Genomic DNA, 72,089 nt, shown 5'->3' on the forward strand with positions numbered 1-72,089 from the left:
CCTGAATTCTTAGCAGTGCACATAAATACCATATATCATAAAATTCTTGATCATGTAGGTATACTCTTCAGTTTATTCTATCTGATAATACAATACCACTCTTCTAAATCATTACCAATGCAATCTTTAAAACAGTAGCTCTTTGTCTACTGTAGGTTGTACAGAAAGCATAATCTTAATCAGATATCACAGCTTTCATTTTTTCCTATGGAATTGTTTATTGGTGACTGAGGTCTGCTTACTTTCAGTTCTAAGCAGGAACTCATTCTATTACTTAAAAGCCTGTAAAATGAGATTGAGATCACTGACACACTTTTCCGAAAAATATTCAGGAAACAGTACTATTGAATATTATAAGCTCATATGTTGAGGTACTACACCACAAAAAACTTTTTCTTCAACTAGTCACAATGAATTATTTTTCTCAGTGTTTTTTAAAACTTGATATTCCAGATTGACATTAATTATCACTGCTACTAAGTTTGTACAGAATATCATGAAGTAAGGCTTAAAGAAAATTAATATACTCTCTATCAGAAATGACTGACCTTTTCTGTGAGTACTGAAAATAGTCTATACATGAAATTTGTATTGTTGTAAGATCTCTTTTTTTTTCACCAGTAACAGATAAATCCACTGTAGCATTTTATTTTATTTTTAAATGAAAACAAATAGTTGGTAAAGGCACAGACACACATGCACGTTGGAAAGAGTATTTTCTTTCTCTCCAAGTGGCACGTAATATATCAAGAACCATCATATGCTCATTATGCCACATCTGTGCTTCAGAAAGGCAGTGCATACAATGGATATAGTAATACCTTTGCTTAAGCAACAGTTAGGATGTGTATAAATCCAAAAGGAATTATAATTATTCAACATCATTTGGAGGACTCACCTTCAAATTCACTGTATTTGATAAGCTCTGTAACTGCAAACTACTTCGGCTTTAGTAGGTACGTAAAGGTGAACAATAAGTACGTTTATTTTTAAACTTCAGTTCCTGTTGAAATTGTCAATGACTTTTAAAGGAAGTATTCTGAAGTACCAGAGCAGTTATTTCAAATAAAGAACTTCCAAGTGGAACACATGACTGAAGGAAAGTATCATATCATAAATGTTCTGAAATGACTTTGAGCCAGACTGCCTGTTTTATCACCACAAATTTCATTTGCCAAGATGCAGTTACTGTATTCACAAAACTGTGCTTAGGTTCAGAATCACTAATTCTAATTCACATTTAATTTCAGGAAACCTGAGCACAAAAAGAGCCTAAACTTTTAACTTCTTTTTATTGTTTGGCTAAGCTAGAAAAAAGTATCAGGTATCAGGATATCTGCTTCTGTCACTTTGGAGTGAGCTGCAGAAATGGACTTTCAGAAAACTGCACAAACATTTAAAATACATTTCTTATTGTTAGCGTATGTCTATGCCTATGCAGTTCAAATTTCAGCCTTGGGTACATGTGAATATTTGGAAAACATTCCATATCCCTTCTATCTTCTCCCACACTAATTTTTTTTGCCACTTTTGGTGCTTTTGGATTTATTATCACAGCAGCATCATGATGCTAAGTACATGATAGCATAAACCATCAGAATCAAATGCTTAGCTTAACACCACTTCCTCCTTTCCCTTACTCCCACTTCCCAGAAGCAGTGTCAATGCTTTTCCACAGATTCTTTGTTCCAGCTGTGGCAAGGGGATTCTTCACCCCTTCTTCCAGCAAAGGGCTGTGGTGGAAAGCTGTGCTGAGTGCAGGCTCATGGTAGATGAGGGTGTCTTGGCACAGCACATGCAAGAGGAGCCTGTGAAGATGGAGACAGTCCTGCATCACAGGATGAAACTGGAAAAGGACATGGCCTCAATGTCCAATAAACTCTGAAGTGGTGCAGACACTCTTCCTGAAGTCCTCTTCTTCACACAAGTAACATCTCTGTGATAGAAGAGATGGTTAGAAGTAGGTAAAGAAAAGAGGCTGTTTTTTTTTAAGTTCTGAATGTTGTTACTCCTTTCTTTCCACACCTAGATATTCTACGTTCTCCTTCTTTCCTCTGCACCTCCCCACCTCTCTCCTGCCAAAATAACTTCTCCTTTTAGCCTTCTCTTAAATCCCATATTATCCTATTTCTGTCACACTTTTTCTTTTCAGAAATCCACAGAAATATAGACTGGAAAAGACTTTAATCATCAAGTCTAACTGTTAACACAGCACTATGAAGTCCATCACTATACCATGTCCTTAAGCCCAATGTCTTTTAAAAAAACACCTTTTAAAATATTTTCTAAATACCTCCAGGGACAGTGACTCCATCACTGCCCCTGGTAGCCGGCTCCAGTGTTTAACAACCCTTCTGGAGAAGAAATCCTTACAAATATCCAATCTAACCCTCCCCTGGTGCAATTTGGGGCCATTTCCTCTCATCCAACTTCTTTTTACTTAGCAAGAGAGACTGACGCCCATCTGGGCACTCACTGGCTCATGTTCAGCTGCTGCCCACAAGTACCCCCAGGTCCTTTTCCACCTGGCAGTTTTCCAGCTGCTCTCCCCCAGCCTGCAGCACTGCAGGGGTTGTGGTGGCCCAAGTGCAGGGTCTGGCATTTGGCCTTCTAGAACCTTGCACCCTGGCCTCACCTCATGGATCCAGCCTGCCCAGAGCCCTCTGCAGAGCCTTCCTACTTTCCAGTAGATCAACACTTCTGCTCAGCTTGTGTAACACAAGGTGTTCTTGGTCTCCTCAGTCAAATTATGAATAAAGGTATTAAACATGCCTGACCCCAATACCAAGCCCTGGGGAACACCACTGGTGACCAGTGACCAGCTGGATGTAGCTCCATTCACCAACACTCTCTGGGCCCAGCCACCCAAACTGTTTTTTACCCAGCAAAGAGCGCACTTGTCCAAGCATGAGCAGTAGTTTCTCCAGAATGCTGTGGGAAATGGTGTCAAAGGCTTTACTGATGTACAGGTAGACACATCCACAGCCTTTCCCTCACCTGTCACCTTGTGGGTCACCTTGTCACAGAGGGATAGGTCAGACAGTCAGGACCTGCCTTTAATAAACCTATGCTAGCTAGGCCTGATTACTGGTACGTGCTGTGTGAGGCTGTCAGGATACTCAAGATTATTTGCTTCATATCCAAATGAAACCTTCCCTGTCACAACTTTGAAGCCATTTCCTTTTGTCCCATCACTTGTTACTCGTGAGACTGGCTCTGACCTCACTCCAACCTCCTTTTAGGCAGCTCTAAAGAGCAAAAAGGTCCTCCCTGTTTCTCCTTTTCTCCAGACTAAACACCCCCAGCTCCCTCAGCTGCTCCTCAGCACACGTCTTTCAGATGTTTCACCAGTTTCTCTGCTTTTCCCTGGACATGCTCCAGCACCTCAATGTCCGCTCAAAATGAGGGTCCCAACCCAAGCCCAGTACTTGTGTCATGGCCTCACCGCTGCCTAGTACAGAAGCACAGCCACTGTGCTCATCCTGCTGGCCACACCGCTGCTGATACAGGCCCGGATGCCACTGGCCTTCAAGTCAGCTCATGTTCAGCCATCTGCGCTTTTTCTGACCCAGTGCTTTCACGTTCCGTATGCTTATTTTCCAGCACAATTCCTATACTTTCCAGAGATTCCTTTTTCTGACCTGTCCCTCGAAACCCGCCATCCCAGCGCCTGGCAGCCATCGGTTTCGGGGACCGGCTGGGAGAGCAGCTTCATCCCCCGCCAGTGGCTGGCTGGCGCGGGGAGGGAAGGCCTCTGTCAGTACAGCGGAGCCCTATGCCCGAGAAGGGAGTCCCACACCCCGCTGCAGCGCCGCCGAAGCTCGGGCGCGGAACACGGCCGGGCCCCGCCGCCCCTTTCCCCGCACAGCCCCCGCCCGCCGGCGGCCCCGCCCCGCGCCTTCCCGCTGGGTGACGCCGCCGCCCCGCGCCGCGGAGGCGGGACCCGGGCACGGCGGCGTTCGTAAGTTCCTTCCCCCCGCGGCGGTGGGGCCGCGGCCCGGGTTGGGGGCGGGCGGCGACGGGGCGCGGCTGCCCCGCTCTCTCCCCGCCTGCGGAGCCGGCTGGCGGCGCGGGGCCGGGAAGCCAGGAGCGGAAGGATGGCGGCTCCCGGCGGGGCGGGCGCCTCCTCTGGCCCTCACTCGGTGAGCCCGAGGGGCTCCTCGCCGGGCGCTGCCGCCGGAGCCCTTGGCTCGCCCCGTCACGGCACAGCTGGTCCCGCGGCTCGGCGGGCTCGGCAGAGTTCCCCGGGCCGCCGAGGTGCGTGCGGGACCCCCCGGCTCCCGCAGCCCCGGAGCGGCGGTGCGGGCCCTGCGGCGCTCGGCCGGGGGCGCCGTGTGAGCTCAGAGCCAGCTCGGCCCCCGAGCACCGGCCCCGGTGTCACCCCCGCGAGTGCGGGAGCTGCGAGAGGGCGTGACTGCCTTGCCGGTTCTGAGGTTACAATAAAGACCTGAGAAAGGTCGCGTATGACCGGTTCCTCCAAGTCACGACGGTTGCTGGTGCAGCTCCCGCTTCTCTCAGTGGCGGCCGTGGAGCGTGAGCTCCGTGAGGTGGCGGTGGGTGCTCCCAGGCTCCGTGGCGCTGGGCCGGGGCAGCGTTTGCCTCCTGTGCGCTCCCTGCCAGCGTGAGTCAGAGCTCTGCGCCCAGCTCTCGGCTCCCAGACCTGAGCCATGTTTCATAACCTTGCTGCTGCTTCCATAAAAGTACAAATCCCATGTGCAGTCCTCTCGGGCTCCTTGGTTCGGAAGGAGCTGACAGCCAAAGGGGTTTTGTCCTGTGACTGCAGAAATGGATGCAGTAAATGGGTGTAGTGTTTGTGTGTGGCTTACTGAGGCCTGTCGGCTTATGAGTCCATTAGAACTTTTAGTAATGACATCAGGAACGTATCCCAGGTTCCGAGTGATCACATGTATCTGACACGGCTAATACAAGGAGGGAAGCATTTTAAAGCCGTGTAAGAGAGTTTTCCAAAGACTCTGCAAATGTCTGCAGCGTGGTAGATTTGAAACAATGTGAAAGATTGGCTTGTTTCAATTTATTTGGCCCAAAAGTCATGCTCTATTAAAAGGTTTACCTAGTTCTATACCTAAATTAAGATTGATGTAGTATGTCTTGTGCTCAATTCCTTTCTTCAGGTTAACTTCTGTTGAAGTTTTTAAATGTGTATTAAAGTCTCAGTCCAAAGCCTAGCCCTTAAATGCTGTATAGTCCAGCTAATTATAGTCTTGAATTTTCTTGTACTGATTTATTTGAATCTGTAATATGCCATTAAAAGTGGACTTTCATGTTACTATTCCTTAATAAAAAGGAAAGAGGAGTATAACATAGGGTAAATGCACAGCTCCCTTGGGTTACAGTAGTGTATGCACATTTTTCCCCCCCACAAAACTATTCAGCAATCAATGTACTGAGCTGTTATTCTTTTGTTTGTTTGCTTGTTTTTTTCAATAAGCTGATTGTAACTAGTTATTTTTTGAATAATTTAAGTTAATATTTTTCAAAGTTATTTTTATGTAAAACAAAACACATCAGGGATGAGTGTATATATTTTTTCTGCTTCAGTAGCTGGAAGAATTGGATTTTTTCTAATTCAGAGTTCATCAAAAGACAGAAAGGAAAAGGAAGAAAGAAAGTGTATGACATGTCATATGTTTAACATATTTTTCATGTGATCCAATGTTCTTTAATTATAAGGATATTCTTGGGTGATGATAACTGGAGGATCAGAAGTAAACCAGCCCTATACAATTGTTTTTAGCTGTTTGGGCAGAAATCGATTGTGAGGTAGCTAAAGTTGTAATTGAAGTGTTTTTCAAGGCATTTAATGAAGAAAATACTTATGTTTCCTGCATCTCATTTGTGAGTGAGAGTATCAGAGCTGACAATGACAGGGAAAGCATAGATGAGATTTTTCTTGTGTAAAGGCTTAGAAACCTGTAGTGATTGTCACACATATGTTTTTGATGTACAGGTTCGAGGATTATGTTGTGCTAGGTGGGAGGAGCGTTTTTCATCAGGGACTTGGACTGTTTCAAGCATTTTTATGTGCACAGGTAAAACATTTAAAGAAGTGGTTTAATGTTTTAAATGTCTGTATGAAACTGGTGGTGGTTTTATGTATTTATTTGCACGTAAGGAGGTAGATAGTGTCAGATCAAAGTGAAATAACCGAATGTTGAATATAGAACTTGGGTTGGAAGCTGACTGGAAATACATTACTAAAGTTCCAGTTAAAGAAAGTTTGGAGTTTTAAAAGCGTAGTGTATTGTAAAATCAGAACTGTATGAATTTTTATTAATTATTTTAGCAATATTTATTCAGATATTTAATATTGTAATCTCTAGTCTAAAGTCCTGTTAATGTATGGTATGCCTCAGAGGAGAGGCAGTTGTATTGTGTGTAAACATGTTTTAGTAGAATTCTTGTTTATTTACCGCTTCCTAAAATGTTTATCTCCTCTATTAAATAAGATTTTCTGTCCTGCGCTAAGTATATTTCCTGAGATATCAGAACTTTCTGTTGTTTTTGTTTGTTTCTTATTTCCTTGAAATAGGAATTAAGATGGATGAAATGTTTCCTTGGTCATAGCAGCAGCAGGACATCTAAGGTGGGTATGATGAAAGATTACAGTTAATATCTTTGCAGAGTGTTTTAGATTTTGATTCTGTGTCCACCTGAACACAAAGACAGTTTTTGCCTCTGTGTTTGGGTTGCTGTTTATTTACTCCTTTAAAATTCTTTAAGGTCATTGAGGATGTACTCCATTGGGCTTGTACTCCAGCAAAACTAATTGTTTTCATAACTTCCATAGAAGATATTAGTGGTTCAGCAGCAGGAAAGCATGTTTTGATACTCATCCTTATTTGCAGTCAAGACAAGACATCGGCCTTATTTGGTAAGACTTAATACTTCATGTTGGTGTTTTAATTCACTGACAGAGATCCAGAACATGCTTTTATTTAAAGAGATGTAAAAAAAGTTTAAAACATGACTATGTATTTTTAGAAGACTAACCTTGGCAAATAAGAGAAACAGTGCTTCTTGAATAATAATTGAGCTTTTTCTCATGCAGTATATTTACATATTGTTGTCAAAGTTAAATGAATTACAGACTTCTTCACAATGTAACCACCATTAAATTATATGACAGATCTTTATTTTTATTTTTTAATTTTTAAAATTTCAAAAATAAAAAGTTGTGGTGTTTTTCTTATACATTTAATTCTTGTGCTGATGTAACAGATTCTTACTACCAGCTTAAAATGGCATTTGGAGAATGCTGTTGTCTTTGTATTGTACTTGCTCTGTCACTGTTGGTCTTGTCACCTCATAAAACTGAAAAACAACTGGGTAGAAACCATCCTATTCAAATATCACAAAGTGTGGTATTTGCTAATTAAGTGTATCTTTGGCTTACTGTATTATAGTACTGTATTTACTGGTATTGGTTTGTCCCTAATTGGCTGATTAAACCTGGTGTCAGTAGTATTCAAGCATTACTTCTTAAAATAACTAATTTAGTAGGTATTTATAATGTAATTGAATGTGGTAGAAAATGTTGGTGTGGTTTGTGTAGCAATACAGTGTAATATGATGGCTTTTCCAGTTAATATAAAAAAATGTAATCAAAACATCATAAACCTAACTGTACTGTGGATTGAACAAGGATGTGAAAGGGCATCAATTAAGGAGAGAGTATCTTTGCTTTGGTCACTTCAGTCTTTTACCATTTTAGGAAAGAATATTTTCCTCACCTAAACCATGAACTGTTCTTTTTCTCTTTGGTTCTTTTCTTGCATCTTTTTGAAGGCCATGCAGTACTGAAAGCCTTGCTTGAAGGGAGGCTGGCTGGTGTGCTCTTACCAGAAGAGGTTTAGTACCCAGCTGTCAGTACACCTTGAATTGTTGCACAGATGGAAGAAACAATGTAATCAGTACCTCAGTACATCTTTCAGAATGGTAATGCATTGTGGTCCCTTCATTTGTGGTTAAACTTTTATTTTTTGCAGAATGGTGAGGGTTTTTTTATGGAATCATATAAAGAACCAAATTTTGGATTATTGCATCATAAAGATACTTTTTTGTTTTTGAGTGTGACTTTTAGAGGCTGCTATAGGATGTTAATTTCTGTGTATGCATCGTGTTGTTTTATTCTGTGACTTAGCAGTTCATTTTTTTTCGGGAAGTCTAAACCCAGGATTGTTGGTTTAGAAAGAGTGTCATGGTTAATGCCAAGAAGAGGTCATGTGATGAGCTTCAGAGCTGGACTATCTCAGCCCTGCTGAGCAACCTCTGTTGCACTGGGGAGACAGGAGTATTCTTGGGGCTCACTTGGGTATTTACCAGGAGGAGCAGGTGCTAAAGGGGTGGAAAAGCAGCTTGGAAAATTTGTTTGATAGGCGAAGGAGTTGTGGGGGAAAGAAACTACTTCTGGCAGACTTACTAGGATCTGTCACTGAAATTGGTTTGGGATATTAGGCTGGCTGTAAGTTACAGTTCCAGGGAAAATTTTTGCTGTTCGTGTGTGTGGCAGAGCAGTCAGAGCTATGTTTCTATACTCAAGTCTTTTTCATGAAGCCCTATGTTACCAGCAGCTGAATGCTGGAATTATTTAATGGTTTTACATGACCCCAAAGCAGAAACCAAACCAAAATTGTCTTAATTTTTTGGTGCATTATTCAGCTGTTAAGAACAAGGGACTGTTAATTGCAAGGGACTGTATGTCTTCTTCAAAGGATCTTTCTCTTGGGCCAACACTATGAAAATGTGTATGATGACAAATTACAGTTTAGACTCGTGTCATTGCTGTTATACTGTGCTTCTTTGCCACTTCACTTTTCTTATATGTATGTTTGTGGTTATTTAGGATGAACTGGACAAAACAGGGATTTTACAAAAATGTTACTGAATTTTATAGTTTTGAGCACACTTCAGTCTTCTGCTGAATGACATAGAACTTAATTTTGGTGGATTTTTTTGGCCATAATTGGTTGACCTCCCTAAGGGAGGCTACAGTCTGCTGATGGTGAGGGTGTGTATTCTCTGATTTATATCAGACTGTCCTTTTAAAAAGTGCTACATACACCAAGACATGAAGTTCTGACAGTTTTTGCTCTTCCTCAGCTCAATCAAAACAGAGCTGCTGGTGAAGAAATCAGATCCATGTTTTTAGGAAGCAGGGCAGTAAAACTGAATTACCCAACATTGGCTCTGCTAATTATGTATTGTATCCTAAAGATAAAACTATATGACCCCCAAAATACTGTTAGGGAATTAAAAAGGATCAGTCTATAGAAACTGTAGTCCGGTTGTGTCTGTAAGTGTAGTGCTGTGTGTGTGATGCATCAAGCACTTGGAAGTTACCAGCCTGCCAGAAAAATAATAGGGATGTTCAGTGGGTTGTGTTGCTTTTGTCATCAACAGATTTTGAGGTTTTACTGAAGCAGGAAAACAAATCAGTATTGGATTTAGAAAAAAGGAACTGTACTATGTTACAGGACTCAAACGGAGACCACCCAAATGCCTTCAGCTGGTTTTTGTTATTTTCACAAATAGTTTGTGCTTCTAGCAGAGTGTTTAAGAACAGAGTCAGGTCAATCACTCTATTATGTTTTTCCATAAACAGCAATATTAAGCAAACTTTACAATATTGTTCATCATTAAGAAAAAAAAGTCTTATAGATTCTCTCGGGTTTTTTTAACTTCCAGAGAAAAATTGTGATAGGCTATTGTGATTTCAAATCTTACGTATTAATTAATTATTATTAATTATCTTAATTAAAATCTTCAAATTATAAATGTAATGGACTGTGTTTTTGGAACCTTTTTTGTAGTTCTGGCTGATTTTACCTTGTAAGGGCCAATACAATATCTTTTATGTTTTGTAGTATTTGGTAAGTTAATTCAGAGATGTTATATATTTTCCATAGTTCTGCTATAATAAATGGATGCGGATTATTCTTGTCCTGTATATAGTGTGAGTTATCTTTTTTTATTACAAATGAGTTTTTCAAAGGGCAGGTCTGCTGTATTTTTTTACTGACTTGCTTTTGTGCCAAAGCATTTTTTTTGCTTTTTGTGCGTTTTTTTACTGACTTGCTTGGTGCCTCATTGAAGACCTAAAAGCAAAAAGTCTTGGGCAACTACCTTTGCTTAGTGTGTGTTTTTGTTCTGTAAACCAGTGATTTTCTCTCTGGGAAGGTACCCTGACTGGCAAATGACAAAGATTTGCAGACTGTAGTGGGTGAGATACAAAAAAGAAATTATGCTGAAGGATGAAAAAGCAAATACTGCCTCGCCTCAAATGATGTCTTGACATGTTTGTAATGCCACATACTCAAAGTAGGAGACTGCATGTTAGGAATCTTCTCTTTTAACTTTTGATTCCTGTGTTCATACTTAAAGTAAGCAGTGTGGTGGAGTATAAAATGCTATGGTAAAAATCAGTATCTTAGTGTCATACAGCATACCATCACAGTGGATGTGGTGCTGGATGCCTCTTAAAAGGATGTAGGGAGGAAGGGAATCAGGGAAGAACCAAAAGAGGAATCTGTGGGGATGGAAACTTGCTTTTATAAAGAGAAATTGGAAAAAAATGAGATTGTTTAGCCTTTGAAAGGCAGTGAATGTGGAGAAGTATAATGCAGGTACACAGAATGATGGATTGTTTGAGAGAAGTAACTCAAAAGCTTTTGTTTTGTTGGTTCATGCTACAAGAGTAAGGGGCCAGACATTCTGTGAAATTAGGTTGGCAAAGTGAGAAAGGATATATTTCCTAATAAACTGGTAAGACTGATCTCTGCAGTCTAGGGGTAATTTTAGTTTAGAAAAATTCTAATAGAAATCGGATAAGTTAAAGTGCAATAATATTTACACAGGCTCAGGTTACCTTTTCTCCTGAAAGAATATAATCCCTCATCTTTTTGTCACTTGCAAAATTATTTTTTCATCATGATTTTTAATAAAGCTCATCTAAAAACCATGTGTTGATGTTGTGAGTAAAGGAATTAAATCTATCCCTGGTTTGTTTATGGGAGAAAGAGTTACAACATCTCACTAATTTATTTGCTCTCTCTCTCTGTATTGGGTTATATCTAGGTGAGATACCCACTAGGTAATATGTCTAGTTCCCTTGGTAGGATGTGCTGATTTACTTTGTTTCTCTTGTAGATGTGGATATTGGAGAAGAGGTTTTAGGGATTAACATCAGAGTCCTCATGAAATTGGAAAGAATTTACATAGGCCAGTTGTTTTTGTCACTTGCTACTCATGAGACACTGTTCTGTTCAGCTTTGATTTTTCTATTGCCTGGGCTCCTGCATTAACTTGGTGTTCTTGCAGTAATTTAATTCGAGTCAGTACACAAGTTTGTTCTGTACCTAGAGTGATGGAATATTTTGGGAGGATGAAATGAGCTAACGCTGGCCTTCTGTGTCACCCTGCCAACTCCCAGCAAGTATGTAAAAAGTCATAAAAATAGCAGTGGGGGTATCTTAATTAAATGAGCATGCTTGTCGCTCTGCCAGTCTTTTCTCTTGGCATGGTTCAAGTTCTAGAAACTGTTTGCTTTCAGTTTCTATCAAACTCAAATATAAAACTCTGTGGTAAAAGCATCAGAAGCAGTGTTCAGCAGGAAAAGACTACAGAATCGACTTTTTCTCATTCTCACTTAAATGTCCTTTTCTCTCCATGTAGTGCAGGCTGCAGTTTTTACTTTTGGTGTATTTAGCAGCAGATTGAGTTAAATTTGTTGTATTTGGCTCTAGAGCAGCAAAGAGCAGATGTCAGGGAGGTGCCATGACAGGAATAAAAAAATTCAGAAGTCTTGTGGGAATTTGGGGGTGAGAGGGAAGTCTTCCTCCTATTTTTTCCATGCTAGAATCCATGTTATAACATTTACAGCTGGCATTCAGTTCAAAACTTGCCGTGCTGCAAGGGTCGGTGTATTGACGCAGACATTCTTTCCCACAGCCCAAATTGTGGAAACAGAGTTTATTTATAAAATAAAACATGCCTGTGAAATTATAATTGATACCTTAATTACAGAGAACTTGCCTGAAAGATGGTAACTTAGCAATCCGTGGGATATTTTCCTGGCTTAGAATAGCCACGATTTATACTGAAACATTTTCTCTGCGTGAATCCTAGAAATGGAATTCCCCTGTCAAGGCAGAAAAACTTCAGTAACTGAGAGGTACTCTGCCAGGGATGATAAGTCGAAAATAATAGTCAACTTTTAAACATTATTTCGGGTTGGAACATCTGAAAAGTAAACTTTGCTGTTCAGGATTGTCACTATTTGAAAAATATGCATTTAAAGGCCACCACTACATGTTGGCAGTCTTTTACATAATGAGGTGGGTCCCAGATGTATGTAAGAGCCTAGAAAAGTTTCTTGTGTTTGATTATTTCTTTTCACTTTTGTAAATGAACACAGTGCTCCGAAAGTTGGTGGTGGCTTCTTTTTTCTTTAAATCTTACCTTACTAAGGACCATTTCTGAAAACACCTGGTGTAGTTTGTTAGCAGCCTGATTACTGGTTTGTTTCTCTCTCTTTCTCTCATCTTTGTTTTTTATTCATTATCTACTTGCATTACAAGAGTATATATTGCCACAGTATAATTTATAGAAACATAAATATGATGTAATTTACATATTATTTATGTTTATATAACTTCGATTGCATGTTGCTGTATTTGAAAATTGTGCCAATTCCCTGTTGTTGTATGTGTAGAATGATATGCTTGATAATTCCTGGAGGACTTTATTTTTTTTTCTGTGACAAAAATACTTTATTTACACAGTGACCTGGAGGGGAGGACAGTAATAAATCTACTTTTCCTTGAGATGGTACTCAGTGATCTTGTATCAGTGTTTTAGTAAATCACATTGACTCCTGCTTTGGGTCTTCTATTCTGGTAGTGAAGCTGGACTCTTGTCTAGATCTGGTGGTAGCTCTTAACATTTGCTGGGGAGATGGGGTTTGAAATAAAAGGAACGTACAGTAATTTCATGACTATAAGTTGCACTCTTTTGACTAAAATTTGGTCAAACCCGGAAGTGCGCCTTATACTCTGGAGCGCCTTATATATGGACAAAGTTTGGAAATTTGCCAACCCGGAAGTGCGAGCTGCGAGCCGAACCGCAGCCGAAATAAACCCCAAACACTGACAGAATGTCTTGGGTTACAATACAGGATGTGATCAAAGTATCTATTCTATCACCACTATCTGTTGTGACCAGGTGGGACAGTGATCCTTATCTCTGTGGGAGATACTCTGCTAATGGGCCATCCATTGAAACCAGTAGGGGTTTGTTCTTTATCTTTGCAACCCCATCCTTCCTCCAGGGGGTTATCTTCTGCTAATGGCGCACTGAGTCCACTGTGTGACTGCTAAAATTACTTCATCCCATTGAGAGTTGCTCCAGCCAGGGGGGAGAGCCAAACCTTTCTTACCTAGATAAAAACTGAAATTCTGGGACACCGAGTAACCCTTTCTCTACTGGACTCTAGGAAAAAAAAAGAGATTTCTCCACATCGCTACAAGACCTCTGGGAGGAAACTGCACCTTCTACAGGACCACTGCTTCAACTAAACCATATCTGACACTGCAAGAAGACTGCAACCACCATTTAATCGAACTGCTACCAACACCCTGCCTGACAGGGTGTCAGGTTGTACTCTGACTTTGTCAGGGTTTGGAGTTTGTTTCTTTGTAGTACTGTATTTCTATTTTAATTTCCCTGGTAAAGAACTGTTATTCTTTATTCCCATATCTTTGCCTGAAAGCTCTTTGATTTCAAAATTCTAATAATTTGGAGGGAGGAGGTTTACATTCTCCATTTCAAAGAGAGGCTCCTGCCTTTCTTAGCAGACACCTGTCCTCCAAACTAAGACACAAAGTCAGAGCACAGCCTGACACCCCATCAGGGTGACACCCATCAGTCAGGATGTTGGTAGCAGTCCCATTAAATGGTGGCTACAGTCCTCCTGCAGTGACAGATGTGGTTCAGTTGAAGCAGTGGTCTTGTAGAAGGTGCAGCCTCCCTCTGAAGGTCCAGCGATGATATGGAAAAAAAGTCTGGTTTTCCTCTGGAGTCCAGGGAAAAGAGGGCGACTTGGTGTCCCAGAATTTCAGGTTTTGTCTAGGTAGGAAAGGCTGGGCTCTCCCCACTGGCTGGAGCAACTCTCAATGGGATAAAGTAATTTTATCAGTCACACAGTGAGACTCAATGCAAAGATAAAGAACAATGCCCTACTGGTTTCAATGGATGGCCCATTAGCAGAGTATCTCCCACAGAGATCAGGATATCACTGCCCCACCTGGTCACAACAGATAGTGGTAGAATAGATACTTTGATCACATCCTGTATTGTAACCCAAGACAGCAGGCTGGTGTGATTGTTACTAATTCATTACTTTGTTGCATGTGGATCCTTGCTGCAAAAAAAAAAAAACGTACGCATTACAGTCCGGCGCATCTTATAGTTGTGAGATTACTGTGTGTTATTGTGCTTTTAGTAAGAATATGAAGTCTGACTTTTTTTTAACAGGCAGTTAGTACAGTGGGGTCACTTGACAGAAGCATCATATGTGTAAGGTCTATAATGTACATACTCTGTTCTCCTCTACAAAATCCTGAGTGGAGTGTGCTTCTGTTCAGGTTTGAGAACAAATCTTCCCGTATCTTTTGCTGATGAACAATGTCATTGCCCTGCTAAAAGAACATAAGACTCACTTGCCTATTGGCTGCAGCATGTTGAGTTTCTTGGTTAGACAGCTAAATTCAGTGGCTTGAAAGTGACAGGCCTGGAGATAATTGTGGTCGGAGCTGCTCCAAGAGGATTGAGTGAAGCCTTTTGGATTTCTGAAATGATAAAGAAGCCAGGTTTGATCAACAGCTGGGACGGTTATTCAGACATTGAGTTAGTCCAGTCCAGTGCAGGATTTTTCACCTCTGACCAGTTTAGAGAATGTTCTGCCTAAGGTGAGCTGGTGAAATGAAGCATTTTGGTGTGTTTGATTAACATCAGTTTGCCCCGAACTTAATTTCTTACAGGTATATTTCACCTGGCTTTCACATCTCACATTTCTTGTTGGGTTAGAAAGACTGTGACCACATATAAAAAGTTAGAAAAATGGTTATGTTGTGGATTCTGTATTTAAAGACTGTGTTCTAGCTCTTTTAAATAATTAAGTACTTGTAATGTTTCTTTTATATGGTAAGATTTTACTTTAAAAGAAGCATGAAACTGTAGAGTCTGTTTAGGCTAGGTCAAGGTTGTACCTGTTTTATTTCTTTTTTAATGATTTCATGCAGGTGTCAAACCTACATTTATGTACTAGCATGCTTTGAAGATAGCTGGGTATTGTGAGGAGAGCTGGTTTAGGGTGTTATTAAGGTATAATTGATCCAATTCACCGTGAAAGTTTTGAAACCTTTTTGAAGGTGGTTTTTTTCATTTAAAAACCTTCAGATATTTGGTTTAAAATATAGATGTTCATTAGAAAGTGAAATTTCTGTTCAATTTTGAAAGAAAGCTTTGTTCATGCTCAAGAATAAAGAGGGCCAATTTCTTATTTTTCTTTTTCAGTTTTAAAATTGTTCTACACTAACGGAAATGTGGATATCTTTGAAAGATTTAACTGATCAGCTTTTGAGAAGCATAAAAATTCCTTAGATGAAGAATAATGCTAACAAAATTGATGGTAACTCCTGAATATAGAACTGGTTTTGGTTTGTTCTGGATAAGTCTCTTCCTGTTCCAGGAACCTGTTCATTTTGAAGAAGCAAAAAAAGTCAAAAACTATGAAATCTTGGTTATACAAGTTGTGAAAAAAATGGGTTTAATTTGAACATCATCAAAAATGCAAGTCAAGGAAAAATAATACATTGATGGTGATATCTAAGAATTTGTAAATCATCTTCCCCCTAGAAAACAAAAAGTAAAAAAATCATTTGTAAAGTGGACTGTACTTATAGACTATTGCAAATGTCCTTTCAGGGGACTAGGACAGGCTCAGTATCCTGAGTTTTATTTGACCCTGAGGGATTTCAGTGCTGAGGGATGTAGTTAACTTGAGCATGTGAACCCTTTTTTGTCCAAGTGGAATTATGTTTTGAAGTGTTTGCTGTTCAGTAATGGAAATGATTTATTTGAATTGTCTCTTCATAATATTTCGAACATGAAACAGTAGAAAGAGTGTCTCCAAAATATTTATTAAAAATTGCAAAATTAATAGATAAACATAAAGATATATAGGTGTTAGTAATGGTAGAGAAAGAACAGCCATGCCTGCCTAGTGGAGGATATTTACAGAGAATGGTTTCAGGTTTTCTTTACTGGCCTCTTTCTCCAAGACCTGTGTGTCAATGGTGTAGTTACCTGATAATTCAGTCTTTGGCAATTATTTTTAGAAAACTGCTCTTGATTGGGAAGGAGGAGATGTATATACTTGCAGTGAGTAAGGAACAGGGTGGGAATATTAACTCAGGTTCCCTGATTGTTGATGTCCCCAAAAGAGGAAGTTTTAAATTTCTATTGAAATCTACTCATATTACAAATAACTGTATTTAGAAGCATAGTAATTCTCAAAACTGGTATCTTTGGAATCTACCTTTTCATTGTAAAGTGGTTTCACGGGCCCAAAATGCGGCATTTTTTATTTAAGGTTTTGAAAGTTAATTACATTTCTTTCTAGAAATAAGATGAATGCTAGTAACCTCCTAATTAAAGAGCATTATTTGTAGTGGTACACTAGAATTGTGGAATATCCTGAGTTGGAAGGGGCCCACAAGGATCACTGAGTTCAACTTCTACAAATTCAGATACAAATTCTACGGAGGTTTCACAGAGAGCAGGTGTGGCCAGGTGGAAAATGTTGATTTGCAAAGGAATCCTATGCTGTGCCCACTGTTGTGAAACCACAGTGCTGCAGATGAGTCAGTTACAAATTCATGTGTTGAAAGGAATGCTCAATTCCTGACATGCTGCCTACGCTTGGGAGGTACAGGGAACCCTTCCCATGGCTGTTACCACCGACTCATTTGCACAGTAATAGCCCTTGTAGTGAGCTCCTGGCTTCTGACAGACTTCAGTCAGTTCACCTGGCTGAAAATAGGCTGTGGTTTTAAGCACATTGAACTGAAAAAAACCATCACAGAGTATTTTTGCTTTACATGTACAAGTCCTTTGAAAACAGAATATCTTGCAATAATATTGAAATCCTTTTTTCTGACCAATGTGAACAAACATTGTTATATGTTGCAGATAGGTTAGTGTTGCATTTATAGCTGTTGAAAAACTAGTGGCTCATCCACTACTGCAGTTTTTTTGGCTAACATCTTGTATGAATATTGTACTGCTGAATCTTTAATCTGCTGTGGAGACAGACAAATTTAGGAGAAGTGACTTTAATCTTTGAAGAACGTGTATTGACTGGGAAAGCTAGTTCAGTTTATTTTTGCAAATCACCAACCCTTAGAAGTCGGATTATGTTTAGTGCAGAAGAAAATGGAACTTTCCCTTTGTCTCCAGAGTGAGGTCGTGGTGCTTGTCCCTTTTCAGCCTCCATCTCAGTAAAAGAATAGAAAATAGAAAATATAATTATTTCATGTTTCAGTTTTATCTCCTGAAGAATGGGAGTTATATTTACTTGTGCAGGCCGTAATGTCAGCAATTATTTATTGTTTTTGTTGCTTCTTTACTGCACTGTCTCTGTCCTGTTTGCATGCCCATGTTTGAAATTCTCATGTGCTGCATTTGTATTTTCATTTTTTGTATTTTTTGCCCCCTGATTTTATTTATTTAGAGATTCTACTGAGCAGGTAGCCGAGTAGACTTCAGCCGTGCAGGAATTCATTGTGCGGGAGGTGGCTTTAGTGATGGCAAAATCCCACCCACCTTAGATGTGAAGGTAAGGAAAAGGAAACCAAACAGAATCCAACAGAAGAGATAGGAAAAGAAAGGCTTTGATAGTAAAGGAAGGTAGAGGGGAACACCTGAGTCAAAGGTTGGAAGAAAAGAAGCTAAAGTGATATGCTGGTTTTGGCACTGCAATGTATGATGATACTTATTGGTAATTTTAAAAACAGCCAAAGAAGTGTGTTGTTTAAGGTAATTCACTGGTTCTTTTTTTTTCAATTGTAAAAGTATCTTTTAATCTCATTTTTCAGTAGAGCAGATATACACTAGGACTCATTTTAGAGAAGCTTATTTTTATTTAATGATATGTAATATGGCAATTTGAATCAATAAATTAATAAAAACACTAGCACTTGGTTGCTTTATTGTTCATTTCTTGTCTGACTGGGGTTATGTACAGCATTGTTTGATAGATTTAAGGGATTGCTATTTTCCTTAGTGAGCAGCTTAGGAAAAATCTCTTGTCTCATTAAAATGGGTCCCAGTTCTGTGTGAAGGACAGAAGTGTGATCACTGTTCACTTTCCAATATCACACTTGAAGGCTTTCTAACTAGACTGAACTGCAGTCAGATTACTCAAATTCCCCCATGTCCCTAGAGAATAGAAATTGTTTCACCAGCAAATGCATGGAGTACTTCGAACCCATTCTGCTGAATTATGGGGGTTTATTTCAGAATTTGGGAAATTAGTTTTTATGGAATAGGTAATGGAGAGAGTTGCTTTTCTTGCTTGGTTAATGCCCTATGTATTTTGGACAGAGGTTTTCCATGACTAAATAAGAGCAAGATATTTCACCATCTTCTAGAGGGAACACTGTTTGTTCAGCATAAATTTAAAAGAAAATGTCCAGAAGAGACTACTGACCATTCTTGTGTGATTGCAACTTTTTCATGTTTCTTCTGGGCTTTAATTATACTGCATGTACATGGCAAGAAGAAAGACCAGGGATTTTGTTCTTTTCATGGAGGTGTAGCTTTATCACATCGTTGGGAATTTATAGCCTAGTAATATATAGTGTTTTTTCCATTCCTGCATTTTGCAATTGGTTTGTACAGCCTTATAGCCTGGCAGCTGAGAGCTGACTTTTTCATGATTTTTTTTTTTTTTTTTTTTTTTTTGGCATGAAAGGGTTACTGTTCACATTTCCTGTGTAATTCCTTCTGATCTTGCTGGGCTGTAATTACTTTCTTGATGTTAAACATTCCCAGGCTCCTATAACCTTCTAGCCTGCTTGCATTGGCCAAGTTTGTCCCAGGTGATCATGTGGGCGAACCTCCTGTTTTTAAGGATAAAAATCTCTCCTTCCTGTGTGAGATAGGCTGCATACTCATTCCTTTGCTGTGCAATCCCAAGGGAAGTCTTTTAAAAAATAATAATAAGGTAACACTTCACTCTTTTAGAGTCAGACTTAGCAGCCAAAATACATGACAAATCAAGTATGTGGGTTTAGAATTTGTTGAATCTTGGTTGAATAGCTGTGAGTTCACAGTGAAGATTATTTTTTCTTAATACATTTGGAAAATAGGTTATGATATAAAAAGACAGAATTTGACTGTAGCTTCTTACTTTTGACCATATAATTGGCAAATCTTTTTAAGCTTGTTTGAATGTAGAACTACTTAGCTGAGCCTTCAGGGTTCTTTTTTTCTTTTGAATTCTTTGCAGTAGCTGTATATCTTAAAAAAAAAAAAAAAACCAAAACAAAAAAAGAACTTTTCTGCATAGTTCAGTTATCCTGTATTTCTTCTGATTTTTGGTTTTGGTAGAGAAACAGTAAATCCAAGGTATTATTTTGTTTTTAAATAGAAGTGGTTGTATACTGCTGAAAAATGTTGACTTCAGAGGTGTGGGAGCTGAAGTGTTCTGTTCTGCAGAGGCACCAAAAGGTTTTCTGTGCTGCTCTGCAGCTTTAATGTGGAGGAGACACCTGTAAGAATGTGAGTGAAGTTTGTTTTCCATGACCTTTATGCTGTTTTCTCACAGTGCCAAGAAAGATGAAAGGTTGTGATGGCAGGGTTTTTTTAGGGTGTGAGGAGTTGTAATGTGCTGATACACTGACACTGGTGGGTGTTGGGTTGTTGGGTTTTTTTTGTTGGCTTTTTTTTGTTACTGACAATGTCAGAGAAAGTAGTTGGAGGTTCTGTGCTCTATTTGTTCAAGAAGTAGCCTGATTTTTGATTCTTCAGTTAAGAGCAATCTCATTATCTTATTATATCTTATTATCCTATTATAGGTAACTTTTTTGGTCATAGTCTTAGTCTTATTAACTTGTGCACTTAATTGGCTGCTTTGTGAAATTCTCAGGCTGCATGTAATTCTATTTTGTTTAGCTGTATTATTGTACTTGCAACATAGACACTCAGAAGTCTTCCCAGTAACTGACTGACTGAAGTCTTGTCAATGTGTAACTGTGAGCTCAGTGGGATTATATGGTTATACCTGGAAGAAAATGGTTTGTAGGTAATAAATTGCATCTGTTTGAACCCTTTTCTTAGTTTAATTCTCATGCACTCCAATGCCTGTGTTTTACTATATAAATAGAAATTTAAACAGTTGGTGTGGTGTTGACTGTGTTGCTATGCTAGTAAATGATAGGAAGAATTCATTTCAATGATTTTTTTTTTTATATTTTCAGGAAGTCTTGAATTTGATGCCTTAGTTATAATTGGAATGCAGTCAGTGTGGTGGCTAGTTCTTAATTGCATAGCCATCATGTAACTGGAACATGGCTGTCAGATCTGTCTGTTTTTGTTGTTGAATCCAGATATTCTTTTGGGGTATTGTTCAACACGAAGAAATCCAGTCCTGGCATAAAGTATTTATACAGTAGTATGTGAAAAAAAAACGTGAAGCACTAGGTGAGTATAACTGGACAGAAAAAGATGCTGCTTGTAATTTCAATTACAGTCTCATTTTATTGTGGCCTGCTTGTCATCTTCAGGTACCTGAGATTTATTAAGAAACTTAACATGAAGAGGGTTTACCTTTAGCCACTTGGGTATGTGTTAACATGTGTTAAACATGTTGCAAGCATGATAGGCTTCCTGTACAGCTGGGTAATACTTTGGTTAAAGCTTTTTTCCCCAAAACAGCTCACTTTTGACATATATTATGGAAACTGAAATTTAGAGTTAGTTGAGAGGCAAACTCTCCTGAAGCCTATTTTCCATTGAATAGGATATATAGTTCATCTTGCCATTCTCTTTACCTGCTTTATTTTGCTTCTGCTTAGATGAAGGCAGAGAAGAATTACTCACTATTTTGTAATTAAATGTAACCTGTTTTGAATTTGTGTTGTAAAATACTTAGAATGTAACCAACCAGACTCTCCATTATGAATTTCACCTTTGTGGTGGAAAGTACCCTGAGTGGTAATGAATTTTCTTCCATGAAAAATTTGTGGTTTCAGAGTCTATGTGAATTGCCTCTTGCTTTTTGAATAGAAGTCATGTTACAGGATGTAAGCTGTTTATCTTCTGTGTCTGTGTAACTTAAAAGTCTTGTGGACTTGGATGACTGTAATGTACTAGAGGCAAGGTGATGCATTTAGGTGTGATGCAGGGAAGAATTGGATCTTACCTTAAGTGTATTTAGAGCAGAGAAAGAAACTTTGGTTTTAACAGGCTACTATAGAAATGAGGAATTATTTGAATTAGGGGAGATTTTAAGTTTTCAGACAATGTAGTAGTCAACTGTATTTTTATATTCAGAGTTGTTCTCTCTCAGGGAGGACATGTAAATTACTGTTGTGACAAAATGCATAAATGTGTCTAGGATTTGATAGTAATTAATTCATTTTACTTATCTAAGGATAGACTAAGTGCCTCAGTTTGAAACTGGCTATAAAAAGTAACATGTAAACAAATTTAACACACATCCGGTGTAATAGCACATTTGGTAGACCTGAAGGCGCTTTGTTTTCAAGTGCAGTGGTTTCTCACTTTCAGTGTTCACAAGCTGTTTAGTCACAGGGCACCTCTTAACTAGAATGACTAGGGTTTTAAGGGCAATTTTTATCTCCTTGGCTTTCTTGACTTGAACTGTATATGATGGAGTGTTAATTCATCAACATTTTAGCAGTATTTATGTTGTTTGCCACTGCTGTGCAGAAAGAATCATAGAACAGCCTGAGTTGGAAGGGACCCACAAGGATCATCAGTCCAGCTCCTGGGCCTTCACAGGGCAGCCCCAAGTCACACCCTGTGCCTGAGAGCATTGTCCAAACACTCCTTGGACTCTGACAGGCTGGTGCTGTGACAGCTTCCCTGGGGAGCTGTCCCAGTGCCCAGCCACCCTCTGGATGAAGAATCTTTTCCTGATATCCAACCGAAACCTCCCCTGACACAACTTCAGGCCATTCCCTCATGTCCTGTCACAGAGAAGAGGTCACTGGGAAGAAGAGGGTGGCTGGGCACTGGGACAACTCCCCAGGGCAGTGATCACAATACCAAGCCCAATGCAATTCAAGAAGCATTTGAACAATGCTCTCATGCACATGGTGTGACTCTTGGGAGTGGGGCTGTGCAGGGCCTGGAGTTGCACTCTATGATCCTTGTGGGTCCCTTCCAATTCAGGATATGCTGTGATTCTGTATTTTTAAGGCTTTTTAATTTTATGGTTTTAGATTAACAGTCTGAAAACAGGGAACCTTACAAGGTATCTAGCAATTTGAAAGATGTTAAGAAACAGAATACAGTGTATCCTTATTAAACATGTGTTTCTCCTGTATAGGAAGAGTTCTGTTCTTGTCATCTGCTCCCATGCTCAAAGTAATTTTATGTTTTGCCATCTGCTAAATGTATACATATTGTCTAATTTTTTTACTTATTAGAGACTTCTTCTAAAATTCCTATCCAAGACTTCACAGTTCAGAAATTTAAGTTCAATTCTTCCATATGTATAAAATGAATTTGGCTTCCAGTCTGTGTATTTTCATGATACTTAAAAAATATAGGTGCTACAGCTATTGCAGTCAACAGTTTTTTGAATACTTGCAAATTAAATATGTATATAGCCAGAAATACTGAAAAAAAATAGTTACTTATTTATCTTTGAAAATAACTGTCATCAATGGAAGTACTTATTTTTTTAGATTCCTCACAGGACTGTGAGTTTGTCACTGCAATTTTGTGTTTCATTTTTAAGGTTAATTCAATTCTAACTTGTAGCGTGATCATTGACATTTACATGGTATGGGCCATGAGACCTGCATGCAGCAAGTGAATTCACACAGATCAGAAATAGCTTGGAGGAAAAATGCAAAATGTCTTTGGCAGTTATCACCATTATTTTTAATCTCCCCTCCTCCCTTCCAGTGCCCTAAAAAGAAGCAGTTGAGCTGGATGAATGTTTGATACAGAGGATGATGCAGATTGTTGGCATGCACCCAGTGCACATCTCAAAACTACGAAGTTTACAACACAGATCTTGCATTATTTCACTAGTGATGAAAGGTGAATGACTTTGAAGAGCAGAAGTGAATGTGGTAGAAATAATATGCAAGGTTTTCTACTTTGCTGCAAGGGAAGCATTGATTTTTGTTTTTACAGAAATGTTTGGTAATGTTCTTTCCATATTAAAATCTTTATCTAAATCTTAAAGGATACCATGCTCTTTGTCTAGGCTTGTATATTTTGCTATTTATTGCAAGGTTTCAAGATAAAGCAAAACAATAGATTAGAAAATCGAATCACAGCTGTGTAAAGAAAATTATAGCAGACTAAATATGTTTCAACAAACAAATTATTTCAATGAGTGTTCACTAGAGAACCCCTAAAAAGTGAAATGTCATAGCAAAACTTCACAGACTTTTCTGTGGTCTTGTATATTAAATATTCTGTTACCTGCTTAAACAGTTCTCACCATTCAGAAGACAGGTAGAGTTGTACTGTGTCAGTATTTTTTATCTGAAAAAATATATTGGAGGCTTTTTTATCAGTGTAATTCAGATCCTAGGAAGATGAGTAGTTTCTTAAAAGTCATTCTGTATTCAGTAAAGAAAAATTATGAGAATTCAGCCTGTTGCAGGTATAAATCACTTGACTGCTAATCAATTTCTGAAGCTTTAAAATACTTCTTTATATCTATCTGACAGTTTTCAAACAAATAAAAGCCACTCTGTTGTCTTCTGTACAGGTTTTTCTTTCTGAAGTGTGTAGAATAAATAGAGCAGGTGTGTTAGGAACTGTGATCTAATTTTGCAGGTTGGGAGTCAAGAAAAAGTTCTGCATGCACATATCTCCAACTTACATTTTTAAAAAAAGAGCAGACTTAAAAAACAAGGAGTACTTGAGCATAAAAATGTGACTTGCTTGACATGTACTTGTTCATTTAGTTACTCCCAGAACAATTCTTCTCTTAGGAAACATGATTTGTTTGGTTGAAACAAGGTAAGGAAGGGAGTGAAGCAATACAGTTTTAAAGAATGGGGAACTGATGGTGGCAAGCACTGTATGGCTTGGAGACAGGAGATTAAGGAGGTAAAGTTATTAATAAAAATCTGTGGGCAGTAGAGTACAATGGAGCTCTTTAAATATAGAGGATGTTCTTGAAGGGTACAAAAGCTTAGTAATGATAGAAGTCCAATACCGGGCAAGGATGATAAATTTCTGATGTGCAGAGAAAGGCATAAATATTCAATAAATATTTTGTTCTGTATTCAGAAAGAGGCTGGATGATGCTTTTACATCTCACCACCTCCATCATTAGTGATGGGAAGAATGTATTATCACTCTACCAGCAACTATTAATGTTAAATGTTTTTAAATCTGCTGCACTGACACCTACAGACACTAAAAAAGAAAAAAAGCTTAGAAGCTGTATGAATTATTCATTTTGAGTTTTAACAAATCATGGAACAGTGAGGAAATTTTAGAAGGCTGGAGGTGAAGGGGAACTAATGTGACCAAATTTAGAAAGTATAATAAGTGCACCTTGAAAAGGCTGATAGTAGTATACTGTCAGTGAAGATTTAAAGGAGAATTGAATAATTAATGCTGGTGAGAATGGGCAAGTCAGACCTGCATTTTACTGCTGCATGGGGTTATTCCTTTCTGTAAACTGATATTTGACTGGCCTGTAGTTCCCCAGATGTTCTGTCTTGCCTTTCTTGAAGATGGCTGTGTGCCATTTTCCAGTCTTTGGGAATCTCCCTTGATGCCATGACTTTTAAAAGATTATAGGGTGCATCCTTGTGGTGGCACTGATCAGCTCTCTCAGCACTACTGAATTCATCCTTCTGATGCTGTGGATTTGTACAACTGCATCTTCACCTACTGTTGGTAGTGTTGTATCAGTGCCTCAACCTCTTCCATGGCTTCACCTTCTCTGCTGAGCATTAGACCCACTTTTTCTTTAGCCTTTCTTTTGTAACCTTTGCCTTTATTAACTCTCTGTGTGCATGCTTGAGCAGTGTCTCAAATAATTAGAACTCTGCCATAATCGTGCTACAGACACTGAGCATGACTAGCAAAGTTTGGATTTGGACATAAAGTAGGAATTAGTGCTGCTATTCAAAAAAGAGATGTTTGATTATTTAATTGCCCTAAGTGAGGAGAACTTCAGTGTTAGAATTTGAAGGCTTGACATGACTCGAGCAGTATAGGTGTCCCACAGCATGGTTTGTATGGTAAATTAATGAAAAGGTACTGAGTGTCAAACCAAAAAGGCCTAGTTGCTTTAAAAGCTTGGTCATGCTTAATTGTTTTCCTCTTGAAGTACTAATTCAGTTTGGTCTTGCTTAGTTTGAGATTTAAGTGAATGCATTTGGAATACAAATATCCGTAGGAACAGAAGACAAAGCTGGAGGCCCATAGAGAAAGAAGAATGTTCCCAGGGTTAGCATAGACTGTGCACCACAGCTGGTTGCTGGACAGCATCCAGGAATAATTTTGACATGTTTATTTCACATTTTTTCATCGTGAACATGTTTTAAAGACACTTCATTAAAAATGTCCGATAGCCTTTGAAGCTCTGTGCCTTTAACGTTTTCAAACAACAAACAGGGTGGTGGATACAAAAATGAAAATTATTTTGGCAAGGACTATTTGCACAATGAGAACAACACAAGCTAAGTGAGTGAAGGCAGTAAACTAGGACAGGTTGGGTTTTGATTTACTCTTTTTTGTGTTTTTAACTGTATGAAAGTTTTTTTAGTATGTATGGTTCACCAGTAGCACAATTTGGATAGAAAATAATAGACTGCAAGAAAGAGAATCATTTAAATAAACCATGGAATATGTTGTCCTGTGTATTTTCTAGGAATGGTGGGCCAGTTTGAAAAACAGCTGATATTTTATGTGCTTCTTGAGGCTAGTCAATAAAGTATGTCACCAAAACTAGCTGCATCTGAGGAAAATTTGTGTCTATTTAAATACTAATATTTGTATTAAAAAAATGTATTTATACCAGAATTAATAGAAAATACACTGTAGTTCCAAGTGATCTTAAAATAAATGGCATATTAGTCACTTCAGCCCTGCAGTTGCCTTTTCAGTTGGGTCAGAGCTCTGGGAGCTTCCAACCAGGGAACTGGGACATTCCATGCAGGAGAATCCATCAAAGTGGTGACAGTGCTTTCCCAGAAAATGAGAGGGACATGACTGAGCAAAGAATGCAGGCAAACAGCTGAACTTCTCTGCTGGGGTCTGTATGAATTAGTCTGGGCACAGCAGCACCAGGGAGGGCAGATGCTGCCTCTGCTGCCTGTGCTCAGCTCTCAGCTGGGCTGTCACTGGATGCAGCTCTCAAGGGAGTTCCAGAGCTGTAGTTCACATCTTCAGCTGTGGATGTTGAACTGCCCTTAATTATGTAAGATAATTTTGAGTGCATTGGTTGTGTACTGGGAATTCTTTTTATCTACAAGTATAAAATTTACACAATATTCTTTAACACTAAAGGCACCTACTGTGACAGAACTTGTATAAAATGTGACCTTTTAATTTTTGCACTAAATTTGGAACTCTGGGTTTTGTGAGGGTGCTTCAGTGAGATTTATGTTCTAATTTGTCAAATTACTGTTTGATTTTTCCTATGTAGAACAGTTTATTATATGCTTGGGAAACAGTAAAGGTGGAAGTTGAGTAAGATGGAAGTTGCTTATGCTAGTCATTAGATTCTTACAGGTTTTTAGGTGTGACCTATTAAACACATATTCCTTTCTGGTGAGTAGGACCATTTTTGGGAAACATAAGTTACAGCTCATAGTTGAGCATTGTTTTTAATGATGGATATTGTAAAAAAAAAAATCCAGCTATTGTATTTGCATCTCTGGTTTTAAAAGCATATGTGTTCTTGAAGTGTATTGGACACTCAACTATCCAGAAAAAAAACATCCTTAGCCCTGAAACAGTCTGGGCTAGCAGTGTTAGAGGCAGAGTTTGGAGGCAGAATCAGCATAGCATCAAAACAGTCAAAGCAATCCTGAGTACAACATCTGATTCATTACCTGGGTTATTTTTTACTACAGGGCTATCTGCAAGGATCATCTGTGCCCCACAACAGTTTCACATGCTGAAATGAGTTCTACTTCTTCAGTAAAAACGCAGAAGTTATTTTTGAGTTCAACTGTAGAAAACAACCTTTTTCCTTCAACGTAAGGCACTAAATATTTCAGTTTGTAATTCAAGTTAAGAGCTTTTTTTGTTTGAGAGGAATTAAGCCTTAGAATTTAGTTTGCTTTAATGGTCTTAGGCATGTGGCAGTGTTAGGTTTTTGGTGCTAATACCTTTTTTCTGTTCTTTGTTTCTTTAACTTCTGTCTTAGGAGTTTGAATGCATGTTAGAGGTGACCCCATTTGAGAGGGAATTTAAACAGAAAGTCAGCAATCAGTGGACAGGTTCAATTTTAACACCTTGGAAATACATCCCATTTTGGCCTAAATAATTTATTGCTTGGTTGGGCACAGTCAGAGTAAATGACTGTTATTTTTAATTTTTTTTTTTATTTTTTTAAATTTTTTATTTTAATTTGTTACTTCTTGAATGCTTGTTTTGCTTAGGTCTGTGAATGCAAGACATTGAACTTAAAAAACATACACTGCATTTTATACAGTATAGAGGATATTCCTGCACAAACTTTATAAATGCCACAATGTACCTTTCTTGACCCCTTAAGAAAATTGTACCAGTAATTCCTATAGAAACAGCTGTTGATGATGCTCTTATTTGGTACCACGGCGAAATTGAGTACTGTGTTCAAGTTTGCAGCTGTAAAATCAGAAATAATTCCATTATTTTAGTAAGAATTGCAAAAGCAATTCACCTTGCAAAGCCTGAAGTGTTTTTTTTTCTTTTTGTCAGCTGTTGGTTTTTCTTCCAAGTAGAATGTTAACAACATAACCAGGCTATATGAAAATAATGAAACATTGTACAAAATCCTTCCTGAGTGACACAGGAAGTTTTATCAGAGGGATGCAGATTAGTGTCGAAGTAACCCAAAATACTTCAGTCAAAATAAAAGTGATTGACTATTTCTTGTTTCTCTACAAAACTTAAGGGCCATCTGTGATTCTGTGAAGAATTCAGCATCACATTTCAAATGTAAATCAGTCAAATTGTGTGGGTGAATGTAGCTCTTAATCATCTAATTATTAACAGAATTTTTAGGGCTGTGTTAACTGACACATTCAAATAAATTTTTTGTACATGTGGCTATGTTTTGAGGTATCAAGTAGCTCCAGAATATATTAGGACTACCAAATGAAACAGAATTCGCTCTCCTTTCAGCATTGCAGATCTGCAATGTCTTTCTGTAGTCTAAAATTATCCTAAAGCTTTCACTGGAAGTTGTAACACTAGTAGTAATAGCTTATTCTTCGAATGTTAAAGTTGAGGAAGATAAAAAATCCCCAAGTAAAATTCAACTAATGGTTTTTTTTGGTCTTTTCCTTTAGTCCTCTTTAATGATTTTGGTTGGTACCTTTGTATTTTAACCTCATTCTGCTCTTTCAAATAACCTGGTCTTCTGTAGTGTAAAAACAGGTTATTCATTAGGTAGATAAAAAGGATATATGACATTTTATTGCAAAATATTTTTATTCTCTGCCAGTCACTGAAGTTCTCTTTAATCCATCAGCACAACTGATGGATTAAATATGAAAAATGGGAGGCTTAGGTAATTCTTAACTGTAGCATTGCAATAGAAATTGATGGAACAATCTGTCCTATGTATGTAAACCAAATTTTCAGCCTGTCATTTTCAGGCTGCCCTTTGCTGTCAGTTAGTAAATACAATTTGATTTCTGAAAGGCAGTTGTTGATGTTTTCAAGACTCATCCAGCAAGGCCAGTGTTGACCCTGTTTTAAGCAAGGAAGTTGGACGGGATGACCAAGTGCAGTTTCTGACAACCTGAATGATTTTGTGAGTAGCTGTGTATACAATCAAAGATGTTTGTCTGGTGCTGTGAAGTTTTAGTATAACTCCACTGAATTTGCTGTTTAGTGTTTGTGATATTGTTTATCTGAAAAGAAAACTAATGTACAGAGTTAGATAAAATATGTAGTCTGGTCTCATCCGATCAAAACAGTAATTAATTATGAACAAAAGGCAGAAAGTCTCACAGTTTAATCAGGAATTGCAAACTGAAAACCATGGTGGTGTGCAGCAATTCCACTATGAATGATGTAACATATTGCTAACAGAAGTGTAAGAGATATAGATTGTGTCTTATGAAATTGCATTGTTGAGAATCCCAGCAAAGTTTCTAAGTAGTTTGGTCAAAGCAATAAATGAATGCTTAATTAAGAACCAGGATAACGTAGTGGTAGGGAGAAATAGGAGTAGAAGGAAATGTGCTGTTTGAATCTAAAAGTGAATTCTAGATTAGTCATTGCCCACTAAGAATGGTACATGTTTCTGTTTCTTGTTTTGTTTTAAATAGTAAGTTGTAGAGGATGGTGAGACCCCTGCTCAGGCCCCTTGGCACTCTCTGTGGAAGATAAGGTATCCTAGTTACTTAGAATGACTAATGCTAGAAAAATGTTAGACCCTCGCTTATCGTTTTAGAAGATAATTGGCTAGAATTTAGCTCTTGTAATTGGTTATTTCACTCATAAAACTTCGAAATAGATTGGATGTTAGTTATATATGTTACTTTCTATTGGTTGTAATTGTGATCCTATCAAACTCTATAAATATGCCTGTCAGTCCTTTGTGTGTTGGGACTGCTGCATGACTACCTTCACAGGAGAAATAAAGATCTTTGTGGAATCGTCCTGCATGGCCCCGCTCTCTTTCCGTCGGCTGAGACGGCTGCCGTGAGATGCAGACTGCCAAATAGTCAGTGCTCTCAAGCCCTGGTGGCACATACCTGCCAGAGGCAGGCAGTCACAGTAAGTTAATTTGAATTTAAATTGTAAGAACTATGGACAGCGTAGATTTCATGTAGTATGTTATAAAAATGAAATTTGTATTTTCCAGAACTATTGTTTCTAGCTGTCCTAAGAATCAAGAACAAATCTCTCTGTTTATATTGATTCATCATTTCACAGTTACTTTCACACCATTAATAACCACGACTGTATTTTAAATCAGAAGGTTTGACATTTTAATGCAAAATAATGGCAAAGATATCTAACCTAGATATGGAACTTATATGGGACTCTATTTTGTGGCACTCAGAGCACTCCTACCAAGAAGGGATTTACTAAGGAAAACATAATATGACAATCTGTCTTTTTAAATTGAAAATTTGGAAAAGATGTTGTTATTTTCTGGCATTCAATGAATTGGCTAATATTAGGCATAATAGTGACCACAGTTTTTAAAAATTTTTTTCAGAATTGAGTTGTTTTCCTAAATGGAAAATAGTTGGGGTTATTTATAGTAATCAAAACTGTTAAAGTCCACCTAATTTTAAAACACATACATTTTATAAAATGAAAAATCAATATTGCACCTTCTTTAGCCTTCTCTTCTCCCAGTGTCTTTTTTTTGGAGAAATTTCACTTTTATACTTTTTTTTTCAGGTTCTTGAATTTTCTTTTTTGGAGATAGTTATAGTTGTAAAATAATTAGTGAGACTGTATGCTAGTTTGTCCACAATAGTAGAAAATGTGTGGAACAGCCTCATTTCATGTAGTGTATGTGCTATTCTTTCTCATACAAGCTGATTGCAAAAAACTTATCTCCTCAAGAAAAGCAATCATTTTCCATTTGCCTGCTATTTTAAGCCACACGTTGATGTTGCCCTATGTTGTTTCATAAATAAGCTTTTATTCTCAGCAACATGTTACTGAAAGTGGCATAGAACCTGTCGTGTAGGCACAGTTCCACTCTGACAGATGGGCAGAGTGTGGGCTTGCCAGCCAACCATTCCCCACATCACCCAGCAGAGTATGAAGGGAAGCATTTTTGTCCAGGATTGCCACTGTGGCATTCAGTGCATGTGAGGCTTGAAGTTCAGGAAATGCGCTCGGACTGGTCCATCTCACAGGATGACCAAAAGTTTAAAAATAGCCTGGGTTTTAGGTTCTGCTGGGTTTGTACTGTTCTGTTTCTTTTTGTGGTTCTGCTGAAGTCATCTGATGGGCTCAGCCAAAAGAATTCTGCCGTGGACACACATTTCTCCGTGATGAATTATCTAAGTATGGAAACATAAGCAGTGAGCAATTTCACACACTGTTGTTCGTGACTACATGCGTGTCTCTTTGGATATAGAATAGGAAGACTAGGATCTGATACAGGATTAACTCCTGATGTAAAATATGTAAAATAGAAAACATGGAGTAAATCAGACATTTGAGACTAAAGATGTGAATAGTAAAATGCATAATATTTCTGCAGGTTTTCAGAAATGCAAATCACCTATTGCTTGGTTATTGGGGTTTAGGATTTTGGAGAGGTTTTTATATTTTAAACAAATTGGCTTAATGCCTTGTGCTTGATTTTATAAAGTAGCCAAGCACTGCAGGCTTTTGGCAAATACGCTTGCTTGAACAAATGCTTTTGTGTGTTACACTAGTCAGTCATTGTGTCTGTCATTTTTATCTTCCTCTGTTTTTTCATAGCTTCGATGTTTTAATCTTTTACTTCAAGTCTAAGTTAGTCTTTATATAGCAATGGATTTTGCCAACTTTCCTGGAAGCTGTGCTGATTCAATACATCCAGGCTTCTTGGGGAACTTTGTTTCAGTTAAAAAGTTTCTAAATTATGGGAAATACTGTTTGCATGGCACTCATTTACAAGATGGCACAGTATGTGAAAGAGCAGGTGTGAAAAATGAAGTGAATAAAATTGCTTTTGAAATACAAATGGGCATTTCATGGGCTTCTGTCAGGAGAATGTATTTTCTAAACTGCACTAAGTATTTAATTTTTCTTTTCAGCTGGATGTTTTCCTTCTGAAATTAAATTACATAATATTTGACTAACACTTCTTTACATGCTTAGTTTTAAATTAAAATTCATAATTAAGCTTAATATGAAATTACAAGATTTGATTTAATGCTTTCTTCCAGTGCCTGAACTAATGTTCACTGCATTAGAAGGTGCAGTCGTCATTGAGAAGCTTTGTTCTTTTAACAAAAGGTACCAAAAATAAATTTGGTTAGGGTCATAGTGGTCTAGTTTAATACTGTTATGATAATAAGTCCTATAATTACTTTCAGGTAGTTCTTCCTTCCCAGAGGATGAGGTTTTTAGTTTTGATGTCTGCTTAAAGCATGAGGATGACAGTAAAATTAATGTCATAACCTTTACAGCCTATTTATCGCTTTCCCTGTAATATCCTAAAGGATTTTGTGTTACATCTAAGATAAATGTCTTAGTATGGACAAGCATCGAATTAGGTTAATTGGGTTCAACTGATATTCATATTCAGTGTGTCTATCAGGACACCTGTTTCATATAAAAGACCTGTGGGTATCTTCCTGTGAAAATTGCTTTTAAATTATTACATGTATATGCTCTGCTTCCTTTGGTTGTTAAAGACTGAGTTACAGTATGGGATTTTTTTCCAGTTTGCTTGCTATTTTTGCCTCTTAGGGATAATGAAACTTATCCTTTCATTCTCTGGTAACATAAGGAATAGTACAGGCATGATGGAGCTTATTTTATGGCATTAAGAGAGATTTTACTTTCTAATTCTGTCCAGCTTCAACTCCACTTCACTTGAAATTTTTGTAATAGATTTCTTTCCATTCCTGACTAGTCAGCAGCAGATTTCTAGAAAACTAATTTGAGTTCTGGAATACTGTGACTTGAATGATTTTATTTAGCATCTTCTGGTAGCGTTATAAACCGAGGAAAACAAAATTTATAATTATATAGCATTTTAAAATTTTTATTATTTTGGTAAGCTCTCAGGTGGAGAAGAATTTCTGAATACTGAATTATTAGTTGGTGACCAGCTTAATTTTTTTCTGAATATAAGGATGTAAAAGAGGTACAAAATTTAATTAGCAATTTTAATTTTAAGCATAGGTTTGGTTTTTTTTAATATAAACCTGGTTTTTGTGGGTTGTTTTTTTTTGTTTTTGTTTTTATTAATGGGAAGTAGTTATACCAAGCCAGATATTTAGTGACATGGGGGAAAAAAACCTCAAACCTGCTCAGGACAGGCATAAGTAGTTTTGTGGATGTTACAATCGTCAAATGCTAAAAGTTTCAATCAATGTACTGTACAGAACTTCTTGATGACACTGTATTTTATGTTTAGGACGTGCATAAAATGTTTGTAGATAATAAATATCTGTTAAGTATGTTACAGCCTAGCAGGAAAGTGTCAGAAACAGTCAGAGAAAGGACCAAAAAGACAGGATCACAGCTGATGTATTTGAAAACAGTGTAAAATAGAGACAGGAAAGGTACACAGTGCTTATGGTTTGCTTTGTATACTGTATATGTAGTCAAAGAAAACATGCTTTAACACAACCATACATATAAGGATGGATAGAAAAATTTGAAGGGATGATAAAATTTTGTCCTGATTTCAGAATCTTGAGCTCTTCAGTTTTTCCAAGAAGAGAAGTTACTTGGTTAAATATATCCAAATATATAGTTTGGTGAAAGGTTCTTTCATAAAAACAATATTCATGGATTGCTAAAAGAAATTATCAATGTTAATTGGAGAAATTATACTCTTGTAAAATTACTATTAAGAGCAGGTGATCAGTGTCTTTGTCAAATAAGCACTGGATTTTCTAGTTTAATAACATTACCTTGCTGCAGTTGCAATTGAATTCAAATCAGTGATGCCACTACAAAATGTTTGGATTTATAGGATCCAATTTTGTGTTGTAGTGTTATGATTTGGGAATATGTCTGGGAAGAACATTGGAAAAATGTCTGGAGCTTCTATTTCTGTGTGGTATTCTAAGAATTGTTAATCTGTATCCTGAAGTCAGGTTTGTTATAATTCTAAAACTAGATAGTAACTATACATGGTGCACCCTCTTAACATGATTTAATACTCCCATGCACAGGGAAAGACCATGAAACCTAAATAAATATGAATTTGAAATAATAATTTTGAGAAGCTTTATTTGAATACTATTTCTCCATTTGTTTTTACAAGAATGTGTTGCTATAAATGTTTCAGTATGTGTTGAAGTGCTGTAAATACTAAGGGGGAAGAAAAACTTCAGACTTTGTTTCTCTGAAAAGTTGTTATTGATCAATGTGGCCTTAAGGAAGGATGTCTTGCAGAGAAGTTGGAAAGCCACACTGATTTCTAGAGGTGTCTCACCATTCTGAAATTACATCAATGTGGCCTGTTCTATTGTTGGATGTGCAGAGGGAGTTGTGTGTATGTTCCCACAGCACCAAACTGCATTTAGATGAGCCAATGTGTGTGTGAGTGTGGGGTCTGACAGCTCAGAGGTTGCTGCTTAAGTACCACGGACAGAGGCTCTTTGAGGCAGTTGGGATCTGCTGAGTGCCATGAGCAAACCACTGCCAGGAGCTGCTGGCTGCTGATTCACCTGAGCTGCTTGTTAGGTGTGGCTCAGAACAGAAGATACAGGTACCAAAGAGCTTCACCTGTTTGCTCAATGTTCTTCTATGCTTTGATGTTGAACTTCCTGAAAATGGAATTGGTGTTCTCTTTTTTTTACTTTACTGCTACCTAGAGAACCATCTTCTTCCAATAACCTCACCATTGCTTTTTGAGAGTTGATTGCTGATAGTAAAGAAATATATTCAAGGCTTATTTTGTTTGGTGTTTGCATCAGTATTTATCCAACGTCTTTCTGTATTTAACTAAAACTAATCTTTGGTACTTCATGTGCTCAGAAGATGGGTCTTGAGTGCATGTCTGGCATGTTCTTTATGTAAGATTCTCCTGGCTGTTAAATTGGTCAGGAAAGTCAGCAATCTCCACATCTGTGCAGCTGGCTTCGGTTTTGGGAATGTTTTAGATGTACTCTGGTATGAAAGCCTAGATCTGAGTAAACCCCCAAGAAGTTGTAGTTCCATCTGTGTCAGTCAAAACCTTTCCAAAACCTCCAGCTGCATCAGAACAGGAGTTTTATACCCTTCGTGATGTCTAATATTTTGGTGGTCAGTTGAACCAATCTATTATGCAGCCATTCCAAAAGCTAAGCCATTTTATGAAAAATAAATATAAGTGGGTAACAACAGTTTTATATTGTTACTATATTTTTCTATGTCTCTCTTACCTGACAGTTGAATCCCACTTCACCAGAGCTTGAGCAGCACACTCAACTGCACTGGAAAGAAGTACCCAACTCTTCATTTACTGGGTGGCCATTTCATGTAAAGCTGTTTTGTCAAATGTAGTGCATCATGTCTTGTTGTAAATACCAACTGCGCTTTCAGGACAAATGTCAGTGTAATGTTTGATTCACAAGAGCAAGGCAATATCTTCATTGTAGCATCCATGGAAGATTTTGCTGATCAATTATGTTGGTTCCATGCAGTGACCTAGAATCACAATGGTGTTGGAGGGGTCTTTAAAGGCCACCTTGTTCTGACAGCCCTGCCTGGGCAGGGAACCTTCCACTAGATCAGGTTGCTCAAAGCTGCATCCAGCTTGGCCTTGATGAGGCATTCACAGTCTAGGAAAACTGTTCCAGTGCCTCACCACCCTTGCAGTAAAGAATTTCTTCCTAGTATCTATTCTAAACCTATCCTCTTCCAGTTTAATGCCAGTACCCTTCATCCTGTCTGTAGATGTACTTGTAAAAAATCCACTCCAGCTTTTTCTGTTGGTTGCCTTTAGGTACTGGAGGATACAAGGTCTCCTTGGAGCCTTCTATTCTTCAGGCTGATCATCTCCAGATCAGTCTTCATAAAGAGGTGCTTTAGCCCTGTGATCAATGTGGGGTTCTTCTCTGGATCCTCCCCAACATGTCCACATGTTTGAAGGGAAATGATTGCTTAAACCTATATTGTCTGTGATTTTTCAGAATGTCATGCTGGGATTCATGACTGTCCTCTTTCATGGCTTTAAGAGGGTTGTTTATTTACAAGAAGCCTAAGATAGTAGTACAGTGTTGAAATGTGGAGAGCACATATAGGGGTCCAAAGAAATGCTTGGTTTAAATTTCTGGTGGTGTTTTCTTGAGAGCTATGGACATACTGGGATCTATTCTGAAATACAAGTGTGGAAACTATTGCCATTGTCCTGTTAATTTTTTGTTAGTTTCTATTAAATTATCAGAGCTTCTAAGTATCTGTATTTCTTTCTAGGAACATTGTCGTAACTGTTAAAGGGCATAATGCAGAATCCATTAACAGTTTCTGCAGGTATAGTATGCTTTCTATACTTTATTTAGAAATTAGATGCTTGTGATTCAAAATGTGGAAGAAATCTATTCATTATTAATCACTGTATTACATGTCTAGTATTCTGCTGTGGTATGATTTGAAAAAAAAAAGCCATTACTGCAGCATTTATCACTTTAAACAATTACAATAGCTAAAGTAGTTTTCTTCTTTAGGGCATTGCTAATTACTGTTAACACCTGTAGTTGAAACTTGAAGTGCATAAATCTGCTGCTTCTTTGATTTAGCAGGATTAAGTATTCAGGTTTTATTAATTTTTTTTAAATCCTCATATATTTGAAAATCCCTGCTATATTTGATCACCATACTAAATGGGGTCAAATCTATCTGCAAATTATGCTACACAGTTAGCAGAAACAGGAATAAACATTAACTTAGGTTTTTTTAAATGCCTTTACTTCAGCATTCCTATCCTTACTAGTTTTTTTCTTGTTTAATTCTTTCTTCTATGTAGTCTCTTAAAAAGTTGTCTTTCACTTGATTTCGTTTTCACTAGGGTTGATGTCTTGATTTTTTTCCCCCCTCTGTTATTAGTAAGGGTATTTGTATGTTCTCAAGCCTCTAAATGTATAGCTGTAACTTCAGTTTCCTTTCCCTTTTGATCTGTGTCTCAATGCTAATGTTTAAATATTATTTTTAACAGGAATGTCATTTTTAATGATACTTAAATGTGAGTGAACCTTTGATGGATATGACATCAGCTCTAATGGACCTTTCAGAACCATTGCTGATTGTCAGTTAAGTTTCCATTGTTAGTACTTATGTTAATTAAGGAGAGCACTGTCTATTACTTAATTTGAAGCCTTGAGCTTTTACTGTCATGTAAGTTTATACTTTACCTGTTTTCTGAAGACTGAGTATTTTTATGATGCTGTAATAATTCTGAGGAAGCTGTTTCAGAAGCATGTCATTCTATTTGATCTTAGTTGATGAGTTCTGTGTCTCTTGAGACTATTCTTTCAGGAAAGACAGTACTTACTGTTGGGTAAAGCTGTCCACCCCAGAGTGTGCTGTACATTCCTGTGATTGTGACTGAAGCACTCAATTCTACTACTTAAAAGCATTAATTTAATTTTTCCTTTAAGTAACAGGAATTTGACTGTGGTTATAGTCTTATGTTAAAGCCATTTCTGAATAGTAGTAGAATATAGACTGTGAAGCTGTTTTCAAACTTCAAATTGATTAAGCATTTGCTTTGAGATTTTTTTAAAGGCTTTTTTTTTTCCTTAAATCAAAATCCATTCCAGTCATTATCCTGTTACTAGCTTGTACCCAGAGGGAATGGTAAACTTGGAAGTGAGCTTCCATGTTAGAAGTCACTAAATAACAGAATATGCTGAGTTGGAAGGGACCCACAGGGATCATAGAGTCCAACTCCAGCCCCTGCACAGCCCCACTCCCAAGAGACGTACCATGTGCATGAGAGCATTGTTCAAATGCTTCTTGAATTGCATTGGACTTGGTATTGTGATCACTGCCCTGAGGAGCCTGTCCCAGTGCCCAGGCACCCTCTGGGTGAAAAACCTTTTCTTGATATCCAACCTAAACCTCCTCTGACACAACTTCAGGCCATTCCCTCATGTCCTGTCACAGAGAAGAGGTCAGTGCATGTCCCTGCTCCTCACAAGACTGCAGTTAGGTCTCCCCTCAGTCTCCTCTTTTCCAGGCTGAACAGACCAAGTGATCTCAGCTGCTCCTCACACAGATTTCCCCAAGGCCCTTCACCATCTCTCTGGCTCTCCTTTTTGTGCTTTCTCACAGCCTTACATCCTCCTTACACTGTGGCACCCAGAACTACCCCAGCACTCGAGGTGAGGCTGCCCCAGGGCAGAGCAGAGCAGGACAATCCCCTCCCTTGCCTGGCTGTGCCTGATGCCCCCCAGGACAGGGCTGTCCCTCCTGGCTGCCAGGGCACTGCTGGCTCATATTCAACTTGCACCCCCAGGTCCCTTTCTGTGGCACTGCTCTCCAGCCTCTCCTTGCCCAGTCTCTTTATCCAGGGTTGCCCCACCCCAGGGACAAAATCCAGCACTTTGCCTTGTTGAACTTGATGTGGCTGTGACTGCCCAGACCTCTGGTTTGTTGGAGCTATGTCTGTGTGAAATGATGATATTCTACAAATATACTAGTCTTTGTCTATTTTTTTACTATGATGCTTTTTTGTCTTTATATCAAGTGCCACTTGTTTCTTGAATGTAGCACTTTGAAAATATGAAGGATATTAGTAATTTGATATGATTTATGTACAACTCTAATGTTGTACATTTCTTACAAATAAAACTTGAAAATAGATCGGAAAATGTTGGAAATGGAACCTATCCATCAGGTACATTCAGTGTGTCGTGTTTGTCAGTGTTTCTGTACTTTCAGGTTTTTTTTTTCAGCTAAGTATGGAAGTAATGATTAGTGCAAGTTCTTTGAGTGACAGTACCCTTCACTGCTGCCATTTGGCGTGTGCTAGCAGGTGTTCTGTAATTTGATCTATTCTCCTTCAAGACATCTGTATTTTTCTCAGTTTTAAAATATTTTATAGGAAAGGTGACTATCTTTTATGTAGCAAGCAATTGTAACACCCTGTTCAAGTAGATGCACTTTTCTGGGCAATGATAAACATCTAACTTGTCAAATTTTATTTCTTCCTCGGGATTATGAAATTTTCATTCATATGAGAACATATGACATGACAACAATCACTGGAGCATTATGTTTGATTATTCACATTCACGTTAAATATTTACTGTTGAACAAGTGTTGGTATTTTTTATAATGCTCCATAATGGCATACAGTATCACTGTGCCTTGATGAGCTGAAATACCATTTGTATTACCAGATTTATAGAATATTTATGTTAAATGACTGACATGAAAGAATTGTGTATCTTAGACAAATATTTTCAGAATATAAGGCTGTCCTAGTTTATTTATCTAACAGGTTTTGTCTTTTTAAAATATACACTGGAAAAGAGTATCACACACTAAAGTAATATTGTTCTTTGAGTATGTTTAATTTTTTAGAATCATAGGTCAAGTGTGATTCTGTACATTTTGTATCCGTGTTAGTATGGCTGTTTGGTGCTGGGAGATCTCAAACTTCTATTAGCCTTGTAAATGTGTTTCTTAGCATCAGCTCTCACTTTGCTGGAACCCCTGCTGCCTTTATGTCATTAACATAAATGCAGGTGCAAATAGCATTTATGTACTTTGATAGAAAGCAGTTGGAGACGTTTCACTGTGGGACACAACACTTTCAGATTGTGTACATCTGTTCAAATAATGTATCCAAGCCAGTGACATGAATGCAAGGATAAAAACATCTGCCCCTGAGACCATTTGCCATACAGCAGATGCTTACATCTTTATTTATGCAGATGGCTTGTATGATGAACTGAGCAATGATGAAAGCAAGAAAGTTTCACAAAATTTCGGGGTATTCCTTGGGATGGGAAAATATGTTGGTAACAGTGCTTTGTTTTCATATGTTTACTGAAAGAAGAACATTTAGTGTAAATACTGGTGGTTTTAATAACATGGACGTGCCATTTGGGGCACGGACTAGATTAACACAAGATCAGTAAAGGACTTTTAAAAAAAATCTCAGGCACAATAATCGTACTGTGGTTATAAAAGAATGCTAAATCGTTTAATAGAAGGAATTACTTTCAAACGGGGAGGCTCAACTGCTTTGCTTTAAGATGCTCTCGAGTGACACAACATTGAATTGACTGAAAAGTCTGCAGAGACAGAATGTTTTGAAATACAAGCTAACTCGTCAGAAAGTTGCTTGGAGGTTGGGTGCGGCGCTGTACCCGATGCCGCGACTTGGGGGATCTTTCAGGACAAGCCGTGTTTAGCGTTACGAAGTGATGAGGCAAACGGAGGAGCCTGTGCGGTGTTTGAAGCTCCGGTGGGGCAGGGGCCGTGAGCCGGGCTGGTCCCTGCGGGGCGGGGGCGGCGGGACGGGCAGAGACTCCCTCTGCTGGCCCCGCTCCCGGCTCTTTGTCCGCGGCACCGGCACCAGCACCTCCATCGGCACCAGCACCAGCACCTCCATCGGCACCAGCACCGGCACCTCCATCGGCACCAGCACCTCCGTCGGCACCGCCGCTCATCGGCACCAGCACCGGCACCTCCGCCTCCACCGGCCCCGGGCAGCGCTAAGGGCTCATCTCTGCTGCCTTCCTGGCGGCTGCGCTTCTGTTCCCATCCCCTCCTTTGCTGGCACCAGGCTTTGCTGATCCATTATCACCTCTCAGCAGTGTATTCCACTGTTCCTTTACATCCAGCGCCTTCTCTTGCGAACCAGCGCTGCCTTTAAACAGTGTGGTGACTAGCATGGACAAGCTAGCAATGCCAATAATTGTAATTATGCACTGGGGGATGAAAACCAGTCAGATACTGTAATTTAAATTTTCTGCTGCATCCTACTGCCAGTAAGGTCTAACTGTATTTAAATTCATCAGCAAGTGATAATTTTATATGTTATGAAAACTAACGTTTGCCTAGCCAGGACCACAGTATTTCAGAAGATGATTTAGTTTTCCAATGCTATACAGATCCATGCCTGTCTTTGAAAAAATGTACATACCTATTTGAAGCACTGTGGAGATCCTTTAATCTTTATTTGTGTTTTAATCTTTAGCAGAATTGACTACAGGTAGCAACGTTTTGCATATCTCAGCCAGAGCTGAGAGATTTTCTGAAGAAATCTGGCTCATGAAGAAAGAAAAGGGGATAAAACTAGAGCAAACACAAACCTTAGATAGGGATTCCCCATTCAAAAATTAAAACCACTTAAGTAATTTTCAGTGAAATTACCTATTAAAAAAATCCCCCCAGAAAGATAATCTCCAGCTATCCTTGAAGTTTAACAATTGTTCTTGCCCTTTCTTTGGAGAGTGATAAATTTGTGCATAGTTTATAGCAGAAGACTCAAAATAGACCAAGCCAAGACTGGCAGTCTTTTGATCCTCTGTTCATGAGGGAATGTTTTTAAGGTTTGTACTACAGAAGTCACCTTGCAGATGTTTTTAATGCCTCAAATAAAATATGGCTGCTATATTGAACCAAAGTGGCAAATTAATTGTTTTTTCTTGGATAAAGTCTTTCTTTACAAAAAAAGTGTACTGATTCTCCATTTTTTGAAAAAAGTACTTTTTAGCAGGAATAAAAATTTTGCTTTTTTGTTGTGTTTTCTGTTTGCACATCAGTATTTGCAAAAAAAAAAATCAAATTTTGAGAATAAGATGCCTGATTCCCTTACTGAAGTGAGACATACATGTTTTCTGTCCCAAAGTGGGTTGAACTCTCAGTAAGGTGTAGGTATGTTCTTTTTTGAAAGAAGAGTAAAAATCTAATCAGAAACTATTTTATGATTTTATTCATTAAATGGTTCTGTTTGACCTTTTTGTGCTGCATAGTTTTTGAAGAATTTTGCCTTCATTTTTAGCAGTTACTGTTTCCTGTACTTAAGAGAAAATAAGTCCATTAATAACTACTTATATTAAGCATATTAAAGTTTTGTTGATGTTGATTTGATCTTGATAGACCCTTTAAAAATAACTTTACGTTGACTTTACAGTGGATGAATTACTGTTTAGGTCCATATCTGTCCTGAAGCTCACTAAAAGAAATTTCCCCTGGCAATCCTCTCAGGAATTTTTAAAAATCCAATTACAGGTATTTGTCCCCACTTTCTAAAGTACTTAATTTATATTTGCAATGCTGTTGTTGAGTTATGAATTACTAGTTTATGATCAATGCTTCCATCACTTGCTTTAACTATTTTCTGAACAATTAGTTCCCCCAAGTGGCTGCATTACTGCAGCCTTGCTTTGCAAATCTTCAGGGATGGTGTCCTCTATGGAACAGAATGAATGGGGAAAACCAACAAAGATAACCACTAAATTTGCAGCAATAGCAAAATAATTTCCATTCTACTCAATTGCATCCTGTCAGAGCACCAAAGTTTCTAGGTAATACACACTTTCAGACTGACTTGGTTGGTTGCTAAAACTAACAGAGGCATAAAGAAGCTGAAATACAGTCTTTGTCTCAAAAAGAAGTTCTTACATAGAAAATTAAATAGAAATTAAATTCAATCACTTTTTGTGTGGTGGCCAGAGACCAGGTACCATTTTGAGCCCTTAGTGCTTATATTGCCATAGTGAGAAAAGTCTGTGTTTAATTTCTTCAGCTGTAAAGGTGGGAAAGGTTATTAGTAATTACAGATGCTTTATGTCTAGCATTCTTTATGCCAGTTTTCATTGATATGAAAATATTTTGATCTGCTTAAGACCTAATAATTTTGTTGACCTTAATATGAAATGAGTAGCTTTTAACTTGAAAGACTGTGCCTTCAAAAAAAATGGAAAACTTTTAAAGTTCACAAACACTGCATGAGAGGTGCTAAAAAAGCATGTAGATCTGCTAATAAATTTATTTTAAATTCACTGCAAAAGTGTCTAAACATTCTTATGTATATGTATTCTGACTCCTAGGGAGGACTTTGAAGACTTTCTTCCTTTATACAGTGGCACATAAAAGGCTTTTTATAATAGGAGGTTGTGTTAGGCCATGCAATGCCCACTTTATGTATAGGAAGCTGCTTTTGAATAGTGATTTACCTATGTGTGACTAAAACATTTCAGGTTGCAACTCAAAAAGTTTACCTTGAAGCTGTTGGCCACTTGTTATTCCCTGCAGAAATAATATTTCATACATATTTTAAAAGTTATTTGTGGTGGGAGAATACAGAGATATATGAAGTCTAAATACATGAGAAATCAAAAATTATGTGTAAATTATTACTGTTGCTGATGCTGCTACAATATAGTGACTACACTTCCCAATGTGTTAACTTGTTTGTAACAAGTCTGCTTTAGTATGGGTATTTTTTGTTATACTTTTCTCCTGGGACAGAGATACTGAATCCAGGGTGCTAGTGAGAGTGATGGGCAGGTAAAAAATTTCTTCCTTGTATCTAGTCTGAATCTACTTTTAAACCATTATGCTTTGTCCTGTTTGTGCAAGCACTCTAAAAAAGTGCCACTGTCTTTCTTTTCAGCCACCTTCAGGTAGTGTAAGGCCCCTATTAGGTCTTCTTGGAGCCTTTCCCAGACTAAATAACCCCATCTCTCTCAGCCTTTCCTCATACAAGAGGTGTTCCATCCTTCTCATCATTTTTGTGATGGACTCTGGACTTGCTCCAATAGGTCCATGCCAAGGGCTGCAGAGCTGATGCAGTGCTCCAGGTGAGTCTCACCAGAGCAGACCAGAGGGGCAGAATCCCCTTCCTCCCCTGCTGCCCACGGTGCTTTGGATGCAACCTGGGACACTGTTGGGTTTCTGGGCTGCAAGTGCACATTTGCAGCTCACAGTCAGTTTTTCATCCACCAGTACCCCCGAGTTCTTCTTGGCAGAGCTGCTCTGAATCACTTTAGCCCTGCCTGTATTGATACCAGGGACTGTCCTGATCCACGTGCAGGAGCTCGTGACGTTCCCATGGGGCCACTTCTTGGTCTTGTCCAGGTGCCTCAGGCATCCCATCCTCCAGGTGTGTCAGCTGCACCTCTCAGCTTGGTTTTGCCTTCAGCCTTGCTGAGGGTGCACTCAATGCCATTGTCTGTGTCACTGATGGAGATATGAAACAGCTCTGGTGCCAGTATGGACCCAAGGGACACCACTTGTCACCCATCTCTATATGGGCATGGAGCTATTCACTGTTAGCACCCAGCTAATTCCTTATCCATCCAATAGTCCATCTGTCAATAGAGTCTATACCTCTCCAATTTAGAGAAAAGGGTGTTGATGAGGACTGTGTGAAAGGCCTCTCCTATGTGCACTTTCAAACAACAGAGGAAAGCAATTCTGGAAACTGAGAAAATGGTGTAATTTAATTTTTTTTTCTTAAGGTATGTTAGATCTATATAAACTTTGGCATATATCAGTATTTGGTTAATAGTGCAGAAAGGACATTTCAAGCAAAAATGAAAGACTGAATTAGAGGGGAAACTGGAGAACTTCTTAAATGCAAACTATATATCCATGGTCTTGGATTGCTGTATGACTTACCTCTGCAAGGTGACAGTTTATGCTAAAAATAGTTTAAACTTATTCCCACACTGAAAAATGCCACTAGAAATTTCAATGTTGACATCCTCTTTAATGGAGTCCAATGAATGTAAAAAAAGATGTGTACCTTTGCTATTTCAATGTGCTTTTCTCCTAAGAATAGTCTTTTGTAGACCATTTAAGGAATCCAGAATGCATCCCACTGCTCACAGAATTTCTTGAAATGCCTTGTAATCCTAATCCCTTAAAATAATAAACTTGCACAGACTGTAAAGAATACCTTTCTAAATTACAAAATGCTTATTGCACAACTAGCAAATCACATTTATGCTTAAATAATATTTATGCTCAAATCATATTTAATTATATGTAGGTTTAAAGATACAGCTTAAAGTTTCTAGAATTGTAGCAAATTATTTTGGTTTTGTTCCTCCTGTGGAATACCAGAATAAGTTTTCTAAGTGTATTTGCACATTCTGTATCTTAGTGTTTGTGTGAATGATCTATGAAGATTTTCCAATCTTACATTAAAATACTTTGTTATATTGTTTATTTTTCTAAGCTGGTTTAAATTGCACAAAAGCACTCATGTAAACATAGTTATAATATTCTTTTAAAAAATGAAGTACTAAAAAGGTAAGAAATTTGAGATTCCTCTTTTGGCTTAAATGCTTCTCCTTTCCACATCACATATAATGTTGGTTAGCTGTCTTAAGTCTGAATTTAATTCCCATATCTCACCCTAACTTTTTGGCCTGGGCATTTTTCAAGTCTCATTTCTAATCCTGTCCTGTTTCTGTTTGCCCTGTATATTCTCCTGTTTCTCTTCCACACTGTCAGCCCTGCAGTTCAGACATAAGGAGAGGTCATTTCCTTGTTCCAGCTTGGGTGCTTGGACCTAAAGCCGTAGTTCAGGGAAAATCCAGCCTAGCCTGAAGCAGGAGCACTTCAATAGAATATAATAATTGGAAAAGTTAGCTTGAAGTATCCACTGAACACATGCCCAGAGTGTACAGATTTGCCTAATTTGGGCAGCTTTTCACAGATCAAAGAGACATTGCTGTGTTGCATATGAAGGTCTTCACCTGATGCACAGATGTCACTAGATTTCCTGTTTTTTTAGGCATACTGAGAATGACTGGAATTTTCAGTTGAAATTAATTTTAGAAAATTATCTGATGTAAATACCCAGAACAGAATATTCCACCCAGATATTTATTTTTAGCAAAGTTGGAAACAACTGCAAATTAATTGCTGTAATGTATAGAGATGGACACTCATGGTTTGTAGGCTTTATTATAAATCATACTTTGTGTAAGTGTGTGGCAAAGCTGGTTTTGAATAAAGAAGTGTAAATTCTGTTTTCTGTAATATCTGCAGTTTATTTACACAGAATTTTGGAAAGCGTAAATGAGCATAGACTTTAGCCCCTGTGTTAAAACTACTCTATAAAGCTACTGAATCTTCATTTTTTGAGCATTTTGTTTTGCTGCTGTTGACTGTCTGCCATGACACTGAGGCTAAACCATCCCATCTGTTTGCCACATTAACCAGCTTTACTCAATTATTAAGCTATCACCTTGCATTTGGCATGTAATATATTGGATCTTAAAGTGTATTTTGAGGAGAGGAAAATGGCAAAGTGCAAAAAGCAGTAGTTTTCTTAATGCATTAACTGGAAGTTAGTGTTTTGTATTGACATTTTATATTGTCTTTTTCTGAGTTTTGTTGGTTCTGGGGGTTTGGTTGTTCTGGGGTTTTTTTGTCCTGGGATGTATTTATAACCAAAGCACTTTTGCAGGTGGTGTTTTTTTGCATGCTAATCCTGCAGAGAAACATTGTGTCCAACAAAGTATGCTGGGTCAGCAAAAGCAAGAAACTTGTGCTGGAAAGACAGTATCCACAGGTATTTAGTGTGTATGGAGATTTGGAGAAATGGATGATTAACTATCATTGGCAGAAAAAGATCTAATGTTGTGTGTTAGACAGTTGTGCATTTTTTTCCTTTCCCACAGAACAGATACTCTTCCTTTCAAAGTCAGCAATAAACTCAGCAGTGTTAATATGCCTTGAATATTCATTAATATTCATCTGTATTTTGTCTTTTCCTTCAAAACAAGATGATTTCTTTTTTTGGTGTTATTTTCTCTTATGTCAATTCATACCCAAATGAAATACATACATGCATGACTGAGGTGGACCTACAAGGATTATTTTAAAAATGAACACTATTACTCAGTGGTTTCTATGGTGGTTGTTTGGTGGTTATTTTCAAAATAGACCAGATAGTACTGAAAACTAAATTTCTCCTGATACTTCCTATGGCATCTGACTTCAGCAATATTGTGTGCTTTGCATAGGGAACACACTAAAGGAAGTACAATAATAAGGCAGATTAGGCTGGAGTAGACCAGACTTGGATGACTTGAGAAGGCAGGGGAACCATGAAGAAGCAGCAACCCATAGAAACTCCATTTCCTCCAGAGAACTCTTCCCAGCATGGATCTGTCAGAGAATTTAACGCATCATTGATTTTTATGTTGTTGTGTCACTGTCCACTTCTATACAATTTTAAGGTTTATTTAGAAGGGATGAAAGCTTGTGCCATCCAGCAAGTATTGGAGGGATTTGCCATGCAGGTCCTAGCATGGTAGCCATTAATCTTTTGAGGCTTTTAAAGTAAATAGGTTGAACTGCATTTTGTTTAGCCTTGTGTGTAATTATTTCAAAGTATCTACCTGTTGCCCCAACTCCACACTCATCTGAAAGACTGAGGACACAGCAGTTACAAATGAGCTTCACATCCTTCCAATATGAAATCTAATGTTTTCATATATTTCCTTTGTTATTAATGAAAATTTAAAAGAAAGTATAAAAATTGTTGTCTTCCTGTGAAGGATCTGCAGACTTACTTGTAGAAAGAATGTTATGTAAAACAAAGGGTCATGCTCACAAATGCCATTGCAGATCCTCCCTTAACAGAAACTTGCCTTTCTTAGGTGAAAGACTTCACGGGATTGCATAGGCACAAAGGCTTTTCCTCAGGTCACAGATGACAAGTCAAAATGAGTCTTTTGAATCAGAGACAGAAATCATTTGGAAGAAATGGAATACCCCTCAGAGATGCATGTGAATTTCCAAGCTGCCTTTGCACAAACCAGACAGCCAGAGCATATCCAAGTCCTTCAGTGTGATGAAGACATGAATTACTGTAGCTGTGTGTTCAAAGGAAGTTGTTGAAACTTTTCATCAACTATAAATGGAAAACAGAATTTTGGTCACTGATGATACTTGTGTGCTCTGGGTGGGGGCAGTAGAACCTCCAGTCTGTGAATTGACTGGCTGCTTTCTCCTGATCCGTGCTAAGTAGTCTTCCACCAGTTCTTCCAATTAGCTTTCCCATTCTGCAGGCAAAATGTTAATGGAGCCTGAAGCATCATCAGGCAACTAGTCTGCATCTAGTACTTCTCTATATTTAGGTACTGGCTAAGCAGCTTAACTGCAGTAGCTGTGTTGGAGGGGAGGGGAGAGAGGTGCAGAATCAAGTATTCTTTGCTTATCAGAAGCACTGCAATGAATATTTGTGCACTAAAATGTCTAATGTAAACTTGTGAAAAAGGGGGGGAAAAAAAGTTGTACTGAAGGTTGGTACCAAACATAGCTTCCCTGGAAAACTTGTAAAATTACACTAGTTGAAAAAAAGTATTTGTATAAAAATCCCTTCACAAACAGTTATATAAATTCTTAGTATTGTGTTACTGTGTAAGAAGGGTATTGATCTTAACAGACCTTGTTTCAAAGAGCATCTTGTGTTTGATATTGATGAAGGTCTTGACTTTTAGAGCAATGTTCTCCTGTGAAATGCTGAGAAAATATGTGGAGATACTTTCCTTATAGAAAAGTGATTTTAGTGCTTAATTTTGCATTAGGCAAGTCAATGCATTTGAGAAACATATGGTTCTTTTTAAAGCTAATGCCATACGTTATTTCTACACATATTTTCTTCTAACTTCAAATTAGCCTTGTTGTTATGGCTGCCATTTGTAGTAGTGGAATGTCCACAGCAAAACTTCCACCTTTTCCTGTTACCATTGGTTGAAGTGTGGGTGCCTTTTAACTTGGAGTAGCACAGACAGTAGTCTGCTGAAATGCTGGCTTTCCTAAACATTTTATGCAAATCAATGAATGAAATTTTGAAATAAAAAGGTAGAGGAACTAGAGAAATGAGAGAGAATGGAAACAGCTTCATGTTGGACATTGTGTCAAGCTGAATGGCTGCTGATTTGGAGAAAGTCTTTATTGTCAGTGTATGACGAGCATAATCTGAAGTAAGAACTGATTCTTTGCCCTGAAAAGAAAGTACCCTTATCCTGTTATCTGCTGTATTTAAACATGTGGTTTGACCTGTAACTCTCATTGAAGTTCAGGGTTAGTTTGGTTAGTGATTACAATACTTTACATAATTTATTGTTCCTCTCAGAAGTACTTAAATTGTTTACTCAAAAGCAACAGGAAGATACCTTGTAGGAAGCAAATAATCATCTAACAGAAATCTTAGTAGCTGAAACTGTAAAGATTTCTATACATTTAGTGACTAGATTAAAAAAAAAAAAATTGAGACTAAAAAGTGCTGTAGGGAAACAATTTTAAACATATCACATAGTCTGCTTTTTCCAGATTGCACAAACCTGGACTATTCCTGTGTGCAGGAATCTCAGTATTTGTGTAGGACTTACAGGTGTACAGTTACCCAGTCTGCACAGAATGTCTAGAAGTACAGCGCATCTGTACAACACAGAGAAGAAAGAAAGTTATGGTAGTTTCAGTTAACTGGAGTATAAAGAAAGAGCCTAATGGGCTTGGGGTTTGATGCAATAGATGGCAATAAAAGGATCAAAGGCTTATGCCCTGCATAGTTATTGCTCTATGAATCTGCTAATCAAAGAGTTTTGAAAAGCATCAGATCTACTAAATAGAGTTTATATGTGATTGCTCAGTGAATCCAGCATGTCCTGAAGGCAGTGCTTTACTGCACATGTGCATACCATGAATATACACAGGTATCTGTCCAGGAGTTCTGATCATGAAACGTGAGAGATCTGTAGCTTGCCATGCTTGTTGCAAAGTGTTATGTCTGAGAAGAACATCCAGGATTAAGATAAATTTACACTGGAGTTTCCAGTGTTGGTACTAACTCACAGTTACCTTTTTAAGTCCAGAATCACCTATAAATGCCTTTGTAATAGAAATCTTTAAAATGGCAAGGAATGGAAACTTTCCTCTGGAATTATCTTACTGAAATATTTCGAGGTTGCAGCATTTACTTTCACATGTTCTGTTCACATGTAATTCCTCTCTTAGATGACTTTTGCTTGTGTCTAAATTGCCTTTCTACCTGGGATCTTTGTAGCTGGATTTTCAGTGATAGCAATTTCTATTTTTCCAGGAATCCTATTCCAGGTTTTGAGAACTGGAAGCATCAATAATTGAATTTGGGAGTGGGTAATGAGAATGATAGATTAATTAGTAGTGGTATAATTAACTATGTATCAACTCGTTTTCTGTGGAGTCTGAAAAGTCAGCAGGTGTCTTTGCTGCCTAATGCATTTTGTATCATATGAATTTTATCATTTTCCTTTTAACTTCGTTAATTAATTATTTGTTAATAAAAACATTTTTTACTTTTTCAAGTGTAAATAGAAACAGGAAGAAATTATTATATAACCTTGATAAATTGCTTCTTTCAAGAAAATGTTAAATAACTTACTACTATAGTTCTGTTGTGCATTAGTGATGCATGAATAGTATTTGTTACTGGATATTTAACAGTAGCTCATATTCACATATTTTTTTCAAGTCCTCTTTGATTTTATTATACATTATTTGCATGTTTTGTAGCAGTAATTTTTCTAAGACTTCATCAGGTAAACTTTGACCTGTATCTGATAAAACCCACAAATTCTAAATAGTAGAGAATGTCTGAAAGATGGCATAATTCTGTTTGAGATACATGGTCAGAGCTGGTGCCCAAAGAATTTCTGTGTCATGGAACTTAAATCCTCTCCCTGTTTTTTTCCAGAAGCATATTGCTCTTGTAGCTTTTCCAGGGCTGAAGAGGCTTATGGGTGTATTTGTTCTTAAATGTCATGTAGTTTCTAACCTAAAATGAAATATCCAATTAAGATTTGATTCAGAGGAGATTTTTTTGCAAATCTGTGTTCAAACATGTTGCTTCAGACAGCGCTTTTGTCTATGAAACTTTTGCAATTCTAGATTTAATTTGGTGGTCATTTAAATGCAAAAATATTTTTAATAAGTTTGTGTGTAATAGAATCCTTTGTAAGCACTTTTATTTCTGAGAGAGTAATTTTTTAAAAATACTGTGTACCATATTACATTTTTGCTATGTTATTCTTACAGATAAACAGAAATCTCCTTCGGATATAATACAAAATTTTCAGAAGAAAAGTCAGTTTAGGACCATTGCTCCAAAAATGGTACCAAAAATTTTAACATCTGGAGTGGTTCCTTGCCTTCAGTCATCTTTGCCTGAGCCAATGACACCAATTTCAGCTTCAGGTTCCAAGCCCCTGGTGGTGCCAGCTCAGAACTATGCTGTCATGCAGGTGGCTGCTCACAAGGGCACATTTTCCCTCTTGGCTGTGCCGTGTGTTGCTCCTGCCCTAACACAGCAAGTTCAGCAGTCGACTGTGGCCCCCTCTGAAAACCTAAAGCTTCCCATCCCCAGGTACCAATCTGTAAGAAATAAATTGCTGAGTGACAAAAAACCAGCACAAATATCTGGTGTGAGTGCACATAACAAGATTCCTACCAAAGCACTGATCTCATCACAGACTTCCCCCATGACTGCTCTACCTGAAGACTGTCCTGAAGCTCATTCTAGTTCAGATTCAGCTGAGAAAGGGATGATAACAGACTGTGACTCAGCTGAAACTGAAGTTGCCACATTAGCAAATAAAAGCAATTGTGTGAAATCTGGATCTCTTTTAATGAACAAAACTGAAATTGCTAGCAATAATATTTCTGGACCATCTGTAGTTGAAGACTCTCCATCCAAGCCAGCACGGACAACTTATTCCATGAAACTAAGTCTAGACTCTGTGAAGACAACATTGGAAACCACAAGAGAGTCACTCCTGACATCTGAGAAACCAAAGGGAAAACCCACTAATTCTGCAAATCCTGTTGCTGTCTTGTCACCAACAGTTTTTGGCAGTACAATTCAGATGACTCCATCAACACCAAAAGGAAAACTTCCTATTTTGCCTTACTCAAGAATGAAAAATTCAGTGTTCTGTGAATCTAAGCAGAATGCTAATGCTGTGGATATACCTGTGGATATATCAGTAAAATCTGAATGTGAAAAGAAACCATCTTTGATGAAAACCAAAGCCTTTGATAAGCAATTAGGTGTATCATTTACACAAGTTCCTAAACAAACCATCCGAGAAAATACCTTCTCTCCATCCAGCAAAGTGGATGATGTTGACAGTCTTAAAAAATTGAACAGTGCTACCTCTAAAAGAAGAGGCAGGAAGAAAAAAGCTCCGGAAGATTCATTGGCTTTTCAGGCCAAGAGAATGAAATGCATCATTAGTAAGTTTAGAGAAGGAAGAGAGAGGGCAAAGGTTGATACTCAGACACCTGAAGACAATAAAGCAGCCACAATGAAAAAATACCGCAGTATCAGACCTAAACCAGTGGTAGTTGTGCAGGGGTTGGCACCACTGGCTCCTGCAGCAATCGGAGAGACACCATCTCATGAGCAAGAGTTATTTTTAAATGGTTCACTCACCAATAAATGTGTAAGTTCCAAGCACAGTGATGTTACATCAGCTAAATCAAGTGGTCTAAGTAGAAATCCATGTTCAGCCGTCCCTAAGCTGCCGCACAGGTGCCATGTTTGTAACCACACGTTCCAGTTCAAGCAGCATCTCCAGTACCACATGAAAACGCACGCGAGCCGGCGGCCCTACAGCTGCAGCATCTGCAGGAAGACGTACATCTACTCTGGGAGACTGCGCACCCATGTGAAGCTGCATCACAACGAGGGCAAGCCCAAAAAGCTGGTGTGCTGTGAATTCTGTGCTAAAGTGTTTGGCCATGCGAGAGTGTACTTTAGCCACCTCAGAGAAGTGCACAGGGTTGTTATCAGCACAGAGCCCTCCATTAGCGAGCAACAGATGCAAGATACTTTAAAGAAGAGAGACAGGAATATGAAAGAGGCAGAAGAAGCTACAGAGAGGTGAGAGTTTTCACTAATTAAAGGCTAATGCAAACTGGATTTCAGGTGGTCAGTGGAAATTAATAAACCTTACCATTATGAAAATGGTCGTTTTTTCCCCCAAGTGAGAATTCTAATGGTTTAAATGTTCCATTTGAATCTAATCCATCCATTAGGCCAACCAGTATATTTTAGCTGATTTATTGACTATAAACCATTATTGACACTAGAATGTCGAAAATAATTTTGCATAATTCTAGTTGCACCCAATATACTGCCATATTTGGTTCAGTTGGTTTCTTGTGGTTAGTGATCTGTCTTCTGTCCTACCCACTTTGGGTTTTTTCTTTAGAAGTTAAGGGAACCAATTGCAGTAAGCGAAAAACAATTCATATTTCAGTATTAGCTTGTAGTTTGTTTTCTCTGATAAATAACATTATCCTACTTCCTTGTAGGGAGTGCTATGAGCTAATCTGATTAGAGTTTACTGCTGCTTTTATGATCACTCAGCCAAGTAAAGAAGTTAACATGCACTATATTAAGATGCACAGAACATACTTTTCCCTCTGTATTATGATTTCGAGGTGAAATCTCAATACAGTATAAATTTTGCCTTTTAAGTTTGTTCCACTGTGCATTTATTTTCACTGAAAAACACTCGGGGCTTCGATGTAACTCCTTACCTCATTGCAACACTGCAGTTCCATTTTACTAGTTTTACTTCTCATAACTCCGCTCTCTGAAGCACCAGTCAGAAACTTTTACAGTCTTGAGACTAAGAAGTACTTGTACTTTTCTGTCAGTCTTAGTAGATAGTTCAGTTTATCTGTTTTGTTGGGTAATCTAATTTGTATATTAGTATGTATATATGTCTAATATGTATAAAAATCAGCTAGGTTTCTCTTACTTGTACATTACAGGTAATAGTAATTTTCACTTTTCTAGCACAGCACTAGAAGTACATGAATTGACCTTACTGAATCAGGAACAAAAGTTATCAGCCTTTTATTAAAGGCTGGTGTTGTTAAAACCAAGGCTAATTTTGGTGGCAATTCTTAAACTCAGAAGTGTCATTTGGTTTCAGTTTTTTCCTAATCAACCTTACTATTATTTATTTAGCTTCTTTTTTTTTCTCTTCCAAATGAATTAGATACTGTAGAAACAATGTCCATTTTTAATTGAAAGTGTTTCATGACTGTCATCTCTTATTGGAACTTGTAAGGACAGAAATCTCTATCCCTCTTCTCTGCCTGGGTAATACTTAAATAGTTTGTATTTCTTTTTTTTAACAGGGGAAGTAAGTGCAATTTTGAGGACCTATTCCATAACCCGGGAGGAGTGAAATTACAGGTCAAATGTGGTCGATGCCAGTTTATTGCAGAGTCTTTTGGTGAAATTAAGTTTCACTTATTGTGTTGTCATGGAGAAGAGATTCAGGGAAGAGTTAAGGAAGGGGATTTGCAAGGAAGCAGAGGAACAAAGAGGGAACTGGTCATGCATACAACCCACGTGTGGAAACAGCACAGTGAGAGAAGACGTTTGGCAAAGTGCAGTCCCCGTCAGGAGGAGCTGTGTTCTGTTCCAAAACCGAAGAGACAGATACACTTCCACCATCAAAATAATGTCAGTATTTTACCTAAAAGTGTACCAACTCAGTCAGGAGGTACTGAGGCCTCCAAGGAGATGCAAAATGTGGGGTTTGGTACACCAAAGAAAAAAATAGAATTTTGCTCTAAAGGAGGCTATAACTGCATTTTATGCAAACAGTTATTTGGAAGAAAAGAGGATCTTTGTAATCATTGGCAGAGTCATCATAATTGTGAAGACCCTTCCACTTTATGGACAATTTTTACTTTGGTATCGAAACCAGGAGTTACTGAACTTTCTGATAAGGGTGAATATTGAAGCTCAACTCTACAGTGTATGAAAAACATTAATTACCTTACCAAATTGTTTTTTCACTATCTTGCTAAACTAACTCAACGGATGTATCACTTCAAAGGTTTGTTAGCTGGATTTGTTTGGGATATTTTTTAAAGTAGTACTAACCTTTATTTTGGAGACTTGAAAAGGTGTTTATTCCATATCATTCCAGATGGGTACATGGAAGCTGATTATGAATCCTTGTACTTAAAATTTATGCTTAAGAAACTTTATAACAGCAAATACTCAACACTAATGGTAACCTCAAGGAAATATATTTGTGAATTAAATTATTATGTATGCCCAGAAATAAATCAATTTATATGAAGTAATCTCCATCTAAAGTGAAATTACAAACCTGAGTGCAAGTCAGGTCCCAGCTATGCTTCCAGATTTTGTGGTAAATGCATATTTCCATACAGTTCTCTCGTTCATTTAAATGTGCATACATGCAACTGGCACTCAGGAGCTTTATAGTCTATAATTAAAGAACTTTTAGTTCTTGTTTTCTTGATTTTAGTGTCTTCAAACCTGTTCATTGCTTGTAGGTGTTTTTGGTGTTCAGTTCTCTCCTGGTAACAGCAAGGATCTTTGTATTTTAGAAGTAAAAACTCTACATGTGTTTATTTCCCTGTAGCTTTTTGGTTGAAGATGAGTTGCCACACATTAAGATGGAGCCCAGCACATTTCCAAGGGGGCAGGTCCTGTCAGACTGTAAAGGGGTGGAGTTCTGGATCTTGGTTTTGATGAAAAGGTCATTGAAACCATTGAATCCAACTTGAAACTGGTGTTTCAACTCTTAAAACCATATTTCCTCTGAATTATTTGGAGAGCAATAGTGAAGGCAAGTCTAAGAAATCACTACATCACTCTCCAACAGAAGTCAGAGCAAGCTGAAAAATATACCAGTACTGTCCCTACAGTACTACTCTATTCATTCCTTGCTGTGGTCAACTGTAATTGAGGGATTGCAATGATTAAAGAGTCATTCCTAAAATAGCCTGTTTTCTAAAAATTATGGTGATGAAAACATGAGAAGAGATCTAAAAATATTGAGCTTTCTGTGTGGGATTCCACAAGCTGTTGCAATATTTTGTGTACATATTTTGTTTTTAAACAGTAAAGGCAATCTTGATGACCTAATAGTTTTGAATGTGATTTCTTGTTGTATGGTCCTTTGCCCTGAAGTTGAACTGTAAGGTTGGAATTAAGAATAAAAAAGACAAAAAGAAAATGCCCACAGAATTGTACAGGTACCTGGTAAGGTAGAAGAATTCCCATGGATTTTCAAAACTTCCTTTCTACTATCTGTTGCTATAAATTCAGATTTGTGGCTGGGCTTTTTTCATCTATTGGGGGGTTTTATGCTGAGTTCCCTTAAAAGTAATACTTGTTCTTATTCTTGACACATTCATCTTTTAATGCCTACAATATATTCATATTTATTTTCACTGGCATATTTGTACAGGAATAGCTATTTTTAAAGTCAGTGTTTCATATCAGACTGAGGCTGCATTTAACTTAGTAGAGTGTGTTGCATTTAGTAGTATTTTTTACCCCTGCAACTTAATCCTTTAACTTTAAAAATCAAACAGCAGAGTGTTTTCCATGAGTCAGAAATGTGAGAACAATCCCTTCTTCCCATAGTTACACTGTGTCAAAGGGAAGTTCATTCCCAGCATAAAGCATGCATTTTACAAGCTGGGAAAAACCATTTAAAAGGTTAGATCGTGATTTTTTTAAATGAACATTAAATCACCCATCCCAAGGTGTAGTTTAAAATGAGCTGACACAAATTCAGCACTGAGACGCAGTTCAGGAACAGCAGCAGCATTGGCAGAGTGGGCCTTTAAAATTGTTTTCAAAAGGTATTTGTTAAAAACAGTGGTGCATCAGAGCCAGTGATGTAGATGAATTGTTTGGGAGTGGTCATCAGGCAAGAGGTGCACTTTCCCTGGAGGGGGAGGTGCAGTGGTGATGGAAGGAAGGGGTGGAATGAGGGAGTCTGCTGCATTTTCTTTAACAGAAATTTTCACGTGCAGTCTTTTCATCATATTTTTGTACTTCTTTCCCTTTCTCCCTGCCAAATGGGTAAAGGGGTCTCAGCTTTCAGCAGTTTAAAGCCTGAAAACATGTTTTAAAGCATGGTTCTAAGCCACTCCTCAGTGTCCTCATAAATGTTTAAAATTAGAAGCCTTTTTTTTCTGAGCCTGAAAGCATTCTTATGTTTCAGGCTATTACAATTATGGTAGATTATGAAAGGATTTTTTGAAAATAGCTTTGCATTAAATACAGATGTATCCTTTGTTTAAAATGTGTTTGTTTGGAATTTGTGTTCATTTTGATAAGATTTGGAGGTCCAAAGTGAGCCTTATATACTGCAACATTTAGTCATGTGTTTGCTGTCCAGCAGAAGGGTTGTTATAAATACACTTTGCTGTTTACCTTGAAGCTGAACAAGTTAACATTTGGTTTTGCACACAAATTATGCTTTTAAATTGTTAAACAGAATGTTATTGTTTTTGTAGCTGTAGTTTCATTCCCCTCTGATTTTTCATTAAGTCTCTCTTTCAGCTTCACTGTTCAACTTTAAAGCTGTTCCTCACATGGAAAGTTGTTCCTTCATCATCACACCATAAATAATCAAAGCTGGAGGAGTTCCATCACTTTTCTGGCTTTCAGAGTATTGCCCTTCTCCAGAGCTACAGTTTCCTATGTCTAACTTGACATATTTGCTGGCAGTAAATGTTTTGCTTCATTTATTTATTAGAATTCAGCTTGCTGCTTTTTAGCTCCATGAGAGTTACTGTCATACCTCATTAGATACTTATTTTATCTACTATTTGCTGAGCTCTTTAAAGGAAGTGCCATGAGAAGGATGAACAGGTATTTAAAGGAGCAGATTTCTGCCCTAGCTTCATGCAGATGATGCTGATGCTTGAGGATCACCAGCTTATCTAGGCTCAGCCGTGTAGTACATTGTATTTCTACAACACATCCACCTACACATGCAACTATTTTGGAACTAAATGTATACTTCAAATTCAGCTGTCACTTACTATTATCAAACCTGTGCAATGTAGGTTTCTGATTGTTATGCATAAAGATTAAAATGCTATTAACTGTAGTAGGTTTACTTGTCAAATTCCATGGAGCTCTGAAAAATGAAAATCTCTGTGTGCTGAGTATGACACAGAAAAAGTCTGGTCTCATGAAGAAAATTCTGGCTTAGAAGTTGTCCTCATTTCAGTGTGTGCTTTTAAAGCTGATCTGTCACATTGCAGGATTTTCTCCACTTTTTATTAAATTGCCTTAATTTTTCTTGGTGACAAGTACTGAAGACCTGAGTCTGCAAGCAAGTTTCAGTAAAAAATGTGTCTTCTTTTTTCTAAAACCAGACATGTTCCACAGACTCAAAACTCTTGGTGACATTACAGATATATATGTCTGCACAATGTGGGGAAACATGCAAGGTTTGGGGTTCAGTGTATGACTTCATAAGGGTGACCATTTTGCAGTTCTTCAGTTCTTAGAAAATATAAATTTGGGTGTAAAAATAACTTGTTTTTCAGACTTGGGTGAATTTCTAATACCTTATTGACAAACCTTAAATCCTGAAAAATGACAATAACATACTTCCTCCCTACTTGTGCTTTGTTAGGCAGTTTTTGGGCGTAGTAGTACCAGAGGTGTTGTAAAATATGATACTGCTGATGCTGTCGAGTACAAAGGAAGCTTTCTCCCTTTTATTTTTTTTTAAATTTTATTGACTTTTCTGTGTAAGCATTAGAAATGATGGGATGAATTATGACTTTTGTTGCTGACAAACCCAGAAACGTCATTCTGAAGTTACTTGGCAGAAACCTCCAATTTTAATCTAGAATAACAGATGAAATCAGGAAGAAGCAAATTCTATTGGAAAGAGATACGTGAGCTAAGTGTTCCTTATGAGTCAGCTCTGCACACTTCCACCAGTGTAGGTGATGTTTGTAGATGTCAGGTCTTCTACTGATCGGTATAGTGTGTTCTTGTCTAGAGTTACTTAGATTGGAAAAGGGAAATAAGAATTTTTAAATGTCCATCCCTTCTCTTAGGCTTGAATTTTTCTGCTAAATATTTCTGCTGTTGTACCAGTCCAGATTGTGTTCCGAGCCTTGAAGATACTCAAGCATTTCTAGGGGCCTTAGAGAGATTTCAGTGGAGGAAAGAGAAAGAAATGTGTAAGGGAAGTAGTGATGATGGAGGCTGGCACAATGTTTTGAATAGTTCAAGCTTCTGTATGACTGGCCTTGTGTCCTGGAACCTTAAACTTCTCCCTTCCACACCCCTTTGCTGCATCATTCCAGATTCTGCTTCCATGTGAGGTACCTCAGTCTGGAGCACCCTCAGCTTCCTTAGGTGTGATTCCTTTGCCAATGTCCTCTTCCTCTGGGGTCTCAGTTACATGCTGGTACTTAGGTGAGCCACATGCTGGCTGCTGAGACCAGCTGCTGCCAGATGTGAAATGTGGTTGTTCAGCCTTCTCAGGAAAGCATATTTTAGCTTTAGTCCATAAAAATGAAATCAAAAGCTGCATCTGTGTTTAGAAAAGTAGGAAAATGGCTCACTAAGTTTCCTACAGATCCAACACTTGTCAGTAGTACGGTTAAAAAATTGAAGTGTTGCTATGAGAAAAAGCAGCAGCTGAATGTGATTTGGGGTATTTATGTGTCATTGTAAAAGACTAGAATGTCCCATCACCTGGTTAAAATTGAATAATGGAATCAGAGAAGTTCCATAAAAGTGCCTCACACAGATATGATGGCATAAAGCAGCAGTTCAGAGACACTGTGAGGGAGATCTCTGCTTCTTCCTCCCCTGCTTTTCATCATCCAAATGCCTGGGACTGGATAGCTGTGAACACTCCTTTGCAGAATGTTTCAGGCAAACAGGGTGCAGGGGATGCTGGAGGTCAGCTGGGCCAGCCTCCTGCCCAAAGCAGGGCTTAGCACCAGCCCAGGAGCAGAGCAGTGGTTTTTGCTTTTTGGAAGCCACTTCTATTGTAGTTCCCACTGGTCCACTGCCAGTGTGAGGGTCACGAGTGTAAACAAGGCTTCAGTGTGTCAGCTGGCACTTCAAGCACTATCACAAGCAATTTTTTTTTTACTTTTTTGAAGAAAATGTGACATTTGAGACCAAAAAAATCCCCATAACCCCAAATAAAGTTGTAGTTTCAGAAGGCAGTCCCTTCAGTAGTGTGAACTTCTCAGCACAACCCCCTGGTTTTGTTGCTTCAGACTGTGGCCTCTCGTCTGTCCACGTGAAGCAGCTCACTCTCCTTTGACTCTGCTTTTTCTGGGACTACAGGCTCTCAATTTTTCACATGCAGTGAATAGACTGGTTTTTTTCCTACCGTTGATTTAATACAAAAATAAAGCATTTTATTTCCTGAATGCTCAGTAATTTTGTGCAGGTTCAGGTTTAATCTGGCTTTTGAACATACACCAAACCAAGGAGATCAATATACCTTCCTATAGCTAGGAGCAGTAAGTGACAGAGTGAGGGAGGAAAGCAATAAATATCCCCATGACAATACCTTTGAAGCAATTCAGTTGCTTGCCTTTCACTGGAAGTTTAATTTCTTCATGTTTTTAGTTAAAAGCTTTTGATAATTTTAACTGCAGCAAATACTCTCCTATACTTTGCTATTCAAATAAATCCTTTTTCAGCTCCAAGTCCTTGGAGTTTGAATCCTGTCCAGCCATATTCTGCTATCTGCCAATTCCTTGCTAAGTGCAAACCTGACACACTTGCCAATAAATCCACCTCTGTGCCATTTAAAGTCATGTGCTCTCTTTTCTCTGGAGCTAATCAAAGTTTGCAAGAAGACATTTTTTAAGGGGAACTGCCTCTAGGATTCAACTGATTTAAATTGCAAGGTAATTAAAAGAAATTGCAGTGAACTATAAAATAGAGAAATGGTATAGACTGTTTGAAAGCTCACTTATTTTTAATCTCTTTTATGAATATTTGGCGACAAAGTTTTCCAGGGTACAATTTAGCTGTTTTACATGCTCTTCTCCTAATCCACTTTTTAGACTCTCAAGCCCAGTACAGCAGAGCCCAGCCCTGCTTCTTAAGTTGATTGCAGCCTGTTAAACTGAAAGCACCATTTTATTTTTACTTTATGAGACAGCTGGGCTGATAAATGGATGGGATACCAGCACTCCAGGAGACAATTGCAATGTCTGCACAAGTTAATAGTCTCGTGTCTTTCAAGAGCAGCATTTCCAGTGTCTTTATACAGACATGCACATGCAATCACATACAAAATTATAAAAGGATTAAGTGTCTGGAACACTTCTAATTTGAGTGTTAGCATCACACTGGACAGTATATTCTAATTGTTTTTATGAAAATGCAGTAACAGTGTTATTGTTGTATTGCTAATATTTGCATGGCTGATCTGAGCCCTGAAATACACAGAGGTCACATGAGTTCTTCCAGGAAATTGGATTAATTGTTGCATTGTTAGAATCTCTTTTTTAAAAAATGTGCCACTCCTGCTGGTTCACACCACTTGTAAGGTTGAAATTATATTTCTGAGAGTGATTTACTGGTCCAACACAAAAGTCTGGTGATGAACCTTTCCACTGGGATTTGCTTACATTAGGAAACAATGCAGGTGGCAGTCTATTTCAACACGGAATGGATTTTTCCCCCTTTCTTTGTGATAAATGAAGTGCTTATGTAAGGTGAGAGATTGAAAAAAAATGAGAAACCTGCAGAGTTTCCTAGAGTATCCATCTGAAACTCCCCACACAGGCAGAGGAAGCAGAGAAAGTCTGCTGCAGTTTCTGTACCTGCTGCCCTCAGTGTGATGGGAGCCCTGGGTGAGCCTTGGCCAGCCTGGGAACGCTGCTCAACAAAAGCTCCTCATTGCAGCCAAGGGCTGGAGTTTGGAAACACTGAGCATCACATGCAGCAAACTCATTTCATCCATCACTTGGTAATAAATTGTTCCCAAACCTTCATGGTAGGGACCCTTTATCGTTTGAGCTTTTGCTTTATGTTCATTTTGTGCACAATAAATAGGATCTGGGTTTGAGTTAGTGCTCAGAAAACTATTCTGAGCTTCACTGCATGCCAGACTGCTCCCTTTGGCTCCTGCTGATACCAACCATCTTCCAAATGATTCATTTGGTGTCGATGACAAACATTTGATGGTTTTTACTATCAAGTATCAAATGCAGATCTCCTAACAGTGTCATATTCTTAAATTATCATAGTATTTGATCAAATTAGCCCTTTTAAAAGGGACCTGGGTACACTAATAGTGGTTGCTCTAGTACACATCTCTGGAGAAAACTTGAGATCTGACTTTAATAGTCAGAACCAATTAGGGTCATCCTTCTTTCTGCCTTCCCTCTGCAGTGTTCAGATGAGTAGAATTTTTCAGGTGTTTTTCAGACAGTTCAAGAAGACTGTCAGGTCTCTGGGGCTCTCTGACTCCTGGGCTCTGCATTCCCACTGTCAGCTGTGAAAAATAATTCTGCTTTTGCAGTTGTGTCCAAGGAAAGTAAGATGATAAATCAACAGGTTAGATTTAAGAGGGGAAGTACATTATTGTTTACTCAGCACTGAATAAGGTTTTGTTCTAGGAGATATGGTTGGTATGAGGCATAGGGAAGTGTTGTCTGTTTTAAAACTTTCCAGCTTATGATGTTTTTTAGGAGTCATTCTCACTCGAAAGAAAATTTAGAGGTTTGTTACTCAATATCTTTTCAGAGTCCCAGAAATGTGGCAGAGATTTTGAAAAACACTAGGCTGAAAAAATTAAGACAGGAAGAAGAAAGTAAACTGTATGCAGAAAAAAACAAAGCTTCAAGAAAAACTCAACAAAAATCCCAAACCCATGCAGGATCTCTGAGTGTGAATAACTCAGATGAAATTCATAGTAGAGTGGTCTTGCTGTTGATCTGATCTCATGAAACTCCAATATAATTGAGAACAAGTTTTGAACCAAAAGAAAATATTAGATCTTTTTGTTTTGAGGGGAAGTGAGAAGTTCTGCCTGAGGCAAAGGGGAGGTACAGGTATGAAGTTAACTTGGAACCATTGTTCAGTTCTCTGTGATCTGTTTGCAATGTTCTTTCTTTGCCATAATGCCATAGTAGTACTTTTCCATGGAGAATAGATGGTAGAGCTTTAATCACTGCTAAGTCTGAAAATCGATTGAACCTTCAGTGTTTGGCAACAGGAGTCTTCAGTAAAAGAAAAGGCATTTTAATGAAGCCCCAAGTCTCTCATCATTCACCTTTTCGCCTTTCAAGTTTTCTGCCCGTTATATCACTTAGATTTGATACACGAGTATCAGCTCAGCACAGCCACCCAGCATCCTGCTCTGAACAGGCAAACCCTGTTCTAATAAACCTCTAACTGTATCCAAATGCTTCTGAAGACTCAGACCACAGCAGATAGTCAGGTGGAAGGGATTAGTTTATTTCTAAAACCCAAGCTTCTGAGAAATAAAGCAGTGTGGCAAATGCAGCTCTCTTCCTTCTTTACTTGGCTTTAATAACCTGCTGCACTAATGGCCAGAACTGTAATTGGGTGTGTACCAATAAAAATCCTGCTCCTCGTGCTGATTGCAGCAATCAAAACAAGAAGAGAAGAGATCTCAGTACAAGAGCCTTACTTGGATTTCAGTGAATGTCCTCACTGGTAGGTTATCAGTTATTATGGGACAAAGAGTAAGTCTGGCCAGAAGGCTAAAATGAGACAGAGGAAATCCAAGGAATAGTTTTATTTCCTTAGTTATGGAAAAAGTTGTTAATTGCTGTTTACAATACAATATAATTTGGAATAGACTGGTCTGAACTCACCCACCAAATTACATTTTGCAGAAGGTACCAAACCAGGGCAATAAAAGCATGAGAGGACCTGAAGAAATTTAAAAATATTTCCAGAGCTGGGTATTTGTTAAGAGTGAAGGGAAAAAAACCTAAAAAGGTATACAGTTTTCTAATGTACTTTTAAAAACACTGCAAGGGATTAAAAGGAAAAGAGTACTTAAAAAGGAAATTAAAAGGAAAGTGCATTTAGTTCCCCATTTTGGGTTAGAGTCAGTGAGGGGCTTTTTCTCCCTGTGTTCTCTTTCAGACATGGCACCATCCCCTCACCAGGACCCTGGGCAGGTTCACTCTGCTCCCTGGGCTCCTTGTGGCTGCAGTGGGCAGAAAGCAGAAAAATTTCCTTATTGTCATTTGTGTAAAAAATCTCAGTCTCTGCAAAGAACAGCAGCATCTAATGCCAAAGAGGAATTAATAAGTGAAAACTGACTACTCATGCGTGGCCACAGTGATTTCTTCCTTTGAAACTCAAAGACCACATGGTTTGCTTTCATTTTTTCCTCTGTCACACTGAGTTTCTCATCTGTAGCATTGGTTATTGATTGATGTTTTATAGACAGTGTAAGAAAATTAATTAAGACAAGCAGGTCTGGAGGTGTTTTCAGAGATTTCAGATAGAGTAAGATTGTAATGTACTTTCAGAAATAGCCATGAAAATGTAATAGCAGTTTGGTATTCTCAGGTGTGCTGTGCTAAGTGATATTTTTCATTGTTCTTTTATCTATACCCTCCTCTCCTCTGCATATAGAAGTCCTTTCCAGAAAAAATCCCTTTTAGTCGTTCATTGTATAAGAAATTAACAAAATTAACAAAAACCTAGATATTTTTTTACCAAGTGGTGAGCATCACAGTTGGCTGAAGTGCACCCATGGGCACAGAGTGGAATCCCTTTTCCTTTGGGTAGAAGTGTGTCCAGGGAAGGGGAGAGGTACAAGCACATCACTCTTATTTCAGCACTTCCCATCACAGCCTCCATCAGTGCCCAAATAACAAAAACATGACTCAGAATATTTTTGTCTCATATGAAATGCTCTGCTAGTGAAGTCTGGTACAGGCTTTATGTTGAAATAGTCGATGTGAAGTTCAGCTTGGTGCATTATGATACTTCAACCCTCAAGCACTCTGGTTTAGGAGCAGGAGCAAGGAGCACGGAGCACACAGATCCTCCACTGAGCCCTGGGCCTCCTGCAGCAGAGGAGAAGGATTCTGGAGGTGGTGGCAAGCTAGGAAGAGCAGAGCATCTCTTTCACTGCCCAGATGCAAAGATGGCTTACAGTCTTGGCCAGGTTTTGGAGACAGTACAGGGGTTCACATGATTTTTTTTTCTGTGTCTTTCTCTCACCACACAAGGTGTGAGTGCCCTGAGCTGGTGCTCAAGGAGAGACTGGCTGCCCCTGCAAACACCCCTGGGAGCTCTGCCCTGCTGGGAGGGCTCTGGCAGCTCCCACAGGGGCTGCAGGCAGCAGGGAGCTATGTGGCTCTTCCAGCCCCTTGTAGAACAAAGCATGAGTGACTCAGAGCAATAGGAATAAACTTCTCAGGTCCTAGAGTCTGATCTCCTTCCATACTGCCTCACTGTGCTGGTAGCTCCTCTTGTGAGCTCTCCCCTTTCAATGTTAAACCAAGTCCCCATGTGAAAACTACAGCTCCACTTAGGAGTCTCCAGGTGTATGATGAAGAGTTGGTGCAGTCAAGTTTAATCTGTTTCTATTACTTGAATCCACAAAGTCATCTAGGGCTCATGCATGGTATTCCAATCATCCTTATTAAACCAATTAACTTCTGTCAGATCCACAGATTTCATTAGGATTCTCCTACCTTGTTAATAAAAGGTATTAAATAAAATAACTTGACATGCTGATCCTTCAAACATGGTGGTACCTTGTCTTTCCTGTGGCTCCTCTCTCAGCACAGCCCAAGGTTCCTCTTGGCCTGTTTCTGCCCATGACAGAAGTGCCTGGCTCAGTACCTGGTTCCTGACTGGCACCTCTTCACTGAGGTGCAGGTCATTTACACCCAGTGCACCCCACTCACAAAAGGTTGCTCGTCTCACTGAGGAATGGTGGGAGAGGAGGTTGAGGGGTGACAACTTTGGGTCTATACCCCAAACTTCATGTCTTCCTTTTTGTTTTGACTTCATAAATGCTGCCAAATCATAGTTCAATATTGAGAATGACTAAACCAGCTATAATTGTTGAGATTGCTTGGCTTTCCCTCTGTATGATGTAGTTCTGGCTCACATAATGATGTTTTTTGTTTGATAGATGTTTGGCAGCAGAAACAGGCGGGTCATTCCCAGTTCCTGTGCACCAAAATCATTCTCAGGTGGTTTTTCAGGCACTTTCAGTTTTGCATTGCCATTCCCATTTCTCAGTTTTCTTTTCATGGCCCAGCTGGGTTTGCTCACATTCCTACACATTTTTTCCTGTACGAGTGAACTTTGCATTTTTGAGCAGTTTGGTTTTTAGTAACTCATTCAGTGTTTACTCCAGTGGAGGTGACAGTATGAGGCATTTTCCTTATAAGCTTCTTCTCCTTGTTTGGGGTGCTGTTTTTTTAACAGAATTTTTATGTTTGTGGAGAGAAATGTTATGCTTGTCCCACACTCAAGTTCTTCAGTCCAGCTGATGCCATTAAACTGTTCCACCAATACCTTAAAGCCTGGCATTACAAACTGAAAATCTGATTCAAATACTTTCCTCAATTGCTTTTTTTCCCCCTTGTCTAATTTAAAATAAATCATATTGTAAGGAAGTGGCTTCAATGTCTTATCTAGACAGGCATCAGCTAAGACAATTTAGCTCCACTCCACAGCATACAGAGCAAAGCTCTTCCAGGCTCAATATCAGGTGGGTGCAGAGATCCCACTGTGGGCACTGAAACCACAGAGCAGAAGGAAAACATTAAATGTTTTGAAACAGTTGTGAGAGACCCTGCAGAATTTATGGCCTTCGGGGGCCTGTGAGAGGTTTATGAGGCTGGCAGGTTTCTGGGGAGCACTTTTGTGTGGGCTTTTGCAGGTGGCTCCCTGAGATCACTCAGCTCTGTAGGCTGGAATTAATGTGCTGCTGGAACCAGTGCTGCTTTGGGTCTCTGAATGGCAGCTCACATCTTCCTGGGGAATTGGGCAGTTCTGCTGCAGAGCAGCAGTCAGGGTCTGTGATCCCTGGCATGCAGTATCAGTGCTGCTGCTGATCGATACTCTGTTACGGAAAACAACTGTTTGTAAAATGTCTGTGCAAGGCCAGAAGGAAAAAAACCCTTTTATTCTGGTCAGCCTTAACTGAAAAAATTTATTCCTCCAGATGGTTTTATTTTTCAGTGGAGCTACTTGAAGCAGTACAGAAGGCAGTGAGCGATGTGCTGCAAAAATGTAGTCTCATATGTGATCTCTTTGACTCTAGATCAGAGGATGTTTTCTGATGATCAATTGTTACAAATGTTTAAAACACCAACTAAAAATGTTTAAATAGCAACAACATAATTTTAAGTGGTTTATTGAACATGAGGCACAAAGATTGCAATTAGCCAGAAACCTCTGCAGGAATGGTGGCCATGTCAGAGCCTCCTTTCCTGAGATGATCATTCCAGCCCTTAGGATCTGCTAAAGCTATTGAGCACAGCTGGAAATGATCATCCTTGCCAATATTTTGTGTGTTCTCATCCATTGCCCACAAAGGCTGTGTCTGCCCATCTGCCCTGACTCTCCCTGTGATTCCAGGGAAACCAGCACACGAGCCTGCAGCTCCACATTTGCTGTCCATGGGTGACTGCAGAGTTCCCCTGTGTGGGACCTGTGCCACACAGGAGAAAATGCAGCCACACAGGTACCTGGCTGCTGTAATGAATTAATGGCAAATCAGTTTTTTCTCAGAGGCTGCTGGGTCTCCCCCTTGCAGGATTGGAGGCAACACTTGCAGGGAGGGTGAAGCTCCTGGTGTCTCCCCCATCCTGTGCTGGCAGTGCCAGGTCCCAGTGCTTTGTCCCAGCCCATGCTGGAGAAGTTGGGAAATTCCCACTCTGGTCCTGGAGGATGGAGTTTGCTCTGATGTCCCCAGCCATGCCTCATTGGCCACTCCTGACTCTCAGACATGTTGGTCTTCTGTCTTTCTTGTCTATATTTAGGATGTGTTATCTTATAACCCATTTTTTATAGTTTTGGCTGCAAACAGAAATGATGGAGAGGTAAGTCTCAGCTGATACACTACAGGCCATGGAGGGTTCTCCAATGCTTCTCAGACGAGAGCATCTCCTAATGCATGTCCCACCTGCAAGATGCATGCTGGTGAGGTAAGCCCAAACATTTTCTCTGTTTCCAAAAAGTTCCTGCTGAGGGTGAGAGACATGAGGATCTATAGTATTTCACTGAATCCTTTATTTACACAATTGGTGCAAGTAGAAGGGAAAGATTATTGCAGAGGGGTGGATGAGGATTTTCTGACGTGGATTTCAGAAACAATAAAGGAATTGATAATTCAGCTTTCTGAATCACAAAAATCTGGAAGCTAAAATTGATGGAAGGGCTATTTTGTCATTTGTAGTATAATCTGCCCTCCCTATAAAGGTATCCATCCTTGGAGAGGTTGTGCTACCTGTGTTTTAAGGGATATACCTGAACGTGGTTATTTCTTGGGTTTTGTTCCCCATAGAGGGTTAGCAGCTGGAGAGCATGATTTATGATCATATTTTGGTCTTATTTTTAATTCATTTCCTCCACCTTAAAGTATTTATCAGCTGCTGTAACCTGTTGTTTCAGACAGCTGCTAGATCCTAGCTGATGGAGTTTATTGATTTCTGACTCTGATCTTGCAAATCTTATTTCAAATTCATCACCTGCCAGAGCCGTGCTGGGAGCCTGAGCTGAGCAGCAGCTCTGGATCAGGGAGTCCCCTGGGCTTTCCAGTGCCACCTGCTCTAATCCCCTCTGCATGCCCTGCCCTGGGGCAGCCCTCCCTAATGCTCAGAGAGGTCCCAAAGCAATCTGAGAGCAAACCCTGGCCTCTCCCCCTCCTGCACCTCCCTTGGGAAGAGGAGCCTCGAGGGGCTGTGCACAGCAGATGTTGGGCAGTGTGTTGGTGGCCCAGCTGGATAGGTGGCAAACCCCCCCCCCACCTCCAGCCCTGCTCTCCTCACACACAAATTATGATCCTGTCCTCCCCACTGCAAGGAAAGCCTGAAAACCTGAACCAGATGCTTCACCTGAGTGTGCAGACAGCCTGGAAGCAATAACTCCGGGAGGTATAAACTGCGCCTTTCATCGTAATAAGATGTTAATGGGGGAAAGCCCTGCTGCTCCAGGCAGTGCTCTATTAACACTGCCGCAGCAGCTGGGAAAAAGGGATCTTCTGGATGGGTTCCAGCAATGCCCACACCCCTGCATCCCCCTGCCCATAGCTCAGGGCCTTTCAAATGTCCCCACGATGGGGTGCCCATCCCAGAGGGTGCCTGCTCGTGTTGTCCCACCCAGCTCAGGGTCCCCCAGGTGTTTGGTGAGGGCTGTGGGCAGCAGCACGCAGGTTCCTCAGAAGGCTCAGCTAAACATCTGTTTGCCATTGCTTTGGGTTGTTTATAGCATCTTGATGCTCTCTTCTGCAGCATTTTATTTTAAAGGACCTTGTGATACTCTCATGCAGAGTGCATTAGAAGTGACGCTTGCTCCTGGTTTATGCATTTCATCTATAATTTGGGATATTCCCTGGGCATGTGCCCCTCTGATGCAAGACCACAGACAAGACACGTCACAGACTGGGATGCTCTGCTCTTCCCCTTGTTTGCCATGGGAAGGAATGTTTGGGCCAAACCGAACTTCCCCTTCTTTCATTTAAAGTAACAAATTACTTTGGAAGTCAGGCTGCAATTTCTCAACATGCAGCACGGGATTAAAGAAGCAAATCCAGCCAGTGCCACCCTCTGCAGTGCTCTGTACCTGTTTTTCCATCATGGGACAGGGCTCAAGTAGTGTTGAGGTGAGGAGGAACAGAGGGGTGATGTGTTTTCTGCTGGGCAACTTCTGCTGTGATGGTGCTGGATTTTCAGCTGAGGGGAACTGTGAAGGATAATTACCACCATGGGTTACCTGAGATTACAGGGTTGCTTTCCAGCTAATGACACTAGGAGAACCAAGCAGTTGTTAATATTTAATCAGACTCCTGGCTTAACAATTGGATAAATGAGCTGTGTAATTACACAATTATAGAAGACATTTCAGGTAGGAACTGTGCTGTTATTAATAGTGAAGGTGAAAGCTGGTGAACATTCACCGTTCAGTCCTGTCAAGCATGTCATTAAAAAAGATCTTCAGCGTGAGACTGTAACAATCTGTCCTATGAGATGGTAAACAAAGGTTTTTGCTGCTTTTGAGATAAAAATTCCAGTTGTCAAGAGGTTTCAATGTAAGAAAAATACCAGACCAGGTGTTTTGTTGATGTGGCAAGCTGTAATCAGGGGCAACTGGGGAACATTTAAATATGTACACAGAGTATATAATGTGTTTATGACTTTGCTTTATGTATCATTTCTCAGCAGTCAGGCAATTATTTTCCCTATGTTATTAATTTTAAATTTTACAGGAAACAGAGAGGTACCTTTCAATTCAATGTAGTGCTTACCTGCCCAGTGGAACTTCTCTTTAAAATTAAGTGTTGTCATATACCACACACAAGGTGTTGTGTTTGACTACAGAGTGGTGGTCAGAATGAAAATGCAGATACTATCCATAATAATTTTATTAGTCTGTTCCTTTAATCCTGTGCTTTATCCCAGCTCCTTAAAACCTTTTTTTCTTTCAAGTGATCTGGATTTGAAAAGATTGAAACAGTTGTGGTTATTCAGTGTTCCATTACACTGACCAGTAACTGTAATTCTCTCTGTTGAGTCAATTAGTGGGACACTGGAAAGTTAACATCAGAATCAAAGAGCTCATTGACCAGCATGATTGCTGTAGTGATATGAATCAGAATAATGCAGGAAATTGAATCTTAGAAGTGCTTTCCACAATGAGATATTGTGAGGTGTTAATGTGTTTTCTGAAATGTGAGGTGATAAAAATAAGAAGCAGGTTTGTTGACAGATGCTATGGGCAAAAGTCCTTTGATTCCCTCCTCTTCCCACCTAACATTCCTAAAGATTGCAGCGATTCAGATCTGGATGGACAGACATCGCTGGATTTCTCAGTGTCCAGTTCTAGCTGTGACTAGATACCACCACCTCTGGAGAGTGTTTTGAGACTAGGGGAAGAAATGTCCTGTCAAAGGCACATTAATGTTTTTCTTCCAGAGACATTGACATTACGAAGTCCTGTAATTAGGAGTGGCGTGCATGCTCCCTGAGAGCTGGGTCTGTGCCAGGGGCTGAGCTGCACCACTGATGTGCTGTCAGGTACTCCTGGCGGGTGCTCACACATCGGCTCCTCTGTAAGAGCAATTTGTTCTCGGTGAGCTCATGCTGAGAGAAGAGCAGAACCCTTCAATTATAGTGATGCAGAGCCAACAGGGATAATTGGGAAAATAAGATTTACCTACATGATATGCTGGCATAGAATTATAAAGGAGACATAAAGAAGTGCACAAGCAGAATAATTTATTGTAAAATACTACCTTGTGATCCAGTTTAGTACAACCTGTTTCTCCATCTTCTTTCTTCTCTGCCACACCTTGAGTCTGCCAATCCTCTTATCAAAACTGGTCCCACTGAAATAATTTTCCTCTATTCTGACTTTGTCATGCACCTTCTGACGGACGCACCTCTGCAGTTCCCATCCTCACTTTTGAGTTTTGTACAGCCACGGACTCTGCTCTCCCTCATCCTTGGCAGACCTCTCTTGTGTGTGACACTCATGGCCTTGTGCTCCCCACATCATGCAGCAGGTGAGAGACTGGCTCATGGGCTGAGCACAAGGGATCACAGTGAACCAGTGACATCAGACCAGAGACCTGCCACTAGTGGGGTTCCACAGGGCTCCATCCTCGTTGTGCTCTTCAACATCTTCATAAATGAATTGGACACGGGACTGGAAGTTTGCAGGTGACACAAAACTGGGAGGAGCTGCAGAGGCAGGGAGGCCCTGCAGAGAGATCTCGACAAACCAGAGATCTGGGCAGTCACAGCCACATCAAGTTCAACAAGGCAAAGTGCTGGATTTTGTCCCTGGGGTGGGGCAACCCTGGATAGAGAGACTGGGCAAGGAGAGGCTGGAGAGCAGTGCCACAGAAAGGGACCTGGGGGTGCTGGTCCATGGCAAGTTGAACATGAGCCAGCAGTGCCCTGGCAGCCAGGAGGGACAGCCCTGTCCTGGG

The 72,089-nt window shown here is 38.9% G+C and overlaps 1 protein-coding gene across 3 annotated transcripts; it reads left to right on the plus strand.

Annotated features, from left to right (window-relative positions):
• Positions 1-3,892: 3,892 nt before the first annotated feature.
• On the plus strand, positions 3,893-56,047 carry ZNF438 (zinc finger protein 438). 3 transcript variants are annotated; one of them, XM_033062216.1, is made up of 7 exons: positions 3,893-3,961; positions 5,969-6,050; positions 6,551-6,604; positions 36,571-36,627; positions 46,538-46,642; positions 51,157-53,002; positions 54,274-56,047. In XM_033062216.1, the coding sequence occupies exons 4-7, from the start codon at positions 36,600-36,602 to the stop codon at positions 54,884-54,886; spliced, it is 2,592 nt and encodes an 863-aa protein (XP_032918107.1). In that variant the 5' UTR covers positions 3,893-3,961; positions 5,969-6,050; positions 6,551-6,604; positions 36,571-36,599; the 3' UTR covers positions 54,887-56,047. The 3 variants fall into 3 exon arrangements, with proteins under 3 accessions (XP_032918107.1, XP_032918126.1, XP_032918117.1); XM_033062226.1 differs by lacking the exon at positions 3,893-3,961 and adding an exon at positions 4,124-4,142; XM_033062235.1 differs by lacking the exon at positions 46,538-46,642.
• Positions 56,048-72,089: the final 16,042 nt, after the last annotated feature.

The sequence above is a fragment of the Catharus ustulatus genome, chromosome 1 (assembly GCF_009819885.2).
Source record: "Catharus ustulatus isolate bCatUst1 chromosome 1, bCatUst1.pri.v2, whole genome shotgun sequence".
NCBI classification, from domain to species: domain Eukaryota; kingdom Metazoa; phylum Chordata; class Aves; order Passeriformes; family Turdidae; genus Catharus; species Catharus ustulatus.

Coding starts and splice junctions, on each gene's coding strand:
- ZNF438 (XM_033062216.1), top strand. CDS start 36,600: ATGCAGAATCCATTAACAGTTTCTGCAG. Junction 46,643..51,156: donor TGGAAAGACAGTATCCACAG/GTATTTAGTGTG, acceptor TTATTCTTACAG/ATAAACAGAAATCTCCTTCG. Junction 53,003..54,273: donor GCAGAAGAAGCTACAGAGAG/GTGAGAGTTTTC, acceptor TTTTTTTAACAG/GGGAAGTAAGTGCAATTTTG.